The 72,089-nt window shown below is 34.7% G+C and overlaps 1 protein-coding gene across 1 annotated transcript in view; it reads left to right on the top strand.

The window, feature by feature from the left end:
* Nucleotides 1-272, top strand: part of LOC145156547 (F-box protein At3g07870-like) — a 1,462-nt gene extending 1,190 nt beyond the window's left edge. The window contains exon 1 of the mRNA XM_079075870.1: nucleotides 1-272. This exon is cut by the window's left edge and continues 1,190 nt beyond it. Within this exon, the coding sequence (XP_078931996.1) occupies nucleotides 1-116 (116 nt within the window). The 3' untranslated portion in view covers nucleotides 117-272.
* Nucleotides 273-72,089: the final 71,817 nt, after the last annotated feature.

The raw sequence follows: 72,089 nt of genomic DNA, 5'->3' as shown, positions 1-72,089 counted from the left end.
TTGTTGTATATGAGCCCAAAACACAACACTTGAATGCTCTTAAGATTGATGGAATAAGGAGTTTCTCCGGTGTGAATTCGTACAAGGAAACACTACTTTTGCTTGGTAGTGAATAAGTTGAAAAAGATGGCTTTGAGTTTAAGACTTTTTTGAATAGGTTGTTTCCTTTTACCTAAATGGACTTAATCAAGTAAGCTAAATATGACTTTCTTTATGATTTGATGTTTGTGTTTTGATGCAAGTTCAGTGTTATGAGAGTTCACTTTGTGGCATATGGCTGATGACATCAAAATTCTAATGACTATCTTTTAAGTGATATGATATGCCAACATGTTACTTTCATTTCTTTCTAGATACAACACCGAACTTTAAAAATCTACCCAATAATAGCATGTACTTACAAAACATTTTCTATTAGGACATTATATTTTGAAATATCTAGCCCATATAAACAAATCAATAAAGGTATGTTATTATTTCTTGCATTTTAACTCTATAGCTTAGAAGTCAAAAGGGACGAAGAAAATATTACAAATATTTTAGATTAGAGAGTTGACCCCAAGAGGGTGGAATAGATCCACTAAACTTATTTCGTGTAAGATTTAGATTTGTAATTTCACGAAGTTACTAAGATCGGGCAACTCAGCTGATAAATTATTATCATGTAAATCCCTGCATAAAAATGTGAAGAAAATCCGAGTTATTTTGTTATCAATATGATTTTCTTAAACAAGAAAAAAAGTATGTAAGGTCATTGGAGTTGATTTTAACGTATATTAAAGAAGCATTTGTAATTATATAAACAACCATCACACATCAAAAGAGCCTCTTGCTCAAAAGATAAAGATTTTAGGGAAGTCTTATAGCTTTGGTTATGTAAATCATCACTATAAGATGGGTACTAATTTAATCTATCTAAAGAAAAAGTCAATATTTTGGCTTTAGTCAAACCTTGTGACTTTAAAACTAAAAACTAGATTAGATATCTCAGTTTTATCTTCAGATGTTTTTAATTCAAAAATCTTAAATATATTTTAATGTAATTATCAAGCTTTTCAATGTGTTAATAGGTTTAACACACTGAAATTTGGTAAATCACCATAAATTATTAATAAACTAATCTTATTCTACAAAAAAAAATGACATTAGGGAATCAAACATTGTGACCTTAAAATTAAAAATTAACATACGTTTTTCTAGTTTACATTGCCAAAATATCTTTAACTTAACAACTTTTTATTTATTTAGATGTCGTTATCAACATTTTTAATGTGTTAAAAAGCATATTTTTGTCAATTTTAAAGTTTAAGATTAGCATTATTGACACGCCAAAAGTAAATCCTGATACCCTTCAGAAAATTGTAGTATTATTTAAAAGTCATTTTTTTAACAAATGTCTAAATGTAATACACATAAGGCACTGAAAGTCTTAAATCACGTCAAGTTGGTTATAGTTTACTCTATCCAAAAAGTCAACCGTTTTGACTTTAGATGATCAAACTATGTGAGTTAAAACTAAAGAATTAGCATAGGTTTTTCTCGTTTTATCTCCAAATGTCTCTAACTTAACTACTTTTCTTTTCTCAATGTAAATAAATGTAAGCATTTTTTAACAATTTTAAAGTTAAAGAACAGATTATTTGACACATAGAAAGTCAAATTTTGACTTCCTTTAGATGAGTGCAGACTTGCAGTAGCATTTAAAAATTTATTTTTTCACCAAACTTAATACACATTGGTGGTCAATAAGAATTTTAATCGAGTATGACACTTACAAATAAGTCAAAAACTTTTGTTTGGTTATCTAACTTGAAAGTTTCCCAGAAAAATGAATTGAACCCAAGCTCCTGCATCTTGATGTGTAAAAAAAAAAGACAATTATATTTATAAGTAAACTATGTTACCATTTTTTGTACATAAGCCCAGTCTTTTTACTCATGATATGACAGAATACGATATGACAGAAAAGATTATACTAAGTTTGGGGTGCATTACCCTTTTTTCATAAAGATTCAAGTATGTTGATTCTAGGAGGGGTTGTCTCAGTGTGTGTAGGATCCTGCTAAATTTCCGACATTCGTAGCTTAACTATGTGATTTCCTATATACTTTAGTACTTTAAAAAAACCATCACATATCTTGGAATGTTCTACAGCTCCACAATGTGCATCAAGAATGATCTTGATGAGAGTGATTGAATCAAAACCGACCAACTAACTATGCCACACAAGCCAGTTTATCGATTGGCTCCCAAAAATCTTTTCCCATCTTGTTATATAACCTACATAAACATTTTTAACATATTAGTTTTTATTCCAAGGAACCAACTTAATCAACGTCGCTTCAGAAAATAGTTACAAAGATTCCGGTGTGCAAATTTAGCAATATTTATATGTATTCATAAATTTCTATATATTTCTTTCACTATTCTAATTTATTATCTAAATATAACTACAAATATATTTTCTTAAGTATAATCTTATTTGGGTTATGTGGTGGACGCAAATTCAAAATCAAGGGGTTATGTGGTTTACTCCACATGCTCCATGACGGTTATCGAGGTATGTTTCCAATTATATCAATGTCATCTGAATAGAGAGCAATTTTCACTTCTATAATTGTTAGGTTTTTCAAAGCATAATCTCCTGAAAAGAAAAAAGATTGAAAGTACAATGATATAATTAGGTAGATGATTTAAAGTAGAATGCTTCTAAGTAGTTTTGCATCATGTAACGTGCAACACTGGTAAAAGAAGAAGGTAATATAATAGGTTGTCTAAATTCCGAAATATTCTTATTCCCCTGATGTTGAAACTTACTCAAATTCTCATAAGATTCACATCGAAGAACTTGTTGTTTATTTCGTACGTAATATAACCTCTCGCTTTCAATCATTGTATAACGATCTACCAAAAACTGTTGAAAAGGCCTTTCTGAATTCAAAATCAATGAGAAAGAATGATCATTGTCTTGAATTCTGTAACCGAAAAATTCCCTCATTGTAGTGTTTGGACGCTTGTTATCGCTCGAAGACGTAACACCTTTATGAAGGATATCAACTCTATAATCATCGTCACCATATGGAAATAGTAGAGGATACTCTAGAGCAATGTAAGAAGGATGTAATTCACTGATACAACGTAAAGCTCCAGACGAAGTTTGCACAACAATGTCTCTGTTATCAATAAAATCACCAATGTCTCCTACAATTACAGCAGCGACCTTAGAAGCAGTTGGTAGGTTATATGTCATTCCATCATGTTGTCTTTTTCCAATAATTCGTAACTTTAGGTCATCACGAGGATTTGAATTAAAAACATCTCTAACCATTATATAATACTTGACCAACTCATTATTTGAATCCAACATAAGCTTCAAATCTTCTATAATTTGAAGATCAGTTGAATCATGATGTAGACACATGCTCGCTTCCCCAGTAAATAAAAGTATTTTATTACACACATGAGTAATATAAAATTAATATTGTTAAAGTTATAATAGATAGTAATAGTAAAATTGAATACATACCAGAAACATTTATGTCTATTTGTGGTTTCATTTTCGGTATCATATATGTACAATTGAGATAATCTTGGTTGACATCCATTTGAATGGAGAAGGCTTCCGATACTATGATAATTTTGATCGCTAAACCTGAATATGTATGGTGCGTTTCCTTTATTAATGGATGAATCAACTTTCCCACCCATCGACGTAAATGAAAACATTAAATTGTAATGACAGATGTTTTTCATGAAGTGTTTGCTTTTAGAATCTACTGCACGATAAAGGTGTTTTGAAGTTTGCGGTGGTTCTTTTAAAGGAGGTAGTTCTACCTTACCATAACCACAACAAAGAGAAAAGATTTTATTTCCAGTTTTATTGCCTCTTCAAGATTCGTCTTTCCATAATTTAGCATGACATAGTTCACAAACAACATTCTAATGACCATGATCTAGATAACATGTTAAATAGGACATTACAATAAATGTAAGTATAAAAAAAGTTAAAATTACCAAATTAAAATATGTAAAATCTTGTTTATGATTATTACCTTTTGGTATACCAACATGTGTGGGTAGGATAATACCTCTACCATTAATATCATGATTTGTGGTTAAGTCAAATATAGGTATAGAAGATATATGTGCAGACTTTTTTTTTTAGTTGTGTACCCGTGAAGAATTTTTTTTGGATGAATAACTGTGTGTGGCCGCGGATAAATTGGTCGATTTCTTGGAATTAGAAGATGTAGAATATCGTCGGTTATTTGATAAGGGTGTTGGACCATTATGTTGACTGCTACAAATAGCTGAAAGAAAAATAGTTTGTTAATCATCTAGTTATTGTAATGTAAAATAATATTGTATGTATAATAAAAAAATATGCATACCATCATACATACTTATAAAGCTAGCATTTTTCCTTGAACCTCATGCATTTGAAACCCCCATAAAAATTTGCAAACACCTCATGCATTTGAAACCTCCTATATTAATGAATACCACTCAAAAGTCTCTTAATAATGATTAACAATTCAAAGGTTTTATAACTTATATAATATATTTAATAAACAATTAATGAATACTCTACTATAAAAAGGTCAATCTTTTTGAGTAGACATACAAATACAAATCACATACAAAATTTACAAAGAAAACAAGTTTAAAGTTTTTTGTGTTGGTTTGAGGGCTTTGAACAATTTTTCGAGCCATGTTATTATGTTGAAGTTTTTAATTTGTAAGTTTGTTATATACTAATTCTTTTTTGTATTTTCTTGATTTAAGTATTCTTTTAAGAATATCATTGTATGTTGTGGTTGAAATTTTAATGTAAATTAGATTAGATTCATGTTATCGATCATATGTTATGGAAGATGATATATATAATATTTAATTAACTATTGTGTATATGTTTGTATGTTCATGTTGCTTCAAAACAATAATTAATTAAAAATCATGGATATGTCATATTATCCATATTATCCATGTAAGCCTTTTTTAAAATGCAAATCGTCTATCTTATCACTCTATATTTTAGTATATGTTTAAAACTTTAATTATAACAATAAGTGTTTATTAAAATTTTCTTTCACTTATTAATAATAACAAGTGGTTTTAAAATTAATAAGCAATAATTATAAATAATAAAATCAAATTACATGGATATGTCATATTATCCATGCAAGTCTCTTTTAAAATGCAAATTGTCTATCTTATCACTTTATTATTTAGTGTATGTTTCACAATTTAATAATAATATTAAGTGTTTCTTAAAAGTCTTCTTTAACTTATTATTAATAATAAGTGGTTTAAAACTAATGAATAACAATTTTAAATGATAATAACATCAAATTAGAAATTACATTTAGCTATAAATAAATTGTATTTTAAATGAACATCATTATTGAAATTAGAAAATGATCGCATAAGTAAAAATATAATTAATCAATAATAATAATTGTTAAAAATAATACTAAATAGATAATTATATTTAATTCTATTAATGAGGAATATGAGTTGATGTTAATGAATATTATTGTTCAAAATAATAGAGATTATATATATATATATATATATATATGTGTGTGTGTGTGTGTGTGTGTGTGTGTGTGTGTGAAAATATTATCTTAAAGTTAATGTCAATAACATAACCATTTTAAACATATATTTTTCAATATCTTAACAATATATTTTTAATCTTCGTTGCGCAACGCGTGGGAATTCGTCTAGTTTGAGATATTGGTAAGTAGAGTCCTAGAATTTAACAGGTGACATTGCAGAAGAAGTTTGACCGTTTGATAAGTTAGATTTATTTTTAAATTTTCTATTATCGAAATATAACTTCCATAGTTTTCGTTGCTCTTTAGCTCAAGTATTTTCTCTCAACATCTATAATAGAAACAGCTCAAGTATTTTCTCTCAACATCTATAATAGAAACAAAGTTTAATAAAAAATTAATATATGACCCCTAAGTTAAAAAATAAGTCAAGAATCTTAAATATTGATTTAAATTTTGATAAACATATATAAATACGATGCATAAAATAAAACATATTAAACAATAAATATATGTAACTTAAGTATGTAACTTGTCTTTATATTTATGATGATTGGTTATTTATATACCTGCATGTATCGATTGAATAATATGTGGGCCATTAATATGATCATCTGTTGTTAGGTTGAATATACGTATAGTAGATATATGTGCATACTTTCTTTTTAAGTTGTGCACTTGGAGAAAACTGCTTGGATGAATAATTTTAAGTGACCATGGATGAATTGGTTGATTTGATGGAATTAGAAAATATATAATATGGTCTGTTATTTGAGAATGAGGGAATCATTCTCAGCCACTCATTTAATCTAAGCATAAAAAGACACGGTGGCAAACTTGTAAATATGATAATAACCTTCAATCTCAAATACGTAACTGTAGAGAATTAGATAACAGTTCGTTCATCATCAAAATTTCTCCTCCAACCTTCATCAATCATCCAGATTTCTTCGTGGCTGGGAGGTTCGCCGTTCAAGACAGATTCGCAACCCAACAATTTCATCGATTTCTTTGTTGAATACTCTGAATGTCGTAGCTTGCAAGCATTTGTTAAAGTTCATAACGGATTTGAAATTGGAATTTACCAGATTCACAAACGAACTCAGTTGGAATCGGAATTTCTTCGATGTTCATGAAATTGGAATCAGAGTTCTGGACTCGCAGTCACAGTCGACATTGAAGGACTCGGAATCGGTACTAACAGGTTCCCAATCGGATTTTTGGAAATCAAAATCAAAATGAGAAATCGATCAGACATAGGATGTCGCATCTGAAGTCGAAATCGGAAGTATATGATGATTTGGAATTGATAACTTGAATCGGAAGTATCATGTTTTTAACATTTTTAAAATAGTTAACTTGTATGCACTCCAACTGTTTGATGAAATGCATAAACTAAATTACCACGTTATATTCACATATGAATATGTTTTCTCACCTGAATCAATATATGATTATTAAAACTACAAAACAAATATGCAAGTCTGTATGTTATTCATATGTGAATAACATATAAAAATTATATATATTTGTGAAAATACCTTGTAATATTCATATGTGAATATACTGTGTAATATTCATAAGTGAATATATCATCTAATATTCACAAGTGAATATACTATGTAATATTCACATGTGATATACCATTTAATACTATGTGATATTCACATATGAAAATAACATTTAATATTCATAAGTGAATATACCACCTAATATTCACAAGTGAATATACTATGTTAATAATCACAAGTGAATGCATCATCTAATATTTAAATATGAATATACTATGTTTATTATATTCATATATGAATGATACTTAAATTGTAAAAAAAAAAATTAATCATACTTTTTATTAATAAGTGAATAACGAATGTACTGTAATAAAAATCTGATGTATTTTTATTCACTTATGAATAACGATAGCTGAAAATTTAAAAAAAAAAATTTTATTTTATCTTAAAACGATATCAATATGGATGTCTATTTGTAGAGAATAAAAAATCATGAATTTTGATATATTTAAAATCATTTTTCGATAAAAATAACTTGTTAAAAATTAAAAAAAAAAACGAAAAAACTATGTTTTTGTATATATTAAAGTAATGATTAGCATAGTTTAAGGAAACATGTTTTGTTGGAAAACACATGTCTATTCATTTCTCATTTCCGTTGTTACGACGGAGGCTTTTGCGGCAAAAATAAATGAGTGGCTGAGAATAATTCCCCCATTCTCAACCTTTTTTTTTCTCAATTGAACCATCCTCTCTCTCTCTCTCTCTCTATATATATATATATATATATATATATATATATATATATATATATATATATATATAACTTGTTAGTAGTCCTGTAATTATTATTGTAACGTAAAAGAATACTCCATGTATAATAATAATAATAATAATAATAAATATGCATACTATTTGATATATTGGATAGGGAATCATATAATTGATATTTGAAGGAGATTGAAAGCTTGAATAATGATATTGATGAATTTTATCAGAGTTGATGTTTTCCTTTTGAGAAGAAATATTTTTGAATTTATTTGAAGAGTTTAAATGTTAGACGATAACTTAAGACATTATCTACATATAATTTGAAATCATTGATATTAATTAATTATATAGATATGAAATGTTTATATTATTTAACAAATAACATACTAATGATACAAAAAAAAAGTTGATGTACTGAATAATTACCGTTCTGGATAGTGTTAAAAGGTTGTGAGGTAGATGAAGTACGGCTGTGTGATATGATATACATTTTTTTTAAATATTCTATTATCCAAATATAATTTTCTTAATTTCCATCGTTCTTTAGTTGAAGTGGAATCCATGTTATATTCTATCATCTGTAAAAGAAAATAAATATAATTAGTATTTAATATACAAATGGTACGTTAAATAAAAAGTTATGTATAACGTTACAATTAATTTAAATGTTATAAAACAAATATAAAATATGATGAATATTTTAAAAGTATTTGAAAAAAAGGTAATGTTTGTTATACGTTTCATATCACTTTGCTCGTACACAAAATTTGTATACATTTTTGTTTAAATAATAATGTTTTGTATTTATTTTAGGTTAAAATAAAAAAAAATATTAATGAAAATAATCATGACTTATTATTTTTGTATTTTTAACCTATAACTAATTATAGTTTTTATGTATAATAAATTAATTTATTTTATGCCCTTTTAGGCTATCCTACATTTTCAACTCTTTATAAAATGAAAACATGTTAAAAACATCTCAACTTTAACACTAATCAAGAAATCATGATAAAAATGAAACATCATAATACAAACAAATGATTCCAAGAAATATTAAAACACCAACAAAATATCGCAAATATTATATATATATATATATATATATATATATATATATTTAAATAATTTTTTTCATCGTATAATGTTGATCGGTAATAGCTCACAATCTCGATCACAATCTCCGTCAAAATTGTAAAGTAAAAGTCTTACATTGATCCATCCCTAAATCAAAAAATCTTGTCTCATACCCTAACTGTCGCATCGCACACAGTAACTCAACCATCTCCACCAAAGTTTTTCAATCGATCTATGCATCTCATGTTTAACCTTAATCACTGACATAATCCCTAATAAATCATGAAGAAAGCTACAAATAATCCCTCGGTTCCATTAAACAGACGTACATGTTGATATTCATCATCAAATTTATCTAAATCGTTCGACGATGATGATTTAGGGGAGAAAGTTCCAAATCAGTTACAATTTGCAGGATGAAGGACAATATTACTTTAACCTCGGAAAGTCATCAACACGGATGAAGAAGTTAGGGTTTATCTGTTGAAGACCCAATATATCTTAACAATACGTGAGTGTGTATCATTTCGAGGTAGGGCACTGTTCAAAGATACATATTCTATCGTTCTATTGAATTTATAGGTTCAGATTCATCCTATAATAATCATTATATGTTGTAACTGGTAAAAATTGGTCAGAGTTCGCGGTCAAACCACCGCGAATCGTTATGCATTAAAGACCAATTGTGTGTAATTTTATGTTTACGATGTATATTAAAGATATTATATTCATGATTACCTTTAAAACGTCTCAAACTACTCAAAGTATCTATCGTTGAAGATCGAATCGAAAATCGCCAAAAATTAAAATTATTTGTGACGTTAAAAATAAATTTTTGCATCAATTATATATGAGATTTATGGATAAGATATTTGAATAGATTATGTTCTTCTGATTTCGTGGATATAAAGAATGACCAAAACGGAGGTCCTGTGAGAAAGTTACGTCTCTTTAAAGTTATAAAATCAGTATTTATCTGATTTTTCTGAAACGAACAACGCACTGTTTTCTTTGGAATAGCTATGAACCTTGAAAGTCATTTTTGAGCATGTTTTTTGAATTCAGACTACAGTCTATTACTTTATTATATTTTTATAATATTTTTAAACTCAACCGGAATCAGATTCGTAAAATCTGTTGAATCCGATCCTATAAATCGCGAAACTTTAAACGGATTTTCCCGGAGTTCTACTTATCGGATTTAAGATCCGTCTTACTTTTTGGAAACCTTATAACCGAGATTATTATTCGTCATTTTCAGAAAAATCAGTTGATATCCGGATCGAAGGTACACGAATCGAGAAAGTTAGAAAATTTCACCATTTTAAATAGGGAAATCTGCGAAAAAGTCCCAAAGTTTTTCCCCAGTTTATGATTTAGTCCCAAATTAAATTTCATTAATGAAAAAGGACGGGTTACCGGCTATTACACTCACTTTAGTCCTTTGAACCGGTAAACCTTTGATTAGCCGGTTACCCAAGCTTTAAAATCTCTCTTATGTGTTTCTCCTTCTCCCCCCTCTCTTTCTCTCGTTTTATTTGCAGGTGGGTAACCAAAATTGTGAAGATGAACAAGAATATACCTCTATTTCTCTCGTTTGTTCACCAAGGCCATATGGAGTTCCTTTCATTTGATTTGTAGGTGGGTAACATGTGAGATGGTGGTGTTCTACGGGAGGAGATATGGAGATGGTGGTGTTCTACAAGCTTCTCAACACTAATCTACTCAAATGTGTTGATTGGGTGATTGAAATCAACCCATATATACACTAGATCCTCTTCGTCTTCAAAACAATCCATCATCTTCCTAATGTCTAATTTCCTTTTTTTTTTCTGATTCTGATTCATAATTAGGATTTTAGGTTACCCTCCATTAACCTTCCCTGTCACCCATTCCTCTATAAAACCCCTCCATGGTGTTCTACAAGCTTCTCAACACTGATTTGGTCGAACTTTTTCCCTGGTCAATGGTCCATAAAACGGGGCGGAATTGGAATTCGGAGTTAGTGATGGCGGTGGAGTGGGAGGTGGAAAGGGTTGAAGCAACGGGATTCCAATGTTTCTTTGTACATTGAGGGGTTGTTTAAGGGCAAAAACGGGGACAGAAGAAGAAGGTTATTTCATCAATGGTGAAGGTGAAGGTGAAGTCGAATGGAATTGGGATGGGGGAAGGGTTGTCACGATATGGTAATGGAATTGGTTTTGAGTTGTGGTAAGTTGGAATGGAATTGAAGAATCCTTAGGTACATCTGTTGACCGGGAGTTAGTCAAACCTGGTTCCAATGGTCCTTCAGTTACAACAGATGTAGGTACAACTTCAAGTTCACTAACAAACCTCATCATTTTCTCAGAAGCACCTCTAATAGCAGAAACTTCTTGAGGGGGATAAAGAACATCTTTTACAAAAACTTCAGTTTATGGGTTCTTGAATAGACCCATGATTGACCTAATAATTTCTTTGATTGTTGAACATCTTTTATAGAAACTGCAATTTGAGTCATGGGACGACCTATGACTGTAATGTTGTTCCATGAATAGACCCATGATACCTAATAATTTCTTTGCTCTATTGTTGTTTTCTACATATTTAACACATATATTATCAATAGAGATAAAGATAAGAAATGTATTGAATATATGTGTTTGTAGAAGAATGAATGGGAGATTACCACAGGAAGCAACAAATTCTTGCTTCGATCTTACTTCCATGTGAAAAGGTAACCTGAGGGAAGAGGTAACCTGCTGAAAAGGTAAAAAGGGTTAAAGTGATTATATTACCCGGTTTCCTGTCCTTTTTTGTTAATGAAATTTAATTTAGGACTAGATCATTAACTAGCCCAAAACTTTAAGACTTTTTCGCAGATTTCCCTTTTAAATATTCCAAATATAACATTATATTTTTGGCACTTTGAGTCAAGAATAATTGAATTCAAACTTCAAACAATACGACTATAGCATCTACACTTACATTTTCTATCACATCACTCGATAATACATAAATACATGTTAATACATACACAAAAAAACATGTTAATACATACACAAATACATAATTAATTGAAGCAATACATTTGCTTCTAAATCTATCTAAAAGGACAACCACACTCTAAAGGGATCTCAATGGTGCAACCAAATCATAGAGAAAGCTGAGAAATTTTACCCTTGGGACTACCTTAAATCGTTCATAGCTTCACCTTATCTCTCTTCTTTCTTCTTTCTTCTTTGTGATTGACTGCTCAAAGAAACACCACCAGAGTGGTTGGTATTTCCAGCGAGATCGAGAGGGGAAACAGCCCTCGTTCCACTCTTCTTCCTCTATTGATCGGAGCTGCCAAACACCCCTGTGATAATCGACCAACAACAAGCCAAACACCCCCTAATGTCGAATGTTGCTGCTACCCGATTTCTTCCAGTTTACTGCCTCCGGTGACAAGGAATAAACCCACAAAGGGACTCGCCGTAGAGAAAGCCAGAAAGGTTATCCCCCTCCACCTCTGTCTGTCGATTACCACACCAAAACACCGAACCACCATTGTTTTCTGTCCGTTCCCAATCGTGCTTCTAACCTCCGATCTGCCTTGCTTCTCTCTTCCGACTTGATGTAGCTGACGACAAGCAAAAGATCACAAAAGGTTCACCGGAGACTGGTGGTTGCACTCTCCTTGCGATGTACCTGAACCCCACCGGTGCCTCGTGCTCCTCTTCTCCGATCTGCCTTTGATCCGTTCTTCTTCCCCTTGGTTGCTGTCGCCGGCGATAAGAGAAGGACTGCAGAGGGGCACCGGAGTTGGGTGGCTATCCCTCGTCACTGCTTTCGTTCCGTTCGTTCCAATCAGACACACAAATGAAGAAGACGCGTCCCTTTTGTATAATTGGAGAATATGGAGAAACCAGTCCCTGTGTTTAATACTTTAAATTAAAACTAACCCTTTGACATAAATCCTTTGAAGACAAGTCCTATTTGATTTAGTCTTTACAAAATGGTCCTTATGTTGTTTTAAAAGATCAAAAACATAGTCCCTTTTGGTTTAATATATCACAACGTGTTAGATAAATTACGAATCAGCCCTTCATTGGTTTTACAAGATTTAAAATAAGCCCTTTTGATTTAAATCGTTACAAAAAGAAATTCTTCTAGTTTGATAATTTTACAAAACAAACCCATAAATGTTTTAAAGTCTAAGAATGGTTGTTTTGCGGTTATTCACAAAATGCTTCACCAAAACGAACCAGGATTGAGATCACACATCGAATGTGAGTTTCTACGGCCCCTCTTTTACAGTTTTATCATTTGGGGGAGAATACATGAGTGCCTATTAAAGTTTTGATAATTTCAAAGTTTTATACACAAAATAGCATCATGCTTTATTATTGGTCATAATTTTATGAAATAATAATCTAAATTGTATAAATCATTAATAAATTATATAAGTTATAGTAGAATGCTATAAATGACATAATTATACCTTGTTGTGATATATTAATTAATATTAATAAAAATCACAAGATTTTAAGTAGATTACTATAAAGATGTAAATTATTTGACGGATCGAAAATTGTAATACTTGTCGTATATATATGCACGAATATTTTGAGAAAGTATGAAAAGAAAATTATACATATGACCAAATAGTTATTCAACAATATTATGTACAAAAGGAATGTACATTGTCTTAAACGGTTAATAAACGAAAATTGGACAAATACATAATAATTAATTGAAAATATACCAAAAATCAATTATTATTATTATACTATTGATCATCATGTAGAAATGATTTCTAAATAAACAATATATTTTATTTTTTATAATTATTATAAATCATTTTAATTGTGATACAAATTTCGTCATGACAGACAATAAGAATTGAAATTATATTAAGTCTTACGGATCTCAAATACTCAAAGACTTAAATCAAAATCATTCCTAAACATCAAAGAATTATAAATATTCTAAAGTCTTATATCGAAAGGTTTAGGATTAGGATGCCTAGACACATTGTTAGGATCCATCACACCCACGGGACGTTCTATATGAGCTATGTTTCTAAAAGCTTTATGAGTTAGGATCATTTCCTAAGCTGAATGGGCTATGTTTGTAACCACACTAAGACTATGTGTCTTGGTCCTTGTCCTCTGCGTTATAACCGTTAATCTGTATGGAACGTGAAACCTCAGGTATGGATCAACGAATACTGATCTATACGGGTTGACATCCCGCCCACATGTGTTAGCTACACCATCGCCTGACGAGACGAGTTTGGCGTTGACATTTCTATTTTATGTACTCTACGACGTTGATAAAACGTTGATGTGAAACTTCTTAGCACGCCCATGTTAGTGCTGTGTAACTTGTAGCATGCCTCTTTTAGTGCTGGTGCAGAGGTGTCGCAGTTCGGTTTTGAGCTCATTATAGATCCCAAATTTGTTTCGTTACCGTATTGAATCGATACTTTATTATACGGGGTTTTTGTTCACTTATACTAGTTGAAAGAGAATATATTTAGTGGGATAGTTTGTGACTCAAAACGATAAGTGTCAATACAAAAAATTAAGTCATATAACACTTAATTAATATCATGACACGACTCAACGAGGTTTATTAAATTCCATAAATCAAGTTATTTATTTAAACCCTTGGATTTTATATGAGAACATAATATTTATGTGGGAGGAGTTTGCCCCACTGTTTAAGTTTCGGTTCCCAAATTAAGTAAGATAACATTTAATTAATACTATGACACGATTTTACAAAGTTTATAAATTTGTAACATATGAGTTTTACATATAAACTATACGAATGCTTCTACAAGGTTTCAAGGGTAAATTTGGCTATTTTATGTTTTCACAAAGTGTGATATGACTTTATTTTATATAAATTGGTATTCAAAATCATTTTATAAAAAACATTTTGGTCATGGAAACCGTAAAAATTTGTTATAAGTTTGATTTACTTATATATTTTACAAATGGTGTATTTTTTTGGATTTGAGCAAACAATATTTCTAAATGAGTCTAAATATACTTTTATGACTCAATTATTTTATACTTCCGATAGAAAAGTAATTTTTTATATAAGCTGGTCAACCAGATAAATTTTATAAAACATTTATGAGTATAAAAATACTTTGTGTCAAAATCTGTAGAACTCACAAACATTTTTGTTGACGTATCTTAATGCATGTATTCTCAGGTTATTTAGCAGGTCGGAAGTGTTCGCTCAGAAGGTTCTCCGTTATTTTTGTTATACCTTTGAAAACGTCGGATTGTTAGGCATGTACGTGTCTCGATTTAGCAATAGTCATTGTCAATGTAATTTCTATTTCGGTAATAATATGAGATTATATTTGTACTATTCAATGTATGTTCAAGAAGTGTGATTACTGGTTTACGTCGCGCACCTCGGCAGTGTTCATTAATATGACAGAAAAATAAAACATAAACTTACATGATGAAATTGCATGGTGTCATACTCTTCTAGATGATACCCAAACCAGGAACTTAGTAATGAAATAAAGACACACTCCTAACGGGATGGATTTTTGGTAGGGGTGGCAATTGATGACATGACACGAAAAAAATACACGACACAAAACGAAATTGGGACGAAAATGAAATTCGAATTCGTGTTCATGTCGTGTTCGTGTCAAGTATAAAAAACACGACGCCGTGTCGTGTCGTGTTCGTGTTCAAAATTTGACACGAAATTGACACGATTTAGCATTTGTTTTTCGTGTTTGTCGTGTTTGTCGTGTTATGTATGATTAAGTATTAATTAAATTAATTAATTTTTATATTATGTCATCTTTGTCGTGTCGTGTCGTGTTTGCTGTTTTTTAATCGGTTCGTTTTCTTGTTAGTTGAAAAAAATACGACATCGTGTCGTGTCATGTTCGTGTTACAAAAAACATTGTTCGTGTCATGTCAGACAGAAACACGACACGATGACCCGATTTGCCACCCCTAATTTTTGGTACAAGTAAAGGCAAAGATTGGATGGGAGTCAGACGTGAATGATTTTAAAGAAACAGATAAGTAACTGATTTCTATATATATGGTTAGCTAAATTGAAGCCTGAAAAATAGGGATTGACCGAAACAAGTTGATTTGAAATGATACTTCAAATAAAATCAAAATTATAATAAGATAATTTTTTTTTAAAAAAACATGTCCTATTTTAGGGGTGACATACTCAGAATTCATACAGTCCTATATTGAGTTTTTTTTTTTTTTTTTTTTTTTTTTTTTTTTTTTTTTTTGAAGTCAACATTACCTTGTTTACCTTTATTTCCATTAGATTTTTTGTAGTTCTAAAAACGGTTGCTTTGCTTGACAGAAATTATTACCCCTAAATAGAGATTGTAATAGAGGTTATAGTTTGTATTGTTGATTTGTTTGATTAAGATTCAACAGAGTGCTATTTTGATTGAAGATAACACCTAACTTCTGTCTATTGCTACAGACAAACATAATTAAAGAGATCATAAGAATTGGATACAATGACTTTGGAGACTTCTACTATGGTCATGGTGCATTTGGAGATGCATTAAAGAACTATGTACGCACCCATGATTATTACACAACTGCAAAACACATCATACATATGTGTTTAAATGCAATTTTAGTCAGCATTGAGATGGGTCAATTTGCATATGTTACAAACTATGTCAGAAAAGTAGAACAAAACAAAAATGACCTTGATCCCATCACAATTGCAAAACTACAATGCACTGCTGGACTCACCCATCTGAAGGCTCAAAAGTACAAACATGTTGCTGGAAAGGTTCTTTTTTTTATCATTTTTTTTATAATAATGCTACTTTCCCATTTACTGTTTTTAACAAATTAGTTGATTAATCATATTTGGTATATATTATTATGTGTTCACAACTCTTGGAAACAACTCCATAATTGGGAAACAACTACTCATAAGTTATTGTAACTGAAGATGTTGCTACATATGGTGGACTTTGTACCCTTGTCCATTACATTCCTTTATGATTCCATTCCATCATAAATGAAAATCAGTTCTAGAAACAAACAATTTAAACCAAAAACTGATAAGACAATATGATAAAGCTTCATAAAAAATGACCAAAACTATTATAGGTGCTTAATTGAGTTGATTGGTCAGAGCACATTTGGACATAAGTGTATAAACCAACAGTTTAATTATTTGTTATTACCACTTGGTACTATAACATTGTAATTTAAATCCATTTCTTAACCGGACATTACACTTTAATACAATTACCCATTTATGGCAAACTACTTAACATAATTTGAAGTAGAAGTGTATGTTAAAAAAATTTATCTGAACACACAAATAAATGTTATACTGTATAAGGAATTTTGACTTTCGTCAATGTTTTTGTTTTTTTTATAGGTTTAAGTGAGTATGTATCAAAATGGGACGTGAAAATTTTCCACGGGTTCTAAAAATAATACCCAACAATGAAGATCCAAAAAAGGTATAAATCTCTTTACTTATGAAATTTCATTCCATAGTTTAGAAATTAAATAAATAACCGTTTAGTTTATTGTTAAAGTTGCAGGAAAATAGCAATATAATTTGTTGAATATGATAGAAATATGATTGTACTTTATGAAAATTAGGAATATTAAGAATTCCATTTGAATTTGAAAACTATGTTTTACCGAATGGAATGATGTTATAATTCTGAGGTTAGTGAAAGTAGGATGATATTAGACTGAAGTAGTTTCTTATAAATGAAAAGTAGTTTACCATTTATATAAGTAACTCCAAACACACAATATAAAGACATCCTAAAAATTATTAAGAACCAAACAATTTAAACCAAAAAACAACCAAATCCATCAAATGTCTAAGCAAAAAAACGAAAATGTCTTAACATCCTTAGCAAAAAATAAAAAAAATTATTATTGTTCTTAAAAGGTAGGTAAACAATCACTTTTCCAACTTAACCTTGACAAGTTTTTGTTGTCCATCTTCCCCTCCTACAAATTTTGTAGTCTTTGATGACGACATCTTGTCGTTTACATCAAAAACAAAATCACCCTCAAGAGCTCGCTTCAAACCTTTCGTTGTGTCCAAATTCTTTTTTGGGCTTGTGGCTGTCGATTTGAAAACATTCATTGGTGTTACATTATCATCGGTCTGAGATATGACATCCTAAATTAACAAAGAAATATTATTAAAGGTTATTAAGGTTTAAGATAATACTAACATGAGATATTTAGATAACTTATACAACACCTTTATAAATATGTTATCTTGAGATTCACAATCAGTGGTACCATGTTCAAACGATTGTGAATTACTTCCCGATATAAAACATAAATGAAAAATTAATAAGCCGTTTATCAATATATTAGTATATTATATTTTAAAAAGAAAATCAAATATAATAACCTATGCAACGACAAATTTTTTTTCCAACTCCTCAATCAAATTCTTGTCATCACTAATCATGAAAATAGTTTATTGATGGTTGTTCCTTTGCACATTGTTTTGAAATAGACACTATGAAATCCAATTTCATATATTTCCAAACATTAATATCGGGGGTATAAGGTAGTAGCAAAACCAAGTTGCAAGTAAAAACATCAATAGATGAAATTATATATAAATACAATAAAAATATATATTTTTTAAATACTAATAAGAAAAACATTCACCTTAGCTGTTTTTGCAAGCAAATCGTTTGCATAAATTTTTAGAAACTTCTTCCCATCTTGTTCAAACATTGTTAAAGTCATACTTCCAGTATGATCTTGAACTTTTACCGGAATCATGAACCTTTGACAAATGTAAAATCCTCAAACCTATTTAACAGAATTTGCAAAATACTATTATATGAAAATTGAGTATTCCAAAAATAATTAACCTTGGAATGGTCGATGTTTTAGTTTTTTGCATTTTGGATTTCGACGTTCATATGTTGTATGTTTAAGTGATCCGTTGACATTAGCTTCATCGGAAGGAATGTTTGAAACTGCCTTGGTGTTGCAAATTGTACATGCTTTGTAATACCAAGGTGCGTTTTGGAGAATTCCTTTTATGGTAGCAACAATAACAAAATTTTTACCTGATTAAAAAAAAAAGAGAATAATATTATAATATGTATTGAATATTAAATAACCAAAGGCATTAATTACATAAATTATTTATGAAAAAACGAAAGTTAGCAAGATTGATAGAAATATCATAATTTTGTTTACCTCAATCGGTTCGAAAATATCAGCGATTGTTTTCAGCTCATGATTAAGCACAGAATCATCCTCTTCAGAACTTCGATTAGATTTTATATAGGAGAAAGTGTTGGATGAGTTTTCATAGGGACCATCTTGATTCAAAATGTAAATTAACATCATAGTTACATGTTTATAAGATACATTGCAATTTATTATTAACAAAAAAATAATATAATGTAATATACCTTTTTTTTTGCAATGACACTATTGATGTGGAAGAACCCCTTTCTATACTTTCATATTTCCGAAAGACCCAAACTTTCATATTTGACAATATAGTTACTCCAAAACATGCTACATGCATATTTATAAAAAAATATTATTTTACATTGATAAAGTGGTTACAAAAGATTGGATACAAACCAACTATGTTTTAATATTTTACATAACTACCCAGGATATTGTAAATCTATACAAACCTTAACCAAATACAAAAAAATAATATTACAACTATTCTAAGTCTTCCAACTATACTGGGTGCTTATTTCCAGCATTATGTTAAAACATTGGGAGGGGTAAGCGATAACGCTTAGTGAGTTCAATAATAGATACAATATAACGTTATGCCATATATATACCAATATGGCAGAAGCAAATAGGAGCAAGGAACAACAAAGGCATAATGTGATAAGCTTTCCCTAACAATCATTGATTTGATTCAAAGATATACAATCACTGAGACATAACAATTTCTGATTACTTGATATACATCAATAACGCTTTGGCCCAAATGGCACAAAAGACATACAACTTCGGATTAACCTTTTGGTAGATTTCAGGTTTTCACGCCCTGTCTAACCATCTGCCAATGCCATAGAATAGAGTCATTCACTTACTGGGGGACATGCTCTACATGGCCAGAGGCTACAAACCAGTACCACTGTGAATCTGAGTTCTTAAACTGATCACATGGTCAAAGGTATAGCTTTGCTATCATAAATAACAGAAATAAAAATAACACAGGAAAATACTCAGGAATATCATTCTACCGAAGCCAAAGTGATGCCTATGTCATACACATCATGGTCAACGGTTCATACCAATACCCAAGTGATGCCTATGAACACTTCAAGTCAGAGGTACAGCCTTGCTATAAAAATAGCGGATACAACAACTCGAGATGATAACATGGAAAAGCACATATCACATATAACACATAACATACAATTGTTCCTATGTATTAAACTCACCGTGAAATAACCGGGGGTCAAAATAGTAATTTGGGCAGCACTTCGGCTCTAAATATGACTTTCATCGTTGAAAACCGGGCCCTGCGAAGGTAGAGCTTCGAAACCGAAAAGATAAATTTTTCGGGTCTTCAGGCACTTCGGGGCATGTTTCGGGCGTTGGAAATAATCCCGGGGCTTCGGGGGATGTCAAAATAGTAAAAATATGGAATAATGGGTGAAAAATGGCAAAATTCTCAAAATACCCGGGAAATCTCGCAAGGCTGCTATTTATAGGGGAGAGCTGCGAGGGTTGGCCGAGAAGAGTGAGTCAGCGAGGGCAGGTGGCAGCGAGGGAGAGAGACACGCGAGGGGGCAGCTGACGCTTCGGACTCCAGACCAAACACGCGTCGGATGCGAGCCTACACGCGTCGGACGCTCGGACGCACAGCGCATGCATCGGACACGGAGACAGCAGCACGTCGGACGGGGATTGGGCCGCTGCTCGGACGAATCAGAAGGCGACGCGTCAGCAGCTGGGTCTTCGGCTCGGACACGTGGCGCAATGACTCACCGAAATCAGCCTTATCCTTGCGAGGTTTCTCGGAAATTGTGCCCCGACCTTCTAAAATCCGTAACTTTTGCATACAGGCTTCGTTTTTGACGTTCTTTATGTGCACGCGTAGAGAAAATTATGCTCTACAACTTTCGTTTAAACTTCGTCGGAAAATTTTGACTTTATTTTTTATATTATTATTTTTAACAGACCGGGACTGGTAAATGCGTTAAAAATTCATAACTTCTTCATCCGACGTCCGTTTTCGTCAGACTTTTTACCGTTGTACTGCTAATGACGAGACCTTCGATTCTCGTTTAGGTTGTGTCGGCTAAAAATCACTCGATCTAAAATTCGAGTTTTTAGCTGTCTACTGCTAAGCTGAAACTTAGAAAAATCATAACTACTCATACGAAGTCAGATTTTGGCGTTCTTTTTATCGAACTTCTCGGTTTAACGAATACTACGACTTTCATTTAGATCACTAAGGCTAAAAAGTAGTTTATCAAAAACTCACTTTTTACGTCATTCGGCATCGTGCCGGTTTTGTCACGGATCTTCGATTGGTCATAACTTCTTCATTATAACTCGAATTTCGACGAGGTTTTCGCCTACGTGTTTCTAACGAGATTATCTACAACTTTCAGTAATAAAATTTTACTTATTTCAAATTTTATATTTTCGCTAACTTTCACTATTTGGCTTTTAATTGGAATCTCATAAGACTTCCAACATTTAATGAGTGATTCTAAACATAGTTTTACTTCATTTCTAGTAAAAACTATATGTTAGAACTCAACACTCAATTTCACATAATATTTCATAATATTATTAACTTTTCAAATTACATAACACGATTTCAAAACGTGTATGTTACAATTACCTCCTCCTTTTGAGGATTTCGTCCCCGAAATCACAACGATTTGGACAAATGAGGATATTTCGCTCTTATCTCATTCTTATTTTCCCTAAGTATAAATTTATTATCCCGTTTCACCTTGGATAATGGAACCGTTTCATCATACATGCTCAAGCATTTACGTAGATATCTTACATGAAATACATCATGAATACCTGCCAAATCTTCAGGCAATTTCCAAGTGATATGCTTGTTGACTAATTCTCTATATAATTTTGAAAATTCCAACAAATCTAGGACTCAATCTCCTTTTCTTCTCAAATTTCATAATACCTTTCCACGGGGTTACCTTCAGTATCACCCACTTGGAATTCCATGGATCGTCTCCTCCATTTCTACACAGGTCTTTTGTCGATCCTTGACTACTTTCATTCTTTCTCGTATAATTTGAATCTTATCAGTGGTGTCTTGAATCATTTCAGGACCTCCAAGGATTTTATGTCCTACATTATGCCAACATAATGGTGTTCACATTTACTACCGATCTCTAAGACACATGTACGAAGCATATCTTCTACTATTTGGATTGTTCTCTCCGTCTAATCATCTGTCTGGGGATGATAAGCTGTGCTGAGAGCAACTCGAGATCCCAATTTACGTTTCATATTCGCCCAAAAGTGAGAAGTAAAGCGAGTATCACGATCGGGAATAATATTTTAGTGGCACACCATGTCTCGCGATGATTTCGTCTAAGTAAACTTGGGTGTATTTCTCCAATAGAGCCGTTTCACGTATGGCGAGAAAATATGCACTCTTAATCAGTCGGTCGATAATTATCCAAAGGCTATCATTCACAGTTTTCTTCTCCTCTTTCAAGGTATTAACTGTATAAGCCGGATAAGTAGAATATCCCATCGATATAAATTTACGAGTTTTTAAGAAAGAAATTTATTATTTTCTCCGTAGACATAAATAGAATCCCTCCTTTCGATAGGGATGCTTATCATCTCTTTGTAGCACAAGAGATCTGCGTAGTTCTTTGACAATCGATTCATGTCGAGAATAATATCAAAGTTGGGAAATAAGATAGGAATTAGGTTAGCAGGAAGATTATAACTTTCAATTCCTATGACACTATCTCTATAGACTTTATCAGCAAGTAATGATATATTTCCTATGTTATCTATATGAAATGATTGGACAATTGCGTAACAAGCAATTTGAAAAGAATGTGCGAATTTATAAGGCACGAAAGAATCTGAGGCATCATAATCAAATAAGATGTAAGCAGATCTAAAGTTTACGAGAAAATTACTAGTCACAACATTCGAGTCCTAACTTACTTCCTCTGTGGTAATCTAAAATATATGATATTTAACTTTTGGTTTGCCAAACTATTGTCAAACTCTTCAAACTTATTAATTACTAGCGGTGCTCCATCATGCACCCGCTCATCATTCTCTATTGGGCCTTCGATCCTAATCCTTGAGTTAAAACTCAATTCTCATTGCAGATTCCTGCTCCTTCTTGGTTTATAGACTAAACCCAAGATAAGGTCTTTACTTTTGCTATAACAGCAACTCGAATGGTCTTATTCTAATGACCTTTGTATTTATAACACACAAGACACATAACGAACCAAACTCTTGTATTAGAATCAGATCGAATAAATCAAGCAGATGGAATAAAGAAAACGAAAGAGTTTGATCAACACGTGGATGCTTCAGAATAGAAAGAATAGCACCATGTATCTCTAATTCATGCTTTCGGACATATATATCTTTTAGCTTTTGGCACCTCCTCCTTTTTAGTTGGAGTACTCTTTGATTGTTGAACGGAAACTTAACTCCCCGCCATTTGACTAGTAAGAGTAGGGCGGAAACATTTCTTGTGGCCAGTAACACCACATAGCAAATCACATGATTGCTCAACCCTTTAATGAAGATCGTTATATTTCTATCGACTACCTCAACCATTTACTTCTTTAGTATTCCTACTGAAGTTTTGTCACTATATAAGTCATGGATCTCTGAATCAATCAACTCCTTTCGCGGATTTATACTAATCAGACTCGATTCTTTATGACATTAAGATTTGAACGATAATTATCTTCTTAGTCATTACCGAAACGAAGGTAACGACACACATGAATAAAACGGAATCATTTACTAGCTTCTTGGTAACCTTGTGACTTTACCTGATCCAAGTGTGAGTCCTGTGCTTCCAGTAGTATAGGCCTCTACTACTATTCACACCTACTCATACTCGTCCCAAGTATTGTCTCGCAGTTCCCAAGTCAGCATTCAAAAGTTTTCACAAAGCAAATTTTCACACCTGAGTGTGTTTAAACAAATACATACAATAATTTCTCCTAGACTCAACTAGGGTTTCAGTGCTTCTATCAAACATATCTTGGATTACCTATACTCGCCTTCTAGGATTCTTCTCATGCATATGCTCGATTTAATATATCCTAATACATTTCCATAGGTCGATAGAAATTTTACTTCCATTTCTTCATATAAATTCTTTCTCGGGTAGTGTCTACTCTGCAAGACATACTACACCCAAAATTTCCTCTAGCAGTGCAAAGACAAATAGCTTCCAACTACTTACATCATCTTCTAACTCATGCAAACCATCATGCATATTTGTTGGTTTCATTATCCTTTCATGACATCGTCATTCCTGTATCTGAGTAAGTCTTCTTCTCATGGTTGTATCTTTTAAGTCTACTTCATATGAATCTATCCTAAGAAGTCTGCATTATAGCTGCATCTCAGCTAGCTTCAACTTGATTCTCTGTCATTCCTAACTACTACATTTCTTCTCATACAATAATATGAGTGTATATCTTCTTCAACTAAATACTCTATCTTACTTTAACAAGTAAGCCACTCAGCCTTTTCACAACCAAATAACCTATTTCACCATCCCAATCTTGTATGTTAAAGTCGGCTTAACACACAATGGAACTTCCATAAGGAGGTGATAGAAGTCAATCATCACTCAGTATTACTAAATACTAAGTCTGAGCATCTTGTATAGGGTTACTACTCGAACTACATACTTCATCACGAAGTCTTGGCCTAATAAGTCTAAAAACTTCATTAGCCTTTCCTTTGATCTTCATTCAATTCTTCTAAATCTTGGACTACATTAATTTCAATACTGTTGAAGTATTTATCACCATCCTCGATTCTTCCGACTCTATAAACAATCACTGCTTTAATCTGGACAACGGTGGAACAACTTCATTGGTTATGCCAAAACATTTATCTCATCCAAATGTATTTCAAACGCACATCTTTCTTCCAAAGATGTTATTATATTATCTTACATATTTTAAATGCATGATACCACTTTATAGGTATTAATACACTATTTACGATTACACTTCATATTTATTATTTCACGATATTCTTCGATCGTTTATCAATAAACTTATCAATATCAATTATCATAAGTATCTTATTACTTCGAAAAATTTCATGTAAATTCTATTACGAAAATTCTTAGAATTCTGAACATAAAATTTTCTAAACCAAGGTCGGCAACAGACCTTAAACTTTCTCAAATAATAGCAATATAGGTATGAAACCTAAAGCATGCTATATTTACTTATCATTTAGCATTTAATAGAATATAAGGCATATCTCCTCTTAATATTCTAGTGCTTACCCCATTAGGTATTCAACCTAAAATATACCAGATACATGTTGTATCATCTTCACTTAACAGTTCATGTTTAAATCTAGAAATTCTCAAAATTCCTAGTTCATATATACTAATTCTCTAAAATTTTTGAAGTAACTTAATGTTGGATAAGGTGTCTAAGTCCATAACTTATTTGGTATATACTTGACCCGACCCGGCATGGTCCATTTGGGTTGCACTTCACCCGAACTAGTTATGGATAATTTTATGAGAGTTGTATACTTACGATTTATTAATATATTATAAGTTATAATATATTAATATAAAGTCATGTTACTTAATTAGTTTTAATCTTGAATTAATTATGAATTAATTTAGTGATTAAAAGGAAGACTAATTAAATCATGGGCTATTATATTTATATGGTGTGGGCTAACACTCATTTGGAATGGGCTAAGCTTATATGGAAGTCCATGGATGATCCATGGAGCTTTTACCCATGGATCCTTGGAAGAGGAAAAGACATGGGTTATTAGGGTTTCACCCTAACCATGTACACTATATAAACAAGCTTATGTTGCATGAAAAAGACACTAATGTGTGTGTAAGTGTGGTGGCCAAAATCAAGAGTTAGTATACTCTCTCATACATTTTCAAGTTTGTGGTGATTTGTGATTTCCATTTGAGGCATTCACATTATTGGTGCTTGGCTCTCAAACTCCAAGGAATCAACAATCAACAAAAGGTATGTAATTCATCTAGTTCTTTTATGGTTAAAAGTACCCCATGCCATGCTAGATAGGTTATAAACCTTGGAAAATAATATTTTGCATGTATCTTAGACAAACATAGATCCAAGGTTTAATAGGGTTGCATGTACACTTAGGAAGTGTTAGAATGCTCAAAACCCAACAGTGGTATCAGAGCCTAGGCTTGTTTGTTTGATACTTGATACAAAATAGTGATAAAAAGTCGATTTTTTGCTGTCTGACTGATGAACTCGCCGAGTCCATGGGGGGACTCGCCGAGTTCATGTGTAAACTCATCCTACTCGCCGAGTAGGTTCGTGCACTCGGCGAGTAGGAGCCTCAGAATGCATTTTTTCGACTTTTGCTGCTGGAAATGGACTAGAAACATTACCCTAAACTGTTTTGGTGTTTTAAAACTTGTTTTAGTTGGTGTAATGGTAGTTCTAATCCATTTACAATAGCTTATATCAAAATTTCATGCTTTGTATGTGTTCATATAATTCTTGAAACTTTGATGATCATGTTCATGTTCTTATGAATTTAGAAGATGATAGGTATTATTTGCTGAATTGTTTAGGATTAATTCTTGATCATTTATGTGTTTTAATGGAGTCCATAATTTGTCCTCAAGTTATGGATATCCAAAGGTCACTTCTTTTAAACACACACTTAAAACACATAAGTTACATAAAAATGAAGAGTCTTCATTTTTATGAACCTTTAATTCATAAGTTATGAAATGAAAAGTTTTGGATAGTTACAAAACTTGCCCTCAAATTTTGGAATTTGTAAAGTTTCACACACTTTAATAAACTTTAATTCCAACCCTTAGAGTTTTAATAGTTAAAATTCAACCCTTATACTATTTATAACATTAATGGTTAATTATTATATGTATAAGATCAAGTCGTTTTACCGTTAGTAGGCCTCATTCACGAAGCCGGTCTATAAGGGGGGTATAAGGTTGTTGCCTATAAAATGGCAACTTAATGGGTGTCCATTCTCACCCACCGCTTCCTTGATCGGTGGAGGGTCGTTAGCCGAACGGGTAGGACAATGACTTTAAATTCTCATTAAAAGTATAATGAATATTATAAAGTAACTAAACCTTTTATAAATTCCCAATCTTAGTTACTTTAGGAAAATGTGAATATGGTGCTAATCCATGAAATTCACACTTTGTACCTTACCAAGTCGTTGGTGGAGCGTGTGTGGTTAACTGGCACACTAACTTGGACTAGTAAGGATCACAAAGGGTGACTTAATGTTTATCATAGATCGGTGGAGCGTGTGTGGTTAACCGGCACATCGATTAGGTGATAATATTAAGGGTACCAAGTGAGTTTGCATGGTTATTCACACCTTGTTTTGTGATCCTCGGCATCCCAGTCACAAAACCTGAAGGGCACAATTGAGATTGAAACATGCCATTGAAAAGTTCAATGAATCTCAAAAGATCTAGGAGTTTCAAATCCAATTAAAACCTAATAAATTATTTCGTTTTTCATGGTGGAAATTGGTGAATCGTCATTCACCTACCTTCAAATATTTTATAGCTTGGATTACGGCATCCCTCTTCCAAGTTATAAAATATTGTGTTGGGTCCTAGCCTTAACATTTCATATTGGGTGTTATATTAAGGACTTGAATCAACTAACTTGATTTTCTCCCATTGTAGATGTCTGGTTCAGACAACTGTGATCTTCCCAAATCACTTGAAACAAGCTTTCTTCTTGAAGATGATGTCCCTCAACATCATGCTTCACTCCCCCCACCTCCTCCATTTATTCTCCCTGACCCACAAGCCCGAAGACTTGAAAGGTTCAAGGTCACTCAAGCTCTACTAGAAATGAAACATAAAGATGGAAGACCTGTGTGCACTCATGTCTTAGGAATGAAGTCACACATAGACAGGTTGAGAATGTTGGGTGCTGTTATTTCAAGGAAGTTCGCTGTTGACTGGGTTCTTCAGTCACTTCCTGAGTCATATAGTGAGTTTATTAAAGACTACCATATGACAGATCCCGACATAACCCTAATAGATCTTTCTTATTTGCTTGTTGCTGCTGAATCAGCAATGATTTGGCGCAATGGTCAAGCAAATATTGATGGAAAATCTATTTCTCAAACTTCCATGGACATGGACAATGGTAACATTGGAAGTCCAGAAAAGCTTTCTCGTCCCAATGGAAAGGGATCGGCCTTGGTCAACCCGGTTGACCAAAAGGTAAAGGGAAAGGCTAAGTCTGTGATTGTCTCGTGTACCATTCCCAAAGAGTCTATATGTTTTTATTGTCATGAGAAGGGACATTGGAAGCGAAGCTGCCCTGAATACCTGAAATGTTTGAAAGCAAGTAGAGACAAAATGTTTGACTCGGCTTCAGGTAAGTCCACTATCTAACTTTGTTAAAATTCCTAATTGTTGATTCTTATTACATGATGTGACTAGGTTGCATCTTGATGTTTAGCAGGATCGAGCAAAAGGAAGGTTAAAATAAGAGTGTACTGAATCTGATCACGAAGATGGATTTCTATCGCATGGTTCGAGGATCGGATTTTTGAGCTACTACTTAAAAGTTATGATAGATTGCTAGGAAATATGTAATATCATAGTTTTTATTTGAAGATGCATTGTAAGGAATATTTTTCTGCATTTTAATAAAGAAATAAAAGTTTTGTTTAGTTTATTTTATATTATATCCCCTTACAATGACATTTATGGAAAATTGATGTTTGTATGTTTCTAGCAATATTGGAAATATGAGTTTGATTCTCTCATATGTGGTAGTGTCTGAATTTACCAAATGAGGAAATGTTCTCATCACCCAAGCTTCAGTTAGACAGAAACTTGGAATCATACAAGTTGTATTGTATGATGAATGAGAATTTTCATCTTTGTAAAAATTGAGACTAATTCATTAATCACATGCATATGTGAGTCAATTGAAGGACTAAGGAATTAGGTACACTGGGTGTGTGCTGGTCAAGGTCCACCACAAAGATCAATTCGTCATGATTTACTAGAGATTAGTAAATATGGTTATACTTATAAGGTTAAGTATAATTCTGTAACATTGGAAAAGTGTCAATGTATGGCAGAACGGATGAGATGAATCAAATTTGGCAGAAAGATAAAAGTTTCTCAAATCTGAAAAGATGGGAGAGTACTTTAGTATCATGTTTTTTATGATCATCTTAATGATTATGAAACCATATCACAAATTCATACTCTAAGGACATCGTAGTGCATTGTTATGACTAAGATGAGGGGTCATGAATTGTTGGAATGGTTAAAATCAAGAAGATGGATCATACATGTTTTTATGATCATCTTAATGATTATGAAACCATATCACAAATTCATACTTTAAGGACATCTTAGTGTATTGTTATGACTAAGATGAGGGGTCATGAATTGTTGGAATGGTTAAAATCAGGAAGATGGATCATACTTCGTTCCAAAACAACTCTTAGAATCATACTCCAAGATTGTAACATTGAGTGACATAAAGTAAGGTTTAAAACACTTATCAAATGTAGTGTAAAATGTTTTCTACTCCTGTACATTTGAAATTGGTAAGTTGTGATGTCTTGGATAAGACAAAGACCAACTAAGACCAATTGTGTGAAGTGTTTATCTTAATAAGAATCTGCACTATCCCTTGAATATTTGTTTTGTCAAGGAATGGTTCTTGACTAGGGAAACTTATATGTCAAGAGAACAGTGGGAGTCTTAAAGATCCTGAAAGGATTTCAAGATATAAATCAAGAGTAAAACCTGAGTTTTATCACTAGCACACGACTTAAGGTTTGAAACCTATTAAGTTGACATAATTCTTGTTTCTGTGTCTGTTCCTATTAAGTTGACTATGCATATGAGTTCTGTTAGTTCTAAACTGTGTGCATAACAGCTTGGAAGCATTGGTGGGCCTTGTGCCACCAGATGACAAGAAATTAAGATTGAACAAGTTCAATCCATGTTAGGCTGAATTTGTTACTAACCTTGTCTTGTGATTATGGTTTTGACAAATTCACATGGATAGGAACTCATACACCATAAAATCTAAGTGTCATAAGGTTTCTCTCCGATTCATGAAAATGATGGTGAGGAAATGCTTTCACTAAGAAGATTTTAAGTAGATAGCAATTGTGATGTTTGCATTCTCAAAGTCGTTAGTGGAGCGTGTGTGGTTAACCGGCACACTAACATGGACTTGTGAGAAATGGCAAAGGTCTAAACAATTAAGACTATGATTACGGCATCCCTTTTCATAGTTCTGGAAATTGTTTAGACACACATGTGAGCTATCTAAGAAAGGGTGTACGAATCTAAATTTCAGAAGTCCAGCTGATTTCTGGAAATATGTCAGAGCTAGTGGGAGCATAAGTGTTATGCTGATAATCATCATGTTAGTGGGAGCATGATTATTATGTTTAGTGTTGCAAGTTAGCAATGTTAATTATAGAAAAACAAAAGTTTCAATTCGTAAAGTTGTAGGGGTTGAAAAAGTTGTTTTGCTATAATTAAGGGAGAGGAAATTATACTTCATTTCAATTCTAAAAGCTTAGATTGAGTTTTTAATCATCTTTAGTCAAGGATATATATATGAATTTTATGTTGGAATGGTTCAACATAAGGAAATTCTATATATATTGCGTTCTCAAATTCGATTATGATTACGGCATCCCTCTTCATAGTCGATTTTTGAAAACATAGAAAATAAAAAAAAATATTGTAGCAAAAGACTGATCCAGTATCAGGTCTTTATGTGAGACATCGTGAATCGTGTCCCATATGCTTCGGGTATAGGATCGGTCACATGTGCTATAATATTCATCCTTTCTAAATTTTCCAAATGCTCAGAGCATTAAGAAGGGAAAAGTCTAGAATTGGATAAGACTAAAATGATTAAGCAATTGTCGAGGACTATCTAAGGCTCACCAAAGATTGGTTGCTCAGGGACAGTTGGAAGTATAGTGTTAAATTTTGGAAGGACCATATGGATATATTCTGAAAAGAGGTAGCTCTTGTTCAGATATGATAATCAAAATAGGAATATGGAAATTTTCCATATTGGGAGTTGGATATTAAGAATCTATGAGAAAGTTAGAAACTTTTATGCAAGAAGGATGTTCAAAGCAATGTACTTTGAATATGAGAGTTCGTTTCCATAGAGTTGATCTCCTTTGGAATCCTCTGTAATGACTGATGACAAGGTTTTGGTGACCTTGTGCATAATCATTACGAGAGGATCAGTGCATATAAGTTTAAAATCTAACAGTTTTTTTTTTTGGTAAATGGTAGGAATTAGGAATTCTTACATTTACAATAAGGATTTGGGATTGTGAAATGAGCATCATTGGAATCATGTTCAATTGATCTATTTTACAAAGTAAAGATCATAGACAAACGTAGTGTGCATACTTGGAGTATGGCATAACTATTGTTTAGAAAAACAAAGTGTGCATGCTAGGAGCATGGGACGACTGTTGTTTTTGTTCAAGTATTAAGTTGATTATTTGAAACATTATACAATGAATAATGTGTAATCAATATGGTGATAAATAAAAGGTGGTTTTATTTATATTCAAAAGGGTTCTGAGACCATATTGGATTCGATTATTATTGTATTTCACTTTGCATGTTTTGACTTCCATAATAACTAGGTTATTCTTTCCGAATGATTAAGTTATTTAAACACTCCACAGTCGTTCATATGTTGGAAGTAGGTATGAATTAAGACTGTCATGAATCGAGTTTGTAGATGGCTAAACGTGTTTAGACATAGCAATGGTTGCTACAACATTCATGAGTACTCATAAGTTATGAGTATTGGAATTAACCCACGCTCACTTGTATCACTTCATGGAATTTATCTCGAGTGATCGTGAGACGGTAATATCATATAAGTCTTCAAACCTAGAGATATGAGTTGTTACCTATGAGCTGGTTGTGCATTGATTGCACGTAAACGCATCAGTAACTTGATGTTATAAAACGTGCCTTTGTGTATAATTCAACAAGTAGTAGAAACAAGTATATGAGTCGAAGTTTATCTGTTCCTTCTAGTCCTTGGAGGATTAGAAGCGATATCTGGGCCCCTCGATGATTTTGTTTTGACCTATGTACCGGGCCCGGTCAGAACTAAATTGATGTGTTCAGTTAAGTTCTTTGTCAAACAAATCGGAAATCGAGAAACAACTGCTAGACAATAAGTAAGACATTGTTCCATGTATTTGTCCGGCTGATATCATGAGAGCAGAGGATTATATGATCACTTATCTAAAATGGCGCTTCATAGTTCACAAGAGTTTTCGAGAGCTACGATTGCCGGATGGTTCCTGAAGTAATATAGGCAAATACAGTTATTAGACTTATCCAAGTGGGAGTCTGTTGGATAAGGTGTCTAAGTCCATAACTTATTTGGTATATACTTGACCCGACCCGGCATGGTCCATTTGGGTTGCACTTCACCCGAACTAGTTATGGATAATTTTATGAGAGTTGTATACTTACGATTTATTAATATATTATAAGTTATAATATGTTAATATAAAGTCATGTTACTTAATTAGTTTTAATCTTGAATTAATTATGAATTAATTTAGTGATTAAAAGGAAGACTAATTAAATCATGGGCTATTATATTTATATGGTGTGGGCTAACACTCATTTGGAATGGGCTAAGCTTATATGGAAGTCCATGGATGATCCATGGAGCTTTTACCCATGGATCCTTGGAAGAGGAAAAGACATGGGTTATTAGGGTTTCACCCTAACCATGTACACTATATAAACAAGCTTATGTTGCATGAAAAAGACACTAATGTGTGTGTAAGTGTGGTGGCCAAAATCAAGAGTTAGTATACTCTCTCATACATTTTCAAGTTTGTGGTGATTTGTGATTTCCATTTGAGGCATTCACATTATTGGTGCTTGGCTCTCAAACTCCAAGGAATCAACAATCAACAAAAGGTATGTAATTCATCTAGTTCTTTTATGGTTAAAAGTACCCCATGCCATGCTAGATAGGTTATAAACCTTGGAAAATAATATTTTGCATGTATCTTAGACAAACATAGATCCAAGGTTTAATAGGGTTGCATGTACACTTAGGAAGTGTTAGAATGCTCAAAACCCAACACTTAATATCTTAGAATACTAGGATTTATCACTACCCAATACCCCACTTAAGTGTTTCCTATGGTTTGTATCCATATATTTACAATGATTCAGTTCATATATTGAACTTCCAATAGTTTAAGTCTAAATACCAATCCATGGAATTTAGTTCACTTAAACCACTGCTCTGATACCATGATTGGAAGAACCCCTTTCTATACTTTCATATTTTTGAAAGACCCAAACTTTCATACTTGACAATATAGTTACTCCAAAACATGCTACATGCATATTTATAAAAAAAATATTATTTTACATTGATAAATTGGTTACAAAAGATTGGATACAAACCAACTATGTTTTAATATTTTACATAACTACCCAGGATATTGTAAATCGATACAAACCTAAACCAAATACAAAAAAATAATATTACAACTATTCTAAGTCTTCCAACTATACTGGGTGCTTATTTCCAGCATTATGTTAAAACATTGGGAGGGGTAAGCGATAACGCTTAGTGAGTTCAATAATAGATACAATATAACGTTATGCCATATATATACCAATATGGCAGAAGCAAATAGGAGCAAGGAACAACAAAGGCATAATGTGATAAGCTTTCCCTAACAATCATTGATTTGATTCAAAGATATACAATCATTGAGACATAACAATTCCTGATTACTTGATATACATCAATAACGCTTTGGCCCAAATGGCACAGAAGACATACAACTTCGGATTAACCTTTTGGTAGATTTCAGGTTTTCACGCCCTGTCTAACCATCTGCCAATGCCATAGAATAGAGTCATTCACTTACTGGGGGACATGCTCTACATGGCCAGAGGTTACATACCAGTACCACTGTGAATCTGAGTTCTTAAACTAATCACATGGTCAAAGGTATAGCTTTGCTATCATAAATAGCAGAAATAAAAATAACACGCGAAAATACTCAGGAATATCATTCTACCGAAGCCAAAGTGATGCCTATGTCATACACATCATGGTCAACGGTTCATACCAATACCCAAGTGATGCCTATGTCATACACTTCAAGTCAGAGGTACAGCCTTGCTATAAAAATAGCGGATACAACAACTCGAGATGATAACATGGAAAAGCACATATCACATATAACACATAACATACAATTGTTCCTATGTATTAAACTCACCGTGAAATAACCGGGGGTCAAAATAGTAATTTGGGCAGTACTTCGGCTCTAAATATGACTTTCGTCGTTGAAAACCGGGCCCTGCGAAGGTAGAGCTTCGAAACCGAAAAGATAAATTTTCCGGGTCTTCGGGCACTTCGGGGCGTGTTTCGGGCGTTGGAAATAATCCCGGGGCTTCGGGGGATGTCAAAATAGTAAAAATATGGAATAATGGGTGAAAAATGGCAAAATTCTCAAAATACCCGGGAAATCTCGCAACTATTTATAGGGGAGAGCTGCGAGGGTTGGCCGAGAAGGGTGAGTCAGTGAGGGCAGGTGGCAGCGAGGGAGAGAGACACACGAGGGGGCAGCTGGCGCTTCGGACTCTGGACCAAACACGCGTCGGATGCGAGCCTACACGCGTCGGACGCTCGGACGCACATCGCATGCATCGGACACGGAGACAGCAGCACGTTGGACGGGGATTGGGCCGCCGCTTGGACGAATTAGAAGGCGACGCGCCAGCAGCTGGGTCTTCGGCTCGGACACGTGGCGCGATGACTCACCGAAATCAGCCTTATCCTTGCGAGGTTTCTCGGAAATTGTGCCCCGACCTTCTAAAATCCGTAACTTTTGCATACAGGCTTCGTTTTTGACGTTCTTTATGTGCACGCGTAGAGAAAATTATGCTCTACAACTTTCGTTTAGACTTCGTCGGAAAATTTTGACTTTATTTTTATATTATTATTTTTAACTGACCGGGACTGGTAAATGCGTTAAAAATTCATAACTTCTTCATCCGACGTCCGTTTTCGTCAGACTTTTTACCGTTGTACTGCTAATGACGAGACCTTCGATTCTCGTTTAGGTTGTGTCGGCTAAAAATCACTCGATCTAAAATTCGAGTTTTTAGCTGTCTACTGCTAAGCTGAAACTTAGAAAAATCATAACTACTCATACGAAGTCAGATTTTGGCGTTCTTTTTATCGAACTTCTCGGTTTAACGAATACTACGACTTTCATTTAGATTAATAAGGCTAAAAAGTAGTTTATCAAAAACTCACTTTTTACGTCATTCGGCACCGTGCCGGTTTTGTCACGGATCTTCGATTGGTCATAACTTCTTCGTTATAACTCGAATTTCGACGAGGTTTTCGCCTACGTGTTTCTAACGAGATTATCTACAACTTTCAATAATAAAATTTTACTTATTTCAAATTTTATATTTTCGCTAAATTTCACTATTTGGCTTTTAATTGGAATCTCATAAGACTTCCAACATTTAACGAGTGATTCTAAACATAGTTTTACTTCATTTCTAGTAAAAACTATCTGTTAGAACTCAACACTCAATTTCACATAATATTTCATAATATTATTAACTTTTCAAATTACATAACACGATTTCAAAACGTGTATGTTACATGATGATGAACTTCGATACATCATAGTATGTATTAACATATTGGCGATCTATAAAAAAATATATAAAATGAATAAGTAAATAATCATTGCAATATAAAACAAAATGAAAAAAAAAACGTTATATCATGCTAAACATTAATCTTTGAAAATTGAAGGATTATGACGATGCGGAGAATGTTTGGATTCTTTTGGATATAATCCAAAAATTTGTAACTATAATATCCCCGTAGGTTAACATCCAACTAAGAACCACTAAGAAAAAAGATGGAATTTACAAATAAAAAACTATTTCATATTGCAATCAAAGTAGTTAATATATACACAATAGTTATAGGATATAAAAAACAAACTTGGCATCTTGGATTTGTAGTCTCATCTTATGCTTCTTTCTATCACCATTTCTAACATCAATTTCGCCAATTGCGACCACCAAACCGATAACATCTATATATAAACATAAATACCAAAAAAACAGATGAAATCAGTTTTTATTTGAAGGGTAGAAAATAATAAGTTATTTAAAATATATAAATTGTTAGGTAAATAGAAAATACTAACCCAATGAAATATTTTCTGGAACCATGCCTGCGATAATGGGTTGCTAGTCAATAAAAGCAAACCCATTAACCGATCCAGAAAAATTGAGACACGGAGTGACAGTAGTCTTGCGATTGAAAGTGAGCTTTTGCATTTGAACAGTTAGCTGCAATTTTCCTTCCTCCATCTTTTCTAAATTTGTAGATTTGATGAAAAAAGCTTCCCCTTCTTTTAGAACTTTTCTAAATTTGTAAATGTAAGTATTGGGACATAACCTTGGATCTTGTTACACTAAATTATAATAAATATTAACATCAATATTCAACATTGGTTATTGAAAGGATAAATATAAATAGGTAAATAATTAAAAACCATATATGTAGTATACCTGTTCGTCCATCAAAATAAGTTAAATGGAGAAAATTTCATCTTTCTTATAGTAAATATGTCCATAATCTGATAACATGAAGCTTCATAGTGAATATGTCCTTCAAGACATCAAGATCGCGTATGAGAGTAAAATCAGCAGCAACCATGAATCTGTAAATTAGGGTGAAATATTAACATGGTTGAATATGGGCGAAACAGTAAATTAGGATGAAAGTTTATACATGAAGAGATAAGCATAATAATGAGGATGAAATATTGGCTTAATTCATATTAGTTGTATATGCAAAAAAAAAATTGAAAATAACAATGTATATTGTTGGTGGTAAAACAAAGTATTTCATATAGAACTGATGTTTATGTTAGTAAGATAAAGTGATATTTATATAGAATTAACAAACAAAGTGTTGAACTTATTTGTTTGAAATTTGTCATTTCACTTTTTTCTTATCAGGTAACATAAACAACAAGATTATAAGTACATGAAAAACATCAAGTTGAACATATCATTGTATGAACAATTGCCGTAGATAATTACTTTTTAGGAGGGGTAGAAACTGTTGCAATGTATGTAACACCCGATTTTCCGTATCAGATCAATTTAGGGTTTCAAGGAGTCAAGGCTTGGTTTTAGGGTAAAACCAAGGCTCACAACGTGATCCATAGAAGGATCACGACGTGAGGAATGATAAACTGAAGATTTTAATTTAAATTGAGCTCACGGCGTGAGCAATAAGAGCTCACGATGTGATATACGATGCAGCCCAATCCCATGATCTTTTAGGGTTTCCTTTGTATTTAAGCCTCATGAACCTCATTTTAGGGTTCCTAAATAGCCTCCTTCGTCCCTAAGCTCAGTAAAACCCTAACCGTAGCCACTCATTTTGATCCTCGAACCTTTGGTGGAGTTTTGGTGGCTTGAAGAGGAAGAGATCATCATGGAAGCATAGTTTCAGCTTGAAAGTTTCATTTGCAACCTCTAGCTACACTTCTGGACCAATGTGAGTAATCAAGATCCAATATTTATGTTTCCTTGTTGCTAGATGTAACAACTGTCAATTTCTGGTCAAGTCAAAGTCAACGAGTCAAACCGGTAAACTCAACTAGTGCTTGTATGATAGGACTTACTCTATGTTTACTAATGTACAACTCTCTATTTTAATACAAGTATCACTCGGAAGTTTCATATGTTCAAAAATTCCAAACCCTAACCAGGGCGAGTGATGTAACGACTCTATAAAGCACTATTACGTACCCTTCGGGGGCATAAAAACACTCATAACGAGGCATAATGGGGTTTACAAACCTTGCATTACGGGGCCAAACACTAACAAAGGTCACAAACGAAGTCTCTTTCAATCTCTCCCACTCTATCTCAATCTCTCCCAAATCTCTCTCAACTTTTTATAAACATTCGTACTATCCCAACCCATTCCTTTGTTGAAAACAGCTCAAACCAAAGGAGAAAAACCAAAAGGACCCTCTTGGTCCGGAACCCTCTTGAATCGAAACACCTACTCCTGACTCCGGACGAATGCTCCTGACTCCGGACGAACGCTCCTGACATCCGGACACTCCTGACTCCGGACAAACGCTCCTGACATCCGGACACTCCTGACTCCGGACGAACGCTCTTGACTCCGAACGAACGCTCCTGACATCCGGACACTCTTGACTCCGGACGAACGCTCCTGACTCCGGACGAACGCTCCTGACATCCAGACACTCCTGACTCCGGATTGTGCTGATTCAACTCCGAAACTTGAAGGCCAACTTCGGAACTAATATTTTTGCTCCGGAAATGACTTCTTGACCCCGGAACCCTCGTAGATCCAAACCCCATTTCAGATTTTGACCATTCTGGACCCTTTTCGCAATTTTAGGAGTCTTTGACGCCGGGAACTTCCTCAAACTCGCATTTTTCATGACTTAAACCCTCTAAACTCCTATTCTATGCCAAACTTGAAGAGATAGATCATATTTTCATAGAATAACGTCTAAGGCTCACATTATTTTATTCATAAGGTAATCACCCACTCTAAGTCACTATTCATACTTTACCTAGTCAAATCATTGTCATTTTTAACTCATCCCAACACTCCATCAGAATTTCCTTAACCAAATCCAACCAAGAGATCTTATTCCTCACCTTCAAGGTCTCATTTGCCTCCACCAAAAACACACTTTTCTCTCTCCCTCTTTCTCAGTCACGATCTTCTTGGCAAAAGTATTCAGGAGATTTCCTCCATTCTAGGTAAGTTCCTTCATTCAACTCCTAAATACTCTACATTTCTTCACACGAATCATGAATCATTCACACAAATATTCACATATTTGTTCTTAGGATCTTCAAATCTTCAAGCATCTTTCAAGTGTCTTGACTTGAAACTTCCCTTCTTCAACCTTCCACCTCAGGAAACCACTCAAGGTGAGTTCATACCTCTATATTTTCATGTTTTCTTCAAGTTTTAAGGGGGGGGGGGGGGGGGAATAAAAGTTACAACACTAGAACATAAACTAACTCAACCATCAGCTTTCAACAGAAAAGTTAGGGTCCATTCACGAACTGTTTTGACCATCTTAAACATAATATTTTTTAAAACCATTCAATATGCAAATATTTCAGGTTTATAACTTTTAAATGACTACTTGCACACGTTCATACAATTTTTCTACAATTTGTGGCGATTTTTACAAAACTGCCTATCATTTCAGAAAAGATTTCGGACCAGTCTATGAAGATCGACATTTTCGCACTGGTTAGAAACCACTAAAAACCATAATAAAAATTATGAACAAACTAGACACGTTTTATGAACTTCCAGAGTTTACGGATTTAGTTTTTGACTTTCGGAGATTTTTCTGTGATTTTTCTAAATCAGTGACAGAAAGGTTAAAACTAGCAAAAACAGTTGAAAGTTTATTAACACTTTGTAACATGTTGAGCAAAGTGTATAACAATAATAGCTACATCTTAATTGTATTTCATGTTAGTTTACTTGCATGAAACAGAATTAATCATTCATCATAAGGGTTTTCATTCACTACAAACATATATGATAAACTATAATAGGTATAGTTTATGGTTCGCTACACTACAAACTCACTATGAAAGATTCCGTTTACACTACAAATAGAGTTTTTCACTCACACTACACGTTAACTCGTTAAATCAGGTTGTGAGGCACTACTTCATGGTACTCTTAGAGTACTGGTTAAAATCCTGTAGTTATAATCAGAGTCTCTTGTAGGGAGAGCATGATACTTGTATATAGATCTATATTGGGTTTGACAACCCACACCTAAGCTGCTTGTAATAGCTAGACGGGCAGGTCTGGGCTGACAAATGTCATAACAGTCCGATGCCTGAAGAACGTCGTCACAGGTCACTATGTCAATAGTATGGTTATAATAACTCACATAGGGAAATAACGATACATATAGTTTACGGGAATTTCTACGTTCAAAAGGGGTTTTATTTATTTAAAACTGCATGCACTATTATAAGTATGGAAAATACTTATACATTTCGGTATTTGAGTCTTAAGACTGCAACTCATTTTATAAGGAAAATATTGGATTTTTCTTTAACATACACTACATTTACAAAGAAAGGTTTTCAACTCTATATACAAAAGCTTATGCACTCACCAACTTAATTATTGACGCTCTTTCAAAATTACTTGTATTCCCAAGTAATCAATAAAAATCGGTGACTACCAGCTTTTGAGGATGGAACGCTACGACGTTAGACAAACCATTTTATCATTATATTGTAATCGATTTTGAAACATGTAACTCATGAAACCATGTAACTTTCTCGATTACATTTATGATGGTTGTATTTACTTCAATCACTATTATACTCGTTGTTATGATATTATACATGAAATCCTCCACCCCCGGACGTTTCCGCCATCCTTGGTTTGGGGGTGTGACACTAGATCTAAGGTTTTATGCCCATTTATCCAAGATCTTAAGGGTTAGAGTGTTGGGATTCCATAAATTTGGCAACTTTATGGGCCCTTAAGGTCCCTTGGTGCTTATATGCTATAGATCTGAAGTTTGAATGATGTTGGAGTTCATGTATGATAAATTATCTCATTATCTTCATGAATAACCTAGATTGAGCCCAAGTCTTGTATTGGACATACAAGACCTTAAAGCATCGATTTTTATGATCATTGGAGTGTTAGGAAGCCTCCTAGAAAAGATGGATTAGTGGGTTAATGGATTAAGAAGTTTTTAGATCAAAATGGCTTCTAGACTAATGTCATGATGTGAGGAGATGCATGTCATGTCGTGTGGGTCATGAGAATCGATTATTTCATTCTGTAGTGGCTCACGACGTGATCCAAAGATGGTCACGTCGTGAGGGTCTGCTGACTGTTGACTTTCGTTGACCCTTGACCGTTGACTTTTTTTGACCAAGTTTGACTTTGGGTCAAACTTGAGGATTTGGGCTATTGATTAAGATTCTATCTAGCTCTAGTGACAGTAGATTCACAGGAGCAAGCAGTGCTGAGAAATGGATCGTATCTCAGTGATCAGAGTTCTTCGATTCAGGTGAGTTTCGCCTCATTGTACCATGGGTCGAAAGCACCAATGTCTACCCACTAGTTGTGGTTATCTGTTAGTAGAGGAATGCCTTAGGGACTGTATGTGGTCATGTAGGATAGACCGAGGACTCTTGGTCTAGGCTCTCTTACCTGTTCCTTGTTTGGTTGTGGTTCTAGAGTAGGACCACATGTCCGGGTGGCTATCTCACCTATTAGTATATACGATCATGCATTCCTTGGGTTGTTGATACTTAGTATGCTGCTATGTTTTCGTGATCTATTAGATTTGTATTCTGGTATCGAGTATGTTTCTATGTTGTAGTGATGTATTAGATCTATATCCTGGTATATAGGATGTTGCTATGATGTAGTGATTGTTAGATTTGTATCCTAGTATATAGGATGTTGTTATGCGGTAGTGATCTGTAGTACTATAGATCTACTTGTACTTGTTGGTTATCACCTACTGGAGTACCCGAGGGACTATATGTGGTCATGTAGGATATCCTGAAAACTCTTGATCTAGGCTTTCTTGCTTATTCATAGTTAGGTTGTGCCTCTAGAGTAGGATCATCTGTTCGGGTGGTTATCTTACATCTGGTTACTTACGGTTACACATTTTCATGGGGGTTAGATGGTAGAGGGCCAGTATGCTGTGAGAGGGATAGTAGGTTATGGCGGGTTGTATGATTACTATTTTCCTGTATTATGTGCATGCTTGATCCTTGATTGTTTATATGCTGACATATGTGATGGGAATTATGCATAACATATAATCCTATGTGTGCATGCAACTGTAAATAATTTGATCTACGTTTTCTCTAATTGAACATACAACTTGAACAACAAAACACAAAAACATAGCATGCTACTATAATTTCAAAATTCACAATTAGGGTTAGTATAATCATACCTTGGTCACTATATAGTAACAACAATCCAAATCCTTGTGATGTTGAAGCCTTGAGAGCAAGTGTTACAAATGTCACGCCTCTAGTGGTTCACACCCAACACTAGCAAGGAAGAATGATTGAGATGGAGGAGAATACTTCAAAATTTCGGATGGTGCTTCAAAAGAAGAGGGTGGCCGAAAATTCTAGGGTTACAACCCTATTTATAGTGCAGTCAGGAAACCCTAGATAAGCCCAAATCCAAGATTATCTTAAACCGGGTAATTATCCACTTTCCTGATTATCCACCAGGGATTATTCTAGAGCCCATTATCCTCTAAGAAACCGTCCATACTCTATGGAGGGTTCTAGATTGCCTCTTGCTCAACTATTAAACAATTACAATTTAGTCCCTGCACTTTTAGTTAGTTCTTTTAATCCCAAAATTAATTCCAATTAATTTCTGATTAAATATTAATTAAATATTACTATTTCTAATTAATATATTATTTGTTGGATTAGATATCTAAGCCCATAACTATTATTGGTATGTACTCGACCCGAGAGTAGCATGGTCCATTTAGGTTGCATAACACCAGGACAATTTGTTAGGATGGACTTTTGAGAGAAGGTGATATATGATTTATTAATATATTATAAGTTCTAATATATTAATATGAAATCATATGTTTTATTTAGTATTGATCAAGAATTAATTTGGAATTAATTTAGTGATCAAAAGAGACTAATTAAATCTATGGGGACTAATTATGGTAATTAGTTATATTTATATGTGTTGGGCTTATGATCCATGTTGGACCAAGTTTATGTATGGATACATAAAGAGTTAGGCCACATGAACCATGGATCATAAAACCCATGGGTATGAGTTTGGGTTATACCCATGGCTCTTAGAATTCAACACATATAAATACATATATGATGACCTAAAACCGCCACCTTATGTGTGTGTGCATGTTCTTAGAGTTCATGAAGGTTTTTGGTGCATGGAGTTTCTTTCTCAAGAGTCACCTTTGTTCTAGGTGAGTTGTGATTCCATTTGAGGAGCAACACTTGGGGCACTAAGTTCTTAAAGGCCAAAATGCATCAAGACTTCCTGCCATATAAAAGGTATGTTACACTAACTAGCATCTTGTGTAGTTTACATCTTTGCATGCTAGTTATAGGCTTAATACCATGGAAACTCCTTTGCATGTATAATTAGTGAAAACATAGATCCAAGGTATTTAGGGTTGTATGTGCACCATAGGATGTTGTATTATACTAAGGGCGTGTTTGGCACGGAGCTTTTGGAAGCGTTTGGGAGCTTCTAGCTTTTGACAAAACGCTCTAGTTTAAACAAAAAGCTTCGTTTGGTAGTACGAGCGTTTAGCTTTTAGTTTAAACAAAACGCTCCAAATCTAAAAGCTACTTCATGTAGCGTTTAACAAAACGCTACTGAGCTTTTGAAATCAATTTCCATAATTACCCTTAAAAATATATTTATATATTTATTTATTTTTAATCAGTTGTCCTTTTATGTAATTTTATATATTTCAAAAGCTTCCAGCTACTTTTGCCAAACACTCATATAACAAATAAAAGTTACAGCTTCCCACTACCAGCTACCCGCTACCCACTACCAGCTACCCGCTTCCAGCTAACAACTACTTTTGCCAAACACGCCCTAAAACCCACCAGTGGTATCAGAGCCAATGCTTGTTTTCAATTATACTTGCTGAAAAAGGCTGAAAATCGAAGTTTTTTGCTGTCTGGACAGGGGACTCGACGAGTCCATTAAGGGACTCGACAAGTCCATGTACAAACTCATCCAACTCGTCGAGTTGGTTCTTGCACTCGACAAGAAGGATGTGGTAATGTTCATGTTAATCCAATTTTAAAGATAATTGTCATAATTTCTATATTTGTATTAGTTTATATGTTCATGCTAATTTCTTGAAGATTGATGATTTGAATTATCTTGTTCTTATGAGTTAGTTTAGATTAATAGAATAATTATGTGATAATTTGTTTTCTATCCAAATTTATCTAAAAGTAGTTCATAAAATGTGTTTGTGTACCTTGTCCTCAAGTTATGTGAAAGGTCTCACTTATTATTCTTAAAACTTATAAGATTTCCTTAAGTTATGAAAATGAAGAGTCTCATTTTTTTTAAATGTTTTAAAGTCTTTCATAACTTGTCCTCAAGTTATGGATCTTGAAGAGTTTTTTCATTAAAACTACTTTAAACTCATAGGTTATGGAAACCAAAGGTTTTTGAATTGTTCAAAACTTGCCCTCAAGTTTTGGAATTTGTAAAGTTTCCCCCCATGAATACATTAATTCCAAGTTAAACCCTAAAATTTTAAAAGTTAAAATGTAACACCCAGTTTAATTAATAAATAAATAGATAAAATTTTAATAAACGAATAATTGCCCTAAATCTATGTTAGTATTGGGATGTTGGTTTTGGGAAGCCAAACATTATAAATCTGATTATTCGGGGGTTAAAAAGTAGTTTTGGAATTTATTTTGAAGAGATTCTGGAGGCTAAGGGGCAATTTGGTAGTTTTGGACTTGATTTGTAAAGGGTTATAAGAGACAGAGTTAAAAAGGTAAAATATGGACCTATTTTGAAATAAATAGGAGATGGAGGGACCATTTTGGTCATTATGGTGAACATTTAAATGGAGTGGGTATTTAAGGGTTGCCAAACCCTAACTCTAAGAGAAGGTCGGCCGCACCCCATTCCCTTTTCCTCATTCAGCCGCAAACCCTATAGCTCTCTCTCTCTCAGCCGTCATTTCATCGCCACCACCAAAGGACCACCGAGTAGCTACCCAATTCTGTCGCCGGCGAAGTCCGAGAGGCACGAAGAGATCGGGAAACTCGTTCGTGAAGGCCGCTGCTGTTCGCTTATGGGTTGCTGCCTTAAACCACCGTCGCCGCCGCCGCTATTCTTCTACTCTTCTTCTGTTTAACCCGTCGCCGCCTTGTGGGTGGAGGAACTCATGACGTTAGTTTTCGGGAGCTGCTGTTAAAGGCCTTATGGTGCAGGTGGGGTTTTGGTCGAGTAACTGTGAAGAACCACCATGGCAGCCGACCATGGTGGGTGCTGCCGCCACTTGTGAGTTCGCTACCGCCGTCGGACGCCGCTTGATCGATGGTTGGATCATGTGAGCAAATCAGAACCGTGTAGGAGTATGTGTTTGGTGTCGTATTTCTGGAGCGTGTGTGTGTGGTTGTTGATCGGAGAACCTAAAGGAGAAACCGCCATGCCGGCTGCCGCCATGCGCCACCGCCAGCCACCATTAGGTGGTTGTGTGTGTGTGTTAATTGATAATTGTTTTGTAAGATGTAATTAGGAACTGAAATAATAAAAGAAATTGGAAACCACCACCTTAGGGTGGTGGCTGCCACCTCCTGCCGCCACCGGCCGTCGTGTCGGGTGGTGGTGTGCTTGTCTTGTGAGTTAACTCGATTGGGGATGCTTGAAACCCTAATGGGCCTTGTTAGCCTAATGGGCCTAATGAAGCCAAATGGGCTTAGTGAAAACCCTAATGGGTCTAATGGACTCTAATTGACCCAATAAAACCCTAATGGGCTTGATGACATTCTAGTGGGCTTGATAGGCCCAATAAAGCCCTAAATAACCTAAAAGTCCAACAAATTAATAAATGGGCTAGTATTTAGGTTGGAAAAACCCTAATGCAATCAAAACCCTAATTTTGGGAAACTAATCGGGACACACGGGAATTATTTAATAACATGAAATATTAAATAATAATTATTGGCAGAAATTAATCTAAGCAATATTGGACTTAATGGATTAAGTCCTTAATTGGTTAAGTAGGAAACTTAACCCTAATCATCATTTTATGTGAAACCCTAATTTCACTTGGGTTTATTGTTGGGCCTTTCTATTGGGCCTTGATGATTGGGTTATTAAATGGGCTATCCAAGATCAAGCAAATGGTCTAGAGTAATTTAATGGGCCTAGGGTAAGGCCCATGTAAGGGGTTTGGGCCCAATTTGGAAAATTGGGCCATAGTTTGGGCCTTAATGATTATATGATGTTGGGCCTTAGAATAAGACCATGTATAGGCCTGGGCCCAATTTGGAAAATTGGGCCATGTGTTGGGCTTTGATTCCCAATTGACTTTGGGCCTATGGATTGGGCCTTGGGCTTGAATAAGCCAAGCTAGGGGTAATGTAGTAATTACCCAAAGAATGTACTTATGGTTATGTAGTGGGACCCAATTATTAATTGGGTGTTATTTTGGTGTTGACAGTTTGGGAATCTGTCAGCCAGCAGCTGGGGTTGAGTCTACGGGACTTCAACAGAGTGGGATTGTGTCTACGGGACTCCAGCAGTGTGAGGTGAGTTTCCTTCCAGTAGGAACGGGTCTAAGGCACCAAGGTCGGCCCGTATAGACGATATGTTAGTATCGGAGTGTGGGCAGAGCCAGTATCTCATAGTTGAACTTGATTATGATATATGCTTGTACGATAGAATTGTTTATACTTGTTGTCTGTGTGATACTTGTATGTTTGATTAGGTAGCTGAGCGTGGGCGGGGCCCGTACCTCAGTGATAGCGGAGTGTGGGCGGGGCCCGTATCTCCTGACCAGCGGAGTGTGGGTGGGGCCCATATCTCCCAGCTAGCGGCGTGTGGGCGGGGCCCGTATCGCCATGAGTGTGGGCGGGGCCCGTATCTCCTAGCTGTTCCTTATATGTGTATGGTATGTGGTATTATGGGGGAGCTCACTAAGCTTTGTGCTTACGGTTTTCAGTTTTGTTTCAGGTAACTCGTTTTCAAAGGAAAGGAGCCGGCTTGATCGCAGCGCATCACACTATGTTTTCCGCACATGAGATCTTTGGGATTACACTCTGATATGGTTTTATGATAATATGTTTTGATTATTGACACTTTGGTTTTGACATGAGATATTAATATGAATGTTTTTATACTGATGGTTTTATATAATAACTTAATTAAAACGAAATTTTTGGCCTTGAATTTTGGGATGTTACATAAAATTCAACCCTTATACTAGTATAATATTAATAGTTAATATTTATATATATGTGTATAAGAGTAAAAGTCAGTCTTACCGTTAGTAGGCCTCATTCACGAAGCCGATTTATAAGGGGGTATAAGGTTATTGCCTATAAAATGACAGTTTAATGGGTGTCCACTCTCACCCACCACTTCTTTGACTGGTGGAGGGTCGTTAGCCAAACGGGTAGGACAAGACTCTAATCTCCCTTCATTAAAAGTATAATGATAAATACTAAGTAACTAAACACTTATAAATTCCCAATCTTAGTTACTTAGGAAAATGTGAATTTTGTGCTAACCCATGAAATTGCACTTTGTACCTTACCAAGTCGTTAGTGGAGCGTGTGTGGTTAACTGGCACACTAACCTGGACTAGTAAGTGTGGCAAAGGGTAACTTAATGTTTATCATAGATCGGTGGAGCGCGTGTGGTTAATCGGCACATCGATTAGGTGATAAAGTTAAGGGTACCAAGTTAATTTGCATGGTTATTCATACCTTGTTTGTGATCCTCGGCATCCCAGTCACAAACTTGAGAGGGCACAATCGAGATTTAAACAAGCCATTGAATAGTTCAATGAATCTCAAAGGATCTAGGAGTTTCAATTCACTTATTACCTAAAATTACTTTTTCGTTTTTCGTGGTGGAAATTGGTAAATCGTCTTTTACCTACCTTCAAATATTTTATAGCTTGGATTACGGTATCCCTCTCCCGAGTTATAAAATATTGTGTTGGGTCCTAGCCTTAATATTTCATATTGGGTGTTATATTAAGGACTGAAATCAACTAACTTGAATTTTTCCCATTGTAGATGTCTGGTTCAGACAACTATGATCTTCCCAAATCCCTTAGAACAAGCTTTCCTAATGAAGATGATGTCCCATGATTGGATCATGGAAATCATACTTCTCTTATTCCCCCTCCTCCAATTATTCTCCCTAACCTACAAGTTTAAAGCACTCTAGCCCTATTGGCAAGCAAAGTTTGTGTGTGCTCACATCTTGGAGATGAAGTCATACAAAGACAGGCCGGGAGAGTTGGGTGTCAAAGTCTTGAGGAAGTTGGTTGTTGACTAGGTTCTTCAATCAATTCCTAAGTCACATAGTGAGTTCCTTTGGGACTACTATATGACAGACCATGACATGACCCTTAATGATCTTACCTATTTGCTTGTTGCTGCTGAATCAACAATGATTTGGAGCACTGGTAAAGCAAATTTGATTGGAAGATCGACTTCCCAAACTTCCATGGACATTGACAATGGAAGTTTTGGAAATCCAGAAAAGCTTTCTCTTCCCAATGGAAAGGGATCGGCCATAGTCAACTCGGTTGATCAAATGGTAAAGAGAAAGGCTAAGTCTGATATAGTCCCGTGTACCATTCCCAAAGAGTCCATATGTTTGAATTGCCAAAGGAAGGGGCATTGGTTGCGAAGCTGTCCTATTTACCTGAAAGATCATAAGGATGGTAAAGTCAAAAAGTTTGACTCTACTTCGGGTAAAGTCCACTATCTAACTCTATTAAGTTCCTATTTTGAGATTCTCATTACATGATGTGACTAGGTCGCATTTTGATGTTTTAAGAATCAAAGAAAAGAGAGGAAGATTAAAGGAAGAATATGTTGATTCTGATCGCGAAGATGGATTTCGATCGCATGGTTCGGTGATCAGAATTTTGAGCTGTTGCTTAAGAGTTTTGATAGATTGCCTAGGAATAAATAACAACATTGTTTTCATATGCGTTTGCATTGTATGGATAAGTTTTTCCACAAGTTTTAAAATAAAAAAAAGTTTTTAATTTTATTTATTTTAAATATCCTTACAATGGCATTTGTGAAAAATTGTTGTTTATATGATTCCATTGATAGCAATATTAGAAAATGGATTTGATTATGTCGTTTGTGGTAGTGTCATAATTTACCAAATAAGGAAAGATTCTCATCACCCAAGTTTTAGTTGAATAGAAACTTGGAATCATGCAACTTGTATAGTATGATGAATGAGAATTTTTCATCTTTTGAAAATTAAGACTAATTCCTTGTTCACATGTTCGTGTGAGTCAAGTGAAGGACTCTAGGATCAGGTACACCTGGTTGTGCGCTGGTCAGGTCCACCACAATGAATGATGAGACTATTCGTCAGGATTTACTAAAGTTTAGTAAATATGGTTATGCTTACAAGTTTAAGTGTAATTCTGAAACATTGGAAAAGTTTCAATGTAAGGCAGAACGGATGAGAAGAATCAAATTAGGCAGAAAGATAAAAGTTTCTCCAATCTGAAAAGACGGGAGAGTATTTTAGTATCATGTTTATGATTATCTTAGTGATTATGAAACCATATCACAATTAATCCTCTAAGGACATCTTAGTGCATTTGTTTGACTAATAAGAGGAATCGTGAATTGTTGAATTGGTTAAATCAAAAAGATGAATCATACTTCGTTCCAAAACAAGTCTTAGAGTAATACTCCAAGATTGTAACTTGAGTGACATAATTCTTAGAAGGTTTATAACACTTGTCAAATGTAGAGTAAAATGTTTTCTACTCTTGTACATTTGAAATTGGTAAAGTCGTGATGGTTTTGGATAAAACAAATACCAACTAAGACCAATTGAGTGAAGTGTTTATCTTGATAAGAATCCGCACTAACTCTTGAATATTTGTTTTGTCAAGGAATGGTTCTTGACATGAGAAACATATATGTCAAGAGGTCAGTGGGAGTTCTAAAGATCTTGAAAAATTTCAAGAACTAATCAAGAGTAAACCTACTGTTAAACACTAGCACACGACTTGAGGTTTGTAACCTATCGTGTTGACATATTCTTATTTATGTGCCCATTCCAGTTCAAGTTGTCTATGCATGTGAGTTCTATGAGTTCTCAATTGTTTGCCTAACTACTTGGAAGAAATGGTAGGCCCTTGTGCTGCCAAATGGAAATAAGTTAAGATTGAACAAGTTCAGTCCATATGAGTTTGGATTTGTCATAACCTTGTCTTGTGATTATGGTTATGACAAATTCACATGGATAGGAACACATACACCATAAAATCTAAGTGTCATAAGGTTTCTCTCCGATTCATGAAAATGATTGTGAGGAAACGCTTTCACTAAGTAGATAGCAATTGTGATATTTGCATTCTCAAAGTCGTTAGTGGAGCGTGTGTGGTTAACCGACACACTAACATGGACTAGTGAGAATGAAAAAAGGTCTAAACATTATGATTACGGCATCCCTCTTCATAATTGTTTAGACACACATGTGAGCTATCTAAGGAGAGGTGTATGATTTTGGGAAGCATAGGTAAAGTCTTATCGAAGCATCTCGTATCAGAAATCTGAACTTTGGTAATAAAGTCAATGAGTATTGATTTCTAGAAGTCCAGCTAATTTCTGGATACATGTCAAAGCTAGTGGGAGCATAAGTGTTATGCTGGTAAAATAATAATTATCGTGTTAGTGGGAGCATGATTATTATGTTAAGTATTGCAAGTTAGCAATGTTAATTATAGAAAAACAAAAGTTTCAGTTCGTGAAGTTGCAGGGGTTGAAAAAATTGTTTAGCTATAATTAAGGGAGAGGAAATTATACTTCATTTCAGATCTAAAAGCTTAGATTGTGAGATTTTAATCAAATTTAGTCATGATTACATTATTTGCGTTCTAAAATTCGATTATGATTACGACATCCCTTTTCATAATCTGAATTATGAGAACATGGCAGATAGAAATAGAAATATTATAGCAAAAGACTGGTCTAGTATCATGTCTTTATGTGAGACATCATGAATCGTGTCCCATATGCTTCAAATATAAGATCGATTAATGTGTTATAATATTCATATGTTCTAAATTTTTCCAGATACCTAGGGGCATCAAGAGGGAAAAAGTACTAGAACTGGATATGACTAAAGTGATTAAGCAATTGTCAAGGACAATCTGAGGTTTACCAAAGATTGGTTGCTCATGGACAGTTGGAAGTATAGTGTTAGTTTTGGAAGAACCATATTGACATATTCTGAAAAGAGGAAACTCTGGTTCAGAAGTGATAGTCAAAATGGGAATATGGAAATGTTTCCATAGGTGGAAGTTATTCTTCAAATCTGTATAAGGTTAGAAAACTTAATGCAAGAAGGATGTTCAAAGGAATGTACTTTGAATGTGAGACTTCGTTTCCATGGAATTGCTCTCCATTGGAATACTTTGTAATGTCTGTTGCCAAGTCTTTGTGACTTTTGTGCATAGTCATTACAACAGGATCATGACATATAAGTTTAGAATCTAACAGATTACAGTAAATGGCAAGATTTTGGCATTCTTACATTTACGATAAGGATTTGGATTTGTGAAATGAGCATCATTGAAATGTGTTCAATTGATCTATTCCACAAAGTAAGGATCATAGACAAACAAAGTGTGCATACTTGGAGTATGGCATAGCTATTGTTTAGACAAACATAGTGTGCATGCTTCGAGCATGGCATAACTATTGTTTTAATTCAAGTATTAAGTTGATAAATCGAAACATTATACAATGAATAATGTGTAATCAATATGGTGATTAAATAAAAGGTGTTTTATTTATATTCATAAGGTCTGAGACCATATTGGATTCGATTATTCTTATGTTTCACTTTGCATGTTTTGACTTCCAGAATAACTAGGTTATTCTTTCCGAATGACTAAGTTATTCAAACCATCTACAGTCGATAATACGTTGGAAGTAGGTATTAAGGCAAGACTGTCATGAATGGGTCTGTAGTTTGTCTGGGACAAAGTGGCTGCAGTGTTCATGAGTACTCCTGGAATGAGATTCGAGTATTGGATTAAACCCATGCTCATTTGAATCACTTCATGGATTTTATCACGAGTGATCATGAGACGATAATATCTTATATTCTTCAAACCAAGAGATATGAATTGCAGTCTACAAGTCGGTTACACATTGTGTTGGGTTATGAGCATTCTAACACTCCTAAGTGTACATGCAACCCTAAATACCTTGGATCTATGTTTTCTCTATTATACATACAATTATGAACATCCAAGGTATTATCCTAATCTAGCATACAAAATAATAAATATAACAAGATAGAATACATACCTCTTTGATGTAGAATGTCTTCATGAAGCTTGAGTGCCTAGTGCCCCAAGTGTGACACCTTAAATGGTTCACACAACACCAAATACACTTGGAATAACTTGAGAGAAACTTGAAAACTCCTTAAAATCGTCTAGCCCTCACACTCACACATTAGTGCACGATTTCTTGAGCCATGGGATTCTTTTATATGGTGGCTATTAGGGTTACACCATGTAACTCATAACTTTACCCATTCCTTATGCTCCATGGATTTTAACCTCCATGAAGTATCCATGGGTCACCCCATGGACTTAGTCCAACATAAGGAATCTTGGATCACAAGCCCACATATATAAGAATGAATGATTTACACAATCAACCCATATATTTAATTAGTCTCCTTTTGATCACTTAATTAATTCTTGATCAATACTAATTAAATAACCTTATTAATATATTAGAACTTATAATATATTAACCAACCTTAAGTGTTATTTCTCTCATTATAGTCTATCCAAATGCATGATGCCATGCAACCCAAATGGACCATGCCGGGTCGGGTCAAGTCTTACCAATTATAGTTATGGACTTAGACATTAATCCAACAGTCTCCCACTTGGATAAGTCTAAAACTATTATTGCGCATGACTTCAGGAACCGATCAGCAATCGTAGCTCTCAAAAGCTTCTGTCGAACTCTGACCTTGTCGATGAACTCTGACCTTTGTCAATGACTTGTCCATTAGATAAGGGATCATATATTCTTCCATTCTAGATATCATATGGACTGACACATGGATTATCAATCATTCTCTCTGTCCATTTGTTGTTTCCCGATTTCCGATTCATGATGACTGACTGATTGAACAAATCAAATCAGTCCTGGCTTGGCCAAGCACTCACATGTATCATCTTTAAATCATCGAGGAGCCCACAGATATCGTTTTTATCCCGAAGGTAAAAGGAATGGATAAACTTCGACTCATATGGCTTGTTCTACTACTTGTTGAATCATACACAAAGGCACGTTTTATGACATCGAGTTACCAATGCGTTTTCATGCAATCAATGTATAACCAACTCATAGTAACAACTCATATCTCTAGGTTTGAAGAATATAAGATATTATCGTCTCATGATCACTCGTGATAAAATCCATGAAGTGATTCAAATGAGCGCGGGTTGAATCCAATACTCAGAACTTATGAGCACTCATGAGTGTTGTAGCACCACTTTGTCCACCAACTTGGACCTCTACAAACCAACCCATGACAGTCTTGATTCATATCTACTTCCAACATATGACCGACTGTGGATGGTTTGAATAACTTAATCATTCAGGAAGAGCGACTTAGTTATTCTGGAAGTCAAAACATGCAAAGTGAAACACAAGAATAAATGAATCAAATATGGTATCAAACCCTATGAATATAAATAAGCACTTTTATTTATCACCATACTGATTACTCATTATTCATTGTTTCGGTTTTATCAACTTTATACTTGAATTTAAAACAATAGTTGTCCCATGCTCCAAGCATGTACACTATGTTTTCTAAACACTAGTCATGCCATACACCAAGTATGCATACTATGTTTGTGTATGATCTTTACTTTGTAAAATAGATCAATTGAACATCACTCCAATGATCCTCTTTTCACAGTCCCAAATCCTTACTGCAAATGCAAGAATTCCAAATTCATGCCATTTACTGAAATCTGTTAGATTCTAAACTTATATGCATTGATCCTCTTAATGATTATGCACGAAGTCAGAAAGACTTGACAACAATCATTACAGAGCATTCCAAAGGAGATCAGCTCCTTGGAAACATCCTTCTTTCATTAAGTTTCCTAATCTTACACAGATTGAATAATTTCTAACTTTGAAACATTTCCATATTCCATTTTGACTATCACTTCTGAACAAAAGTTGCCTCCTTACAGATTATGTCAATATGGTCCTTCCAGAATTAACATTATACTTCCAACTGTCCTTGAGCAACCAATCTTTGGTAAACCTTAGATTGTCCTCGACAATTGCTTAATCATTTTAGTCATATCCAATTCTAGACCTTTTCCCTTCATAATGCCCCAGGCATTTGGAAAATTTTAGAAAGGATGAATATACCACATGTAATCGATCCTATATCCGAAGCATATGGGACACGAGTCATGATGTCTCACATAAATACTAAACCAGTCTTTTGCTATAACATTTCCATTTCTATTTGCCAAGTTCTCATATTTCAGATTATGAAAAGGGATGCCGTAATCATAATCGAATTTTAGAACACAAATAATGGACCCATATATAGAATTTCCTTATGTTGAGTCATTCCAACATGAAATTCATATATATATCCTTGACTAAATACGACTTAAAACCTCAATCTAAGCTTTTAGAATTGAAATGAAGTATAATTTCCTCTCCCTTAATTATAGCAAAATAACTTTTTCAACCCCTGCAACCTCACGAATTGAAACTTTTGTTTTCTATAATTAACATTGCTAACTTGCAACCTTTGTCATAATTATCATGCTCCCACTAACATGATGATTATTAGCATAACACTTATGCTCCCACTAGCTTTGACATGTACTCAGAAATCAGCTGACTTTCTTACCAAAGTTCAGATTTCTGATACTAGATTGTTTTGATAAAACTTTATCAAAATCATACACCTCTCTTAGATAGCTCACATGTGTGTCTAAACAATTTTAGAACTATGAAAAGGGATGTCGTAATCATAGTCTCAATTGTTTAGACCTTTTCCACTTCTCACAAGTCCATGTTAGTGTGCCGGTAAACCACACACGCTCCACTAACGACTTTGAGAATGCAAATATCACAATTGCTATCTAGCTAAAATCTACTTAGTGAAAGTGTTTCCTCACCATCATTTTCATGAATCGGAGAGAAACCTTATGACACTTAGATTTAATAGTGTATGTGTTCTTATCCATGTGAATTTGTCAAAACCATAATCACAAGACAAGGTTAGTGACAAATCCAAACTCATATTGATTAAACTTGTGCAATCTTAAATTCTTGCCATTTGGCAGCTCAGGTGCCTGTCATTGCTTCCAAGTAGTTGTGCAACCAATTGAGAACTCTCAGAACTCCTATGCAAAGCCAACTAGAATTGGCACAAAAATTTCAACACGATAGGTTATAAACCTCAAGTCGTGTGCTAGTGAAGGACTTTAGGTTTTATTCTTGATTAAGTCTTGAAACTTTCAAGAGCTTTAAGACTCCCACTGTCCTCTTGACATATAAGACTCCCTTGTCAAATATTCAAGAGATAGTGCGGATTCTTTATCAAGACTAACACTTTACATAATTGGCCTAAGTTGGTCTCTGTTTTATCCAAAACATCACAACTTACCAATTTCAAATGTACAAGAGTAGATAACCTTTTACTCTTACATTTGACTAGTGTTAACAAACCCTTTTTAAGATATGTCACTCAAGTTACAATCTTGGAGTATGACTCTAAGAATTGTTTTGGAACGAAGTATGACTCATCTTTTTGATTTAACCATTTCAACAATTCATGACTCCTCTTCTTAGTCATAAGAATGCACTAAGATGACTTTAGAGGACCAATTGTGATATGGTATCTTAATCATTAAGATGATCATAAACATGATACTAAAGTACTCTCCCATCTTTTCAGATTTGAGAAACTTTTATCTTTCTGCCATACTTTGATTCTTCTTATTCGTTCTGTCTCACATTGAAACTTCTCCAATGCTACAGACTTATACTTAGACTTATAAGAGTAACCATATTTACTGAACTTAAGTAAATCATGACGAATAGTCTTCTTGATCTTTTGTGGTGGACTTGACCAGTGCACAAGAATGTGTACTCGATCCCTTAGTCCTTTCCTTATTCACATAAGGAATTAGTCTTAATTTTCCAAGCTGAAAGTTCTCATTCATCATACTATACAACTTGCATGATTCCAAGTTTCGGTCCAATTGAACCTTGGGTGATGAGAATCTTTCCTTATTTGGTAATATTAGACACTACCACAACCGAAAGAATCAAATCCATTTTTCCAATATTGCTATCAATGGAATCTTATAAGCAACAACTTTTCACAAATGCCATTGTAAGGATACTTAAAATAAATAAAATCAAAACCTTTTTTCTTTTATTTTAAAACTTTGCGGAAAAACTTATCCTTACAATCCATATGAAAACCTTGTTGTTATCTATTCCTAAGCAATATAAATATCATAACTCTTAAGTAATAGCCCAAAATTCTGATCGCCGAACCATGCGATTGAAATCCATCTTCGCGATCAGAATCAGCATGTACTTAATAGAGTTAGACAATGGACTTTACCTGAAGTAGAGCCAAACTTATTGACTTTAACATCCTTAGGTAAATTTGGCAGCTTCGTAACCAATGCCCCTTCCTTTGGAAATAGTTACCTATGGACCCTTGATAATGGGACTATCTCAGACTTCGCCTCTCTCTTTACCATTGGGTCAACCGAGTTGACTATGGCCGATCCCTTTCTATTGGGAATAGAGAGCTTTACTGGATATCCAATGTCATCATTGTCAATGTCCATAGCGTTTTAGGAAGTTGATCTTAGCAAATAGATAAGATCATTAAGGGTCTTGTCTTAGTCTGTTTCATAGGATTCCCAAAAGAACTCACTATGTGACTTAGAAAGTAGTTGAGCCACCAACTTTCTCAAGACTTTGACACCCAACTCTCCCGGCTTGTCAATATGTGACTACATCTTCAAGATGTGATCACACCTAGACCTTGCCTTGCCAATAGGGCTTGAGTGACCTTAAACTTTTTAGGAACTTGTGGGTTAGGGAGAATAATTGGAGGAGGTGAAAGAAGTATGATATCCATGGGACATCATCTTCATTTAGGAAAGCTTGTTTCAAGAGATTTGGGAAGATCATAAATGTCTAGACCAGACATCTTTTTAGGAGATATTCAAGATAGTTGATTTAAAGTCCTTAATATGACACCCAATATGAAATATTAAGGCTAGGACCCAACAAACTATTTTATAACTTAGAAGAGGGATGCCGTAATCCAAGCTATAAAATATTTGAAGGTAGGTGAATGACGATTCACCAATTTCCACCATGAAAAACGAAATAATTTATTAGGTTTTAATTGGATTTGAAAGTCCTAGATCTTTGAGATTCATTGAACTGTTCAAAGGCATGTTTCAATCTCGAGTGTGCCCTTCAGGTTTTGTGACTGGGATGCCGAGGATCACAAAACAAGGTGTGAATAACCATGCAAATATACTTGGTACCCTTAATATTTACCCCTTAATCAGTGTGCCGGTTAACCCAATGGTAAAGAGTTGGGCCACATGAACCATGGATCATAAAACCCATGGGTATGGGTTTGGGTTATACCCATGACTCTTAGAATTCAACACATATAAATACATATATGATGACCTAAAACCGCCACCTTATATGTGTGTGCATGTTCTTAGAGTTCATGAAGGTTTTTGGTGCATGGAGTTTCTCTCTCAAGAGTCACCTTTGTTCTAGGTGAGTTGTGATTCCATTTGAGGTGCAAGACTTGGGGCACTAAGTTCTTAAAGGCCAAATGCATCAATACTTCCTGCCATATGAAAGGTATGTTACACTAACTAGCTTCTTGTGTAGTTTACATCTTTGCATGCTAGTTATAGGCTTAATACCATGGAAACTCCTTTGCATGTATAATTAGTACAAACATAGATCCAAGGTATTTAGGGTTGTATGTGCACCATAGGATGTTGTATTATACTAAAACCCATCATTATTCTCATAATATATTAATAAATTACTTATTTCAATTTATTAATCAACTTAATAAATCAACCTCCATATTCAAAATCATCCTGTCTAGTTGCTAGTCTTGAGGGCAGCCCAAAAGGACTGTGCTACTATTAATTTAAGTATATACCAATTATAGTTATGGGCTTAGACACCTAATCCAACAGTCTCCTAGTTGGATAAGTCTAATAACTATAGTTGCCCGTATAACTTCTAAAACTGATCAGCAAATTGTAGCTCTCAAAGCTGTTGTCGAACTCTGACCCAGTCAATTACGTGTCCTTAGATAAGTGATCAAATATTCCTCCATTTTACAAAATATCGTATAGACATTAGATATGGATTATAATCAATCTCTCTGTCCAAGATTTGTTTCCCGATTTCTGATTTATGACGACTGATTCAGACTGCTAATTGAACACATCAATTTAGTCCATGCTTGGCCAAACACTTTAGATGTCAACATCAAATCATCGAGGGGCCCACATATACGCTTTTCCCGTTTGGGCAAAAGGAACGAATAAACTTTGACTTATATGCTTGTACTATTTACTCATCAAATCATGCACAACAATACGTTTTATAACATCAAGTTACTAATGCGTTTACGTATTATCAATGCACAACTGACTTGTAAACAACAACTCATATATCCCCGTTTCAAGAATATAAGATATTGTTGTCTCAAAATTACTCGTGATAAAATCCATGAAGTAATTTTCTGAGCGTGGGTTTATTCAATACTCAAAATCCCCATTTTCCAAGTACTCATGAACTTCAGAGCAAAACCATTGTTATGTCTTATCTCCATAGACAATCTACAATTCAATTCATGACAATCTTTCTTCACTACCTACTTCCAAAATTATGAGCGACTGTGGATTTTTAGAATAATCAAATTATTCAGGAAGTAAAACATGCAAAGTGAAACACAATAATAACCTAATCAACTATGGTCTCAAACTATTGAATATAAATAAAACTCTTATTATGTAATCATCATATTAATTAGACTTTATTCATTGTATAATGTTTCTAGTAATCAACTAAACACTTGAACTAAACATCTGTCATGCCATGTTATGAACATGCATACTTATGGTTCTCTATGGTCTTTCCTTTGTGAACATATCGATTGAACACTATTCCAATGATGCTCATTTTACAATTCTAAATTCTTGTCACTACTTAAAATGAGTTAGAGTTCATCCTTACATGCAATGATCTTCTGTAATGTCGAGGCTTCAAAGTCACAGAGACTTAGCTAACGATATTATAAAGTATTCCATTGGAACAATTCCAGAGTAATGAAGTTTCAAATTCAAGGCATACTCCTTGAACACCTTCCTTAGATTAAAGTTTCTAACTCACATGTAGATTTTAATCACCAACTCCCAAAATGGAAACATTTCCATATTCCCATATGACCATCAATTCTGATTTCTGAACAAGAATCTCCCCCACTCAGAATTATGTCAATATGGTCCGTCCAAATTAATATTATACTTCCAACTATCCACAAGCAACCAATCTTTTGGTAAACCTCAAAATGTTCTTGACAGTTGTTTAACAACTTAAGTCACACAAACTTCTAGTCCATTTCCCTCTTAATGCCCAAGGCATTTGGAAAAAATAGAACAAGTGAATATTATAGCACATGCGGTAGATCCTATATTCAAGCATATGGGACTTGATCCATTATCAAGACCCGATATCCGTTCAGTCTCTTGCTATAATATTTCCATATATTGAATTTTCTACATTGAATCATTTCAACATGATATTCATATATGTCCTTGACTAGGTTCTATTAAAACCTTCAATCTATATATAAAAGAAGTATAAGTGCCCTCTCCCTTAAAATCTTTCAAAGATAAACAATTCCCAAACTTTGCAACTTGCAAATTTGTAAACTTGGTTTCCTACAATTAGTATTGCCAACTTGCAACACTTAGTATAACAATTATGCTCCCACTAGCATAACAATTATGCTCTTACTTGCATAACGATTATGCTCCGGCTAGCTTTGACATGTACCTAGAAATTAACTAGACTTCTAGAAATCAACACTATTGACTTTCATACTAAAGTACAAATTTCTTGTACATGACGCTTTGATAAGTCTTTAACTAGACTTCTTAAAGCTTATACACCTTCATTAAATAGCATATGTGTGTGTGTTTAAACCCTTTCAGAACTTATAGCCATATGTTCTGAAAGTTCAAACAATTCCTTGCCATTTCTCACAATTCGAACTATGAAAAAGGATTCTGTAATCATATTGCGAATTTGAGAACGCAATTAACACAACTACTAACCATAATGGAATTTATCAAATCTTTAAAATCTATTAGCGAAAGTGTTTCCTCATGTAACACCCCGGTCTTGGTATGTTCACTTTTGTCCTTCATTTATGAAAAAATTTTCTTTTAGCCCTTGGAGTAGTACGCAGAGCGTACCATTTGGTACGTTTAGCGTATTAGCTGAGAAGCTGGTACGCGAGGCGTAGCACTTGGTACACTTATCATACTGAGTCAATGCTGAGTCAGGACCCATGTCACGTACGCTAGGCATATGTATGTGTACGTTGAGCGTACGTTGACTTTAATGAAACCATAATTAAGGGTCATGCACCCTATATAAGCCACCTTATTCCTTAGGGTTGGCCTCCTTACCAGCCTCTAAAGCCTCCAAAACCCTAAAACGAGTTGTAGCCTCCATTGTTAAGAATTTGAGCCTTTGAAGAGAGTTTGGTGGTTATTTTGTGCGTTTTGAAGGAGTTAGAAGATCTTGAAGTTGCCAAGCTTTGAGGGGAAGTTTTGGATCCAGAATCACTACCTACTTTGCAAGGATTTTGAGGTATCAAGTTCGTATCTTGATTACTAGTTTCTTAGATCTCTTTTTGGGTTAACTTGTTATGTTTTTAGCCATGATTTGGGTGGAGGATGGAATTAAGACGTCCCAAAGACTTATTCTTTCAGATCTAGGTTTTTTGTGGCCTTCTTAAGCATAAAGATGCCATCTTTATGAAGTTAAAGATCCCATGCAAGCATTAAGTCATGTATTAAGCCCTTTTTGAGCTAGAGAGCCTCATTTAGCCTTGCATGGACGTAAAGTTAGCAACTTTACATGACAACCTAGCTCAAGAGGGTCAGATCTACACCCTGGAGCGAAGTCTTAATGGGTTAAGTGCTTAAAATTGCAGATGGCTAATCTGGAAGAGTACGGTGGGCGTACAAGCCTTTACGTGCAGTGTACAAGCCTTCGAGCCAATACGCTTAGCGTACAAGCTGAGTACGCCCCACGTACTCAGTAAGGTGGATTTTTTATGTTGGGCTTTAGATTTGGTCCACGTTTTGGGCTTAGAAGGCTAGGGTTGGTTGGGCTATCAGATTTTGGGAATTTTGGGCCAGAAATATTACTGGGCCTTGGGTTAAGGCCCATGAGAAGGGATTGGGCCCAAATAGAATTTGGGCCATAATTGGTCCTTGATGAATTATTGGACTTTTGGGCCTATTAGATTGTGTAATTGGGATTTATTCATGAACCAAGATAGGTTAGGGGTAAAATGGTCTTTTTACCCCAACTAGGGATTTATGGCTAAGAGTTAGATCCAAAGTGTTAATTAGTTTTATTTGTCAATTTATAGCTCGGGAGTTGTAGGACCAGCAGCCAGAGATTATTCATTTCATTTAGCTGTGTGAGGTGAGTTTTCCTCACTGTACTTTTGGGTCGAAGGCACCAAGGCCGGCCTTTTGGATTGTTATCCTGGTTTATCATATGCTTCTATGATGTAGTGATCTGTTAGATTGGTATCCTAGTAGATAGGATGTGCTATGTTGTAGTGATATGTTAGATCTGTATGACCGCATGTATATGCTACCTATGATTGATTATGTTATATGTGGATATATGAGGGTGGGTTGGGTTGAGGCGGTCCTGCTGTGTGCTGAAGGCCAAAAGACCCAGGGCGGCCCTGATAGACTAAAGGCTTGTGAGGCGGACCAGTCAGGCCAAAGGCCCAGAGAACGGTCCAGACAGGCTGAAGGCCCGGTGCGGTGGTCCGGACATGCTGAAGGTTCTGTATGCATGTTGTTGTTGTGATATTTATGATTATGTGTTGTGGTGGTATTCTGGTGAAACTCACTAAGCGTTGGGCTTTCAGTTTTGGGTTGTGTTTTAGGTACTTCAGAGGATCGCGGAAAGGCGAAGGCTTTATTGTGCATCTCCTCAAGTTTGATTTCGTCATCTTTGGGAAAAACTCTGATAATAAACATGTTTGAAAACTATTTTGTAAACAATGGTAGTTGTGGAAATGTTTTTTTTAAAGCTTAAACTTTTCATGAATTTTATGGTTGTTACACCTCATAATCATTCTCATGAATTAGAGCGAAACCTTTTGCCACCTAGATTTCATGGTGTATGTGTTCCCATCCACGTGAATCTATCATTTTCAACCTACAATCATAAGACTAGGTTTATGATAAAATCCAAATTCAAATTTTGGATTTCCATGGACTGAACTTTGTCATTCTAAATTCTTGCCTTCTGGTAGCACTAGGGCCTACCAGTGCTTCCACGTTTTTAAGAAGCTCACCCCTATTGATTAGTGTACTATCACTGACCAATGTGCTCTGCCTTTTGTATTCAAACGAGAACCATAGAACTCATAAGCATTGCCAATTCAACTGGAAGGTGCACAGAAACAAGAATATGTCAACTTAACACGATAGGCTATTTGTGTGCTAGTGATTACTAAAATGTTTATTATCAATTGACTCATGAAACCATTCAATATCAATAAGAATCCCACTGACTTCTTGACATATAAGGTTTTTCTCTCAAGGAACATTCCTCGACAAGCTAAAACAAATATTCCAAAGTTAGTGTGGATTCCAGACCAGAAAACACTTCACAGAATTTGGTCTAAGTTTATCCTTTGTTTTAACCAAAACATCACAACTTCCAATTCCAAATGTGATAGAGTAAGAATACATTATTACTCCACATTTCATGAGGTGTTATAAACCTACTTAGTACGAAGTAATCTTCAAGATACAATTTGTAGTTACTAGATTATGACTCTAAAACTTGATTGGATACGAAGTATGACTCATCTCTTGATTGAACCATTTCAACAATATTCGATTCCTCTTCTTAGTCAAACAATTGAAATAAGATGTTATTCAAGGATCTATTGTGATACAGTTCCACAATCATTAAGATGATTACAAAACACGATACAAAAGTACTCTCCTTTCCTTTCAGATTGGAGAAAAATTTTATCTTTCTGCCTAACTGATTCTTCTTATTCGTTCTGCTACTCTTTGAAAACTTTTCCAGAATACTAGAATTATGGTTAATCTTATAAACACAACCATATTTACTGAAGCATCATCAAATCATGACGAACAGAGTTATTCATCCCTTGTGGCGGATCTGAACAGTCCATATCAAATGAATCAGATCCTTCACTTTGACTCACATAGACATGTGATCAATGAATCAATCATAATTTTTTCAAAGATCAAGATTCTCATACATCAAACAATTCAAATTGTATGACTCCAAGCCTCTATCCAATTGAAACTAGGGTGATGAGAATTCATTTTCACTTGGTTAATCATAACACTACCAAAAATGATATAATTAAGAATCCAATCCACATTTAACATTGCTAATAATAGAAATGTGACCAACACTTTCATAAATGCCATTGTAAGGAAATATAAAATAAATGAACCAAATCAAAAATTCACCTTTATTAATAATAACGAAAAATTTGGAATTTGTCCTTACAATGCATAAATAAAAACAATGTTTCTAGACACTTCCTAAGCAATCTATTAAATTATCATAACTCCTAAGCAGTAGCTTCCAAAATCTGATCATCGAACCATGCGATCGAAATCCATCTCTCACGATCAGATTCAGCTCACTCTTCCGAAGCTTCCTTCTTTCTCTTAGATCCTACAAATCATCAAAATATGATCATCAAATTATGTATTAAGAATCTATGAATAGGGACTTATCAAAATAATGGAGTTAGATAATGGGTGTACGTGAAGTAGAGTCACACGACTTAACTTTTCCATCTCTAAGATCTTTCAGGTAGTCTGGGAAGATTCGCAACCAATGTCCCTTCAATTGGCAATAGAAACATATGGACCATTTAGGGTTAGCGAATGGAACTATCTCATAACTAGCATTTCTCTTTACCATATGATCAAACGGTTTGACCTTGGTCGATCCCTTTCCATTGGGAAGAGAAATCTCTTCTGGACCACCATTGTCACCATTTTCCATGGAAACTTTGGAATTAGATCCTTCAAACACTTTTGCTTCACTTGTGCTCTTAAGCATTTCTGCTCCAGCAACAATCAACATATGTGTTATATCAATTAGGGTCACGTCGTGGTCGCTCATATAAAAGTCCTCAATGAGCTAGCTGACTATATGACTCAGAAGCGAGACTAGAACCAAGTCAATGGCTAGCTCCTTTGGAAAAACGACACCCAACATATCCAATCTGTCAATGTACAATTTCATTTTCAAAACATGCGCACACATAGACTTTCCATCTTGATGTTTACATGCCAACACAGCTTGAGTAATTTCGTATTTTTCGATTTGAAGAAAACATGAGTTAGGGAGAGTCACCGGAGGAGGAGGAGGAAGAGCTGGAGAAGCATGATATCCATTTTCACCATCGCTCGTAGAAGGGAACATACTTTCACCTTGACGAGAATGTGGAAGATCATCTTCAGAAGGAGGAGGAAAACCATTTCCAAAGAATGAGGAAGACCATTGTTGTCTTTGCTTGACATCTATAATAAGAGAAAAGAGAATTAAAGTTAGTTGATTTTTAATCCTTAATTATTAACCCATAAATTTTAAATTAAGGCTAGGATCCATATTTTCGATTCGAACTTTGAAGAGGGATGCCGTAATCAAATTCGAATCTATTTTAGGTAGGTAAGGTTTTTTTACCAATTTCAATCTGATGAAACTCCTAGATCTTTTGAGATCTAATCAATGGCATGTTTAATCTCGATTATGCTCTCACTTTGTGACTGGGATGCCGAGGATCACAAACGAGATGTGAATAACCATTCAAATTAGCTTGGTACTCTCGATGTCATTTTTCATCTCCTCTTAATGTGATGGTTAACCACACGCGCTCCATTAATCAACGATAATTTTCGAGACACCCATTACCACTCTTTATTAGTCCCCCATTAGTGTGTCGGTTAACCACACACACTCCACTAGCGACTTGTAAAGTGTAATGTGCAATTTCATGGATTAGCATACAAATTCACATTTTTCCTAAAGTAACTAAGAGTGGGATTTTAGAAAATAATTTAATTACTTTATATCGCATTATACTTATTAATGAGAATTAATTGTCCTATCAAACCCGTTCGGCTAACGACCCTCCACCAATCAAGGAAGCGGTGGGTGAGAGTGAACACCCATTCAACTACCATTTTATAGGCAATTTCCATATACCCCCCTTATAGATCGGCTTCGTGAATGAGGCGTACTAGCGGTTCGACTGACTTTTCTTATACGTATAATATATATTAAACTTTTAATTATATATATAGTATAAGGTGAATTTTAAAACATTTTAAAATTGCAAGGGTTTAATCTTTTAATAAATTAAACTTTTAATTTAATTAAATTTAAACCATTTTATGGATTTATTAATTGTCCTTTAATTAATCACTTAATTAAATTAATAATAAGATCCATAATGATGTATTTTAAACTTTTCAAAATACCAAATATTATTTGACATTAATTATTTAATTCAACTAATATCTAGATTTATTTATACACTTAAAAATAATCATATTAATCTACAAAAACAAATAGTTAAGTCAAATACTTATCTCCTAACTTCTAGGCTTTTAATTTATCATCATAGATACACCAAAATTGGATTTGGAGGATAAGTATAGCAAGTAATTATCATATAAAAGCAGATTTGGCAGATAAGGCACAAAATTTTGGATCTGACAGCTCAACACGCCGAGGTAAACGATCACCATGCCATGTTGGGTCGATTTCGCAAGCCAACACGCCGTGTTGGAAAAACACCACGACGTGTTTGATGAACAGAATGACGATTCTGTTTTCTCCTCCTTGTTCAAGTTCAACCATTGTATCAATTCAATAGAAAACTAAACCTACGCTCTGATACCACTGATGGGAATTATGCATAACATATAATCCTATGTGTGCATGCAACCCTAAGTAATTTGATCTACGTTTTCTCTAATTGAAGATACAACTTGAACAACAAAACAAAAAACCCTAGCATGCTACTATAATTTTGAAATTCACAATTAGGGTTAGTATAATCATACCTTGATCACTATATAGTAATAGCAATCCAAATCCTTGTGTTATTGAAGCCTTGAGAGCAAGCGTCACAAATGCCACGCCTCTAGTGGTTCACACCTAACACTAGCAAGGAAGAATGATTGAGATGGAGGAGAAGACTTCAAAATTTCGGCTGATGCTTCAAAAGAGGAGCGTGGCCAAAAATTCTAGGGTTACAACCCTATTTATAGTGCAGTCAGGAAACCTTAGATAAACCAAATCCAAGATTATCTTAAACTTGGTAGTTATCTACTTTCCTGATTATCCACCAAGGATTATTCTAGAACCCCTTGGCCTCTAAGAAACCATACATACTCTATGGAGGGTTCTAAATTGCCTCTTGCTCAACTATTGAACAATTATAATTCAGTCCCTACACTTTTAATTAATTATTTTAATCCAAAAATTAATTCCAATTAATTTGTGATTAAATATTAATTAAATATTACCATTTATAATTAATATATTATTCTCATAATATATTAATAAATTACTTATTTCAATTTATTAATCAAATTAATAAATCAGCCTCCATCTCCAAAATCATCATGTCTAGTTGCTAGTCTTGAGGGCAACCCAAAGAGACTGTGCTAATATCAATTTAAGTATATATACCAATTATAGTTATAGGCTTAGACACCTAATCCAACAATATGGTGGTAGTGGGTTGAGGCGGTCATGCTTTGTGATGTAGGCCAAGATACCCGGTGCAGGCCGACTGTAAGTCGAAGGTACAGAGGCTCAAAAAGAGTGTTTGGGTTGAGGCGGTAGGCCAACGAACCCTTGGCATTCCAGCCCGAGGAATGATTGGGCCTGGGCATTCCAACCAGTAGGCTGTGGGCCGTTATGTATGTTTGTATGTTTATCGTATGGGGTATTTTGGGGAAACTCGCTAAGCTTTGTGCTTACCTAGTTGTTTATTATTGTCACACCTCCGGACCAGACGGCGGAAACGTCCAGAGGCGGGTGACTACATTGTGCAGTATCATAACAATTGAATATAAATGAAACAGAGCAATCCAAACATCATACATTGAGATAACAAACTTACATCGTTTACATATTGTATTTGTCCTTCGAATTACACAAAAGAGACATAAGCAGAAAAATCCAAGCTACAGCTAAAATTCTTGCATCCGCGTCCCTTGTTACCTGCTTACTAGATCCCTAAGAATACAAGTCGTTTTGAAAAGCGTCAACTAAAAAGTTGGTGAGTTCATAAGCATTTTTGTATAAAATCGTTCACACTTGTTTAGAATCTTTCTCATTATACTTTCAGAAAATCTGATATTTTCTATGAAATTATTTGAAGTCTTGCCTTGAAAATCATGGATATATGTGTGTGCATGTCATTACTTTTGTTCATCCTTGTAAAGAGTGATTTCGAAAAGTGGTGTAATTTGTAAAAGCGAGTTGTGTATGACAATAGTTCTTTTGAATAGTAATAGTCAACCGTTTCCAGAAAATCCCCTATTTAAAAAAAAAAAGAGAATATGGTTGAAAATCTTGTTACACTTATCGAGTAAAATTGAGTGTGCGTTCTAGTTTATCGTTATCGAAATCGTAGAAGATAGTTTCCTCCAGAAAATCCTATATTTTCTGCTATAAAATATTCGTAAGTTCTAGTTCCAGCTATGTGTATGTGTGGGTTAATTTATCGTTTTCAAAATCGTTTACAAACGTTTCCCATAGAGTCCTACGCTTTTTAATTTGTAAAATAGCAGTATTACGCCTCTATACTTGTTAGGAGAAAGAATCAACATTGCAATTGTGGACATTCTACGCGATGAAAAAGGACAGTCAACACAACAAATGCGGACCATCACCTATCACGTGTAGGACAGTCAACACAACGTGCCAAAATTTATTTATGAGGTTTTCCTTACATAAATTTCTAGTTAATATAACATATTCAAGTGACCCGTTATAACCATACTAATCTGACGGAGTGCCTGTTTTGGCGTTTCTCAGGCGCCCTCGGTTGGGAAAAGACATTTGTCACCCTAAATTGGCTTGTCTAGCTGTAGCGAACAGCGAAGGTGCGGGGAGTCAACCCCGTATAGATCTATACACAAATTCCCGCTCTCCCTCCAGGAGACTCTGGCTATAACTCCTTACAGGACTTAGACGTACACTAATATTTTTATATTTAGGTACTTTTGAGATTGTATGACTAGAATATTAACAAACTTTTGAGCAATCGTTAGAGATCCATTATTTGTTAGATAAATAATGAAATTCGTACTTATTGAATAGAAATATCGTTCTCGTTCCATATCGTTGATTGTGCTCGTTAACTAGGTGCTCGTGTTCGTTCCTTTTCGTTTATTGAAAAATAAGTCATTTTAGTCAAGAGAAAAAGTGTCAAGTTATAATTTGTATAAATTTATAACTGCCGGTTATGACACACATTTTCTGTTTTATGACATATAGAACATTACTTATGTTGTTGGAGGTTTTACGACAGTAGTTTATGACATGCAAATATTTCTGTCATAAAGGCTCTATTTGTGTATTTTCTTGACGCAAACTTTTATATTGAATATTTATAAAATACTCCCTGATAGTTTGCAAAATAGCCACAAAGTTCCCATTTTAGAAAATCACTAGAAATAGTGTCAACTAATCAAAGTCCCTTTTTATAACTTTTATCTTTGGACATTAAAGTATAGTTAAAGGGGTTAAGTTGGACACACCCAATAGTTGGGAGGCTCATATGTACACAAAGTATCCTCTGTTCCTTATGAAATGGTGAAATCTTACGTTCATGGGAATATTACTAAAATAATAATTTAATAATATTTCACACACATATCCAAACATACGTATATATGAAATTAATCAAGTATTTAGGCAAGATTTGACTTGTACTCTCCCCCAAAAACATTAAAATATTCAAAAAGGTGGGGTATGAAGCTCACCTTGGTTAGCTTGCTGGGTAATTTGAAGGGTGAGGAGGAAGTTTCCAAGCTCCAAAACTTGGAAGATTCTTAAATCTTTATCCTAAGAATAATTCTATGTGTAAATCATAAGGAAGTCTTAGGAATAATATGATGAATCACTAAGGAAAATGGGATACTTACCACAATCTGGGAATCTTCCTTGAAGAAGTGGGACTTGAAGCTTGAATGAGTTGAGAGCACTCTTAGGAGTTTGCTGGAGTGAAAATGAGAAGTGAAATATGGGGGAAGGAGATTCATGTATTCTAGATGGAGAGGCTAAAAAGGTGACTTGACCTTTGCTTGGAGGGCTGGTGGGTAAAGCTTATTTTCTAAGGATAATACATGTTTTACTGAGATTTGCATGGGAAATGAGGAATTTGCATCCCATCATAAAGTCAAACTCTTTGTCCTTATCTTGATTTAGGATAAGATCTTCCTAAATCCTAAACTTTTATTTTATGAGAATATGATTTAAATAATTAAATTTGGCATAAAATAGAGGTTTTAGGGGTCTAATTTAAGAAAAACACGAGTTTGGTGGGATTCCCGACGTCAAAATGCCCCAATATGGAGAAAAGGTCTGAAATAGTCCAAAATCTGGAGTCAAAGAGTGAATTCCGGAGTCCTAAGGTGAAATCTGAAGCTTCTCTTAGAATTCCGGAGGGGAGGGCTAGTTCTGCCAGGGTCCGAAGTGGCAGCATGGGAGTTCCGGAGGTGCTGGCCAATTCTGAAGCTTCTCTCCTGATTCCGGAGTACTCCCTTCGGATGCGAGGACATCTGATCCGGACCGAAGATGCGAGGCAGGACAAGGATTCCGAAGCAACCGAAGTGTCCAGATGAGAGGCTTATTCTGGAGTGAAGCCTTCCGGAGTGAGGGAGGTTCCGAAGCCAAGGAGGTTCCGAAGGTGAGAACCTTCTCGGTTCCTTAGGAGGTGTCCGGACCAAGAGGGTTCAGGAGCAAGAGGGTTCCGGACCAAGAGGGTTCCGGACCAAGAGGTTCAGGACCAAGAGGGTTCCGGAGCAAGAGGGTTCAGGACCAAGAGGTTCCAGACCAAGATGGTCCTTTTGGGGTTTCCTCTTCCGGTTTTGAGTTGTTTTCGACTAAGGAAGGTACTTGGGGAGATTTGAGATACGTGGAGAGATTTAGGAGAGATTTCACATACTTGGAGAGATTTGGGAGAGATTTCACATACTTGGAGAGATTTGGGAGAGATTCAATATACTTGGAGAGATTTTGCATACTTGGAAAGATTTGGGAGAGATTTCACATACTTGGAGAGATTTGGGAGAGATTTCACATACTTGGAGAGATTTGGGAGAGATTCACTATACTTGGAGAGATTTCGCATACTTGGAGAGATTTGGGAGAGATTTCACATACTTGGAGAGATTTGCATCCTAACACTACATGGCTCCTTAGGAACTCATATTGTACACTTAGGTGTGCTAGCATAAGTCTCACAATAGTCCTTGCTTACTTGAGGACGAAATTTCCTAGCCAAAAAGGCTAGTTGTGACATCATCCCCCCGTTAGAGGGAATTTCGTCCCGAAATTCTTTCGAAAGATAGGGTTATGAATGCGAGAATAAGTGGGGTACCTCTACTTTATCTGGTTTTCGCACTTCTAAGTGAATTTTCGGTCCACGCTTAGCGTCCCATCGAATTTCACCATCGGGATGTGGCTTTGTTTCGTGTTTTTAACTACTCTAGTCGATATCTCGATAGGCTGTTCAATGAATAGAAAGTTTCCTCACTCTTCTTAATCTCGTCTAGTGGAACTGAGAGGGTTTCGTCTGATAGATTCTTCCCTAGGTTCGACACATGGAACACAGGATGTACGTCACTAAGCTTTGAGGGTAGTTGGAGTTTGTAGGCTACCGGACCGATCCGTGCGAGGATCTCAAAGGGTCTGGTGCATCGGGAATTTAGTTTACTTTTCCTTTCGACTTGAGTCACTCTTCCCCGAGGGGAGTTCTTAAATAATACCCCGATCTCCTACTTGGGATTTCAAGGTTTTAAGATGTTATCTGCATAGTTCCTTTGTCGGTGTTATGATGTTTGGGTTTGGACTATCCTTTCTGTGGTTTCTCGAATAACCTCGGGTCTAGTGAGTGTGCTATTGGGCTTTTGTCATCTTGTCGGCTGGGTATCTCCCATCTCTGCCTAACAGAGGATGATCTGCACCTCTGGCCACATAGGGCATCGAGGGGTGCAACTCCTATGCTCGAGTGGTAGCTATTGTTATATGAATACTCGATTAGAAGCAAGTGGGTATCCCAAACTTTGTCCATGTCCATTTCACATGTTTCTCTTCGGAATGCAGATTCTTGTTTACCTTGACCTCGACAGGTGGGATTTCTAGAGTTTTGGTGGTCTGACACCTATGAGTGCCGAACATATGGAAGGTAAAATGTCTAAAACTAGGTTCTTAGGTCAATCAGAGGCTATGGGTTATCGGGCCCTTTCTTGGCGAGGCCTTTTGAATGGTCTTCTATGGATCGGGATCCCGGTGTCCTAGAAGTAAAGTTTTATGGGCCTTAAGAGTCGGTACTATGGTTACTAAGATTGAGTTT

This window comes from Lactuca virosa, chromosome 2, assembly GCF_052849685.1.
Source record: "Lactuca virosa cultivar CGN04683 chromosome 2, Lactuca_virosa_CGN04683_v6, whole genome shotgun sequence".
Taxonomy (NCBI): Eukaryota; Viridiplantae; Streptophyta; class Magnoliopsida; order Asterales; family Asteraceae; genus Lactuca; species Lactuca virosa.
The sequence above is the reverse complement of the archived record's forward strand: the minus strand, read 5'-3'. Positions and strand labels throughout refer to the sequence as shown.